The 60,948-nt window shown below is 54.5% G+C and overlaps 1 protein-coding gene across 1 annotated transcript; it reads right to left on the bottom strand.

Annotated features, from left to right (window-relative positions):
* Positions 1 to 3,768: 3,768 nt before the first annotated feature.
* On the bottom strand, positions 3,769 to 51,402 carry AR (androgen receptor). Its single transcript, XM_086619954.1, has 8 exons — positions 50,399 to 51,402; positions 26,987 to 27,138; positions 18,551 to 18,667; positions 11,540 to 11,827; positions 6,012 to 6,156; positions 5,198 to 5,328; positions 4,697 to 4,854; positions 3,769 to 3,924 (listed from the first exon to the last, which is right to left on the bottom strand). Exons 1-8 carry the CDS (start codon positions 51,400 to 51,402, stop codon positions 3,769 to 3,771), a joined length of 2,151 nt encoding a protein of 716 aa, XP_086476080.1.
* Positions 51,403 to 60,948: the final 9,546 nt, after the last annotated feature.

Below are 60,948 nucleotides of genomic sequence, written 5' to 3'. Positions count from 1 at the left end.
AACCAGCACACGGTGGTGAAGGTGGCTAAGCTCTGGCTTAGCTCCATTTTTCCTAAGGCCAAGCACAAAGGGCCTTTCGACTGCCACGGGAGCAGCGCTCGGGTGCTGCCAGGCTCTCCAGAAACGATCTCACAGTCTCGCCGGGCAGAGGGCTGCCACCCTCGCTCCTTCCCGCGCTAAGCAGGAGCCTGTGGGGTGAAGGTGGGCCAAGGCACAGGAAGGTGACTGCCCGGGCATTCAACGGCACCACACCACCTGGGTCACTTCTGCCATCACACAGGACTGAGGAAGAGCTCCTCCTCCTGCGCTAACCAAAGGCAACCTCATCTCGCACCCTTCATCTCACAAACTCGTACCCTGCCGTGCAAAAATGCTGCTCGCAGGCCGATGCCAACGTGTGTGTTCCCCATTTTCCATCTGCTGCCTTCAGCAGGAGCCGACGGTCCGAGCCGTGACTCAGATGAAGGCAGCACAGAAGCCCACGCGCTTCCCAGACATCCCAGAGCAGAGCCAGCGAAACCGAAGGGGGACTCGGCCGTGGTCTGCTCCCCGCCTGCGCGAGGCAGCGACGCCGAGGGGGTCCCCTCTGCCGGGGCTCACCCATCCCAAGGGAAGCCTCAGGGACAGCTCCTACATGATAGCGAAGAAGGTGACATTCTCTTTGCTTTATTAAAGCACAAGTAGACAAGAAAACACAGAAGACAACACAAAGTACAAAGATATATGGCAGGACCTGGACTTTGGTATTTCTTAAGTCTCTTTTTTCCCCAGTTCCTGCAGCAGCCCATGAAAATGAACAAGGAACCAGTGTCAGCTCTCCCCAGCCAATACACACACAGGTGCTCGGGATCCTGGCTCCCGATCCTCCGGTCATCCCTCTAATATCATAAAAAGTCAATTTTTGAGTAAAAAAGTTGCAGAAGTTTACTTTGATGCTGAAAAGACAGAAAATGCAGACCCAGTGCCCACCCCCCCGCGTGCCCGGGGGCTCTGGGGCACCCGCCGACACTGGCAGCCTGATGGCTCCCCCACCCCACAGCCCCGGGTGCTTCACCCGAGCTCCCGCTCCCTCCCCAAAGCACAGGCGGTTGCAGAGGCATCACACACGCGAGGCACACACGCCTGGCACACGGCACACGCCTGGCACACGGCACACGGGCAGCATCCCCTTCTAAACTGTTCTTCACCCGCACTGTGCATCCGCCAGCGCATCGGTGTGTGCAAATCCCTAGCAAGTTTGATTTCTTCCCAGTCTCCCAGCAGGAAAGTACCCAGCAGGATACCTCCGCTCATTAACTACGGAAAACTTTACTGACATGAGCTTGTGCAAAATCCAAAGCTCTCCAAAGGAGCTATTCGGATGGCTCACAAACATCCTCCTGCTGCTGACAGCGATCAGGGCGTCACCCACCCAGCTCTTCATCGTATTCTTCTGCTAGTAGCCACAAAGCCTTCAACAAGAGAAGAATGCACCAGCAGGATTTTTTTACCAGTTCATATGCATACACTGGTAAATCATATCAACATTTAAAACACTCGCAGCCCTCTAAAACAGGAAAAGGTGCAGAGAACAGTCCCGTTGGCTGGCACTCAGGACAGTGATCTATGGATTCTGTTGCTGCCTACATGAAGGGATTTCAGGAGGAAGAGCACGATCAGAGCCATATCTAGCAGGGGAGGAAAAGCCTTTACAAATAACTGTACAGAGAGATCCTCCCCTTCGACAGTTTGGGGTTTTTTCCCTACCCCTTCCCTTAATGAAAATCCCATGGCATGACTGAAAAGCATCAGGAAAATTGTTTGTTCTTGCTGAGAGTTTGAAAGAAGCCCGACGTTCCCGGAGGGCGTTTGCCCGAGGAGCTGATGGTGACACTCGGCTCACGAGCGACCAGAGCAGCGGAGGCATCAGCGCTGCCCTCTGCACGACGCGTGCGCGGCATCGGTCGGCCCGAACCTCATTCCCTTCACTTCAAAGCCTCCCAACGAACACGAGTAGCTGGCATCAGGTGGGGGAACGCAGCGCAGCCTGGCATCGGGGTCACCTCTCCGGACTCCGGCATTTGCTTCGTGCTTGTGGCATCTCTGCACTGGAGGGTGACACCGGCGCTCTGGCTGGGCACAGCTCTGCCACCAGCTCCGCTCCGCACCGCAGCGGCGAAACCACCGCCCGGCAACGCGTGGATCTGCCGTTTGCCTGCGCCGGCACCAGGACCCCTGGTAGGTGTCTCTGTCGGTGAAGCCAGACTGTGTCGCAGCCCCCGGTGAGAAGCACCGCCCTGGCAAGAGCCTGTACGTGCCACACTCGCCGACACCGCCGGCCAGGTCTGACCGGGGTTTTGGTGGTGACCAGACGGCTGTGCGGGAAGGGGGGAACTGAATACCACGGGGAGCACAGGCTCGGCCACTTTGTGAGAAGCAGAGCCCACCAAATAAACAAATCTGAATGTTGGGGGGGGGGTCTGCTGGGCACTGGTGGCGTGCGTGGGACGGCACATGAAGGACAGTGCCCCTCTGGGCTGCCATCAACCACTGCAATTAGTAGGAGCTGCGGGCACCGCTCAGAAGGGCAGAAGGTCTCTTAGGTGTTTTCTTTACAAGCCCCTGAAGGCCACAGCAGCACCAGCCAGTCCCCAGAGCCACCCCCAAAGGACAGGGTTAAGGGCAGGAGTTGCGCTGCCTCGTGGGTGCCACAGATCCCAGCCCGGCTGCTTTGCTCCCAGGATGCTCATCTGCTGGCATCAGAAAGCACAGCTGGGACAAAGGGAGAACAAGTGGTGTAGCCGAAACCCGGGGTCTGGGACACGCAGTGTGAGCAGAGGTGGTGAGGGGCTGGGCAGGGGGCTGCGGGCACCCACGGCAGGGGGCAGAGCACGAGGTCTGAGGGCGTCAGGCACTTGCGGAGGTGGGTACAGCCGCGTCGGAGCAGCAGCAGCTTCGAGGATGGGAATGTGACGGCCGAGCGCCCGGGTGTCCATGGGGCAGACCCAGATCCAGCTCAACCAGTCGTAGGAAAAACATCCCAGGTGGAAAACAGTAGCCATCCGCCATCTCCGGGGATTTCCGAGGGTCACCTTCCCCTCCAGCCCGTTCGCTGACGGCCCCGTGACGCTCCATCAGCTCACCCCGACGCAGGGCTGCGGGGCCGCGGCGCACTGTCCGGAGCAGCCCCGCCACGGCTGCGCGGCGGCGTCCTGACCCAGCAGTGGGTCCTGTAAATTTATCAGGCTGCAAATTCACCTCTAAGTCTTCTCCGTTCCTCTGCTGCAATGTTTGAACTCCTCTGCTTCCCAGCACCATAACACAAATAAAAAGTCCCGAAGGAGGCCAGTAAAGTAACGCACACCTAAACTTTTAAGTTCAGCCTGCTGCTTCTCTTGTTCTGTGTTTAAAAAAAAACCCCAAACCCCGTAACTGCTGGCATTTCTCCCCAACTCCCGTGGCCCTGGGCCACTAAAAGTCACTGTGGAAAACACACGAATGAGATAGCACAGACATGGTGCCACTGCCACCATGCCACAGTGTCCTGCCCTGGCACAGCGAGCCAGCCAAAGCCGGGCAGAAGCCGTGGCAGGTGGTTCAGTTCAGAGGTACCTCAGGAAAAATAGAAATGTCAGGAATCCCGGCTGGCAGTCCTTGTTACTGTCCGTCCTCTTGGCACACCGCCTCTGTCGAGGGATTCCCCAAGGCACTGCAGTGCAGTAGTGCAGAAATCACAGGCAGGAGATGGCTGAAATGGGGGTGGCAGAACTGGGAGGTCCCTCCGGAAGATCACTGTGCATGGAAGTAGATAGGCTTGACTTTTCCAGACAGGATCTTGGGAACCTGCACAGAGATGATCTCGGCCATCATTTCAGGGTAGTCCACGCTCACCATATGTGCCTTAATTAAGAGGTCAAATGTAAACTGATGCAGATCCTTGGCAATCTGGGAAAGGAAGAAAGTTTGTTAAGAGGGAAGTCCTTGGTCAGGGATTTCTCTGGGAAGACACGGAGCAGACGTTAGCAGGGACAGCAGGTCAGGGCTGGCCCTCGCTGCAGCGGGACCCGCTCTGCTCCCTGGCCGTCCCTGCCCCGCTCGCCGTGCGGGCGGCACGAGCATCAGCCTGGGAGTACGTAGCGTATTTTGCCACGGCCCTTCGCACTCAGACGTTACAGTGCCCCACACAAACAAGGATGGATAAAAATGGCACTTTCTTACTCCTGTGGAAACTTGTCATACCCTGTGCAGATGCTGCTGACTTCACTTATTAAGAACTATTTTTCCCTTGTAGACATGGAACTGTACGGGCACGGAGCTGAGCCCCAGGGAAAGAAGAAGGGTCTGGCTCACGTCTCACCAGTACCACTTGAAGCCACAAATGGAGAATTTGTTTTCACTGCTGTAATCAGAGAAGATTCATTTGGGGGCACTGAGGTTTTGAGCTGTTCTGCGAGGCTGACGATGGAAAAGTATCGTCTACAAAGAGCTCCGCACTGGTGAAAAAAGAAGCCCATAAGCCCAGGCACAGAGTGGTCATGGAAAGGGAGCCTGGATGAGACTATCTAGCACCTGTCCCATTGCATCTGCAAAACCTCCAGCGATGGGACTCCCACCACCCTGGGGAGCTTGTTTCAGGGAATGATCGCCCTCACTGCTAAAAGTTTCTCTCGTGTATCGTTTCTTATGTGTAGAGATAAACATCTCACTGTCCTCTTACAGGATGCACGGAGTCCAGGACCTTGGTGAGCTGGTAAAATCGCCGGGAGCAGGAGGTGGGGTTCTTCCTCTTGCAAGCGATGATACGGTCAAGTTCCTTAATGTAGTTCATTCGAAGTTCATCAAAGAGCTTCTGGTTCTTCAGGCCATCCACGGGAACTAGATGGGACATGGGAAGGAAACAGTAAGAGCTGCCCGGAGAGTGGAGAGAATAAAAGAGCAAGAGGAAGGCTGAAGGAGGGTCAGCACAGACCCAACAGGAAAGATCTGCCCACCAGCCCTGCTCCAGCAGGGAAAGATCTGCCCACCAGCCCTCACTCCCATCGGCTTCTTGGACTGCTGCTAACCCGAAGACCCTGGCTCAGCACTCGTTGGAAAAGACAGGCGAGAACCTTCAAAGCCATCCCTTGGGAAGTACGAGCACGTGCACAGGGAAAGCACCAGATACCTCCAGGGCGATACAGTGTGCAGCAACAGCAGATCTGGCAAGGAAAGTACTTACTAATACTGAAGAAGAGTAGAGCCTTCATACAGAGGAACTCCTGGGGCGTGATCTGAAGCCACCCAAACTCCTGGGAGAGGTGCCGCATCCGGACACACTGGCTGTACATTCGGGATTTGTGCATCCGGTACCTGGCAGGACAAGAGGTGCCACGCGCGGCAAGTGAGCGACGCGCTGCCCGTGGGATGCGTGGGGAGGGCACGCTGCCCGGCCCGGCCATCCCAGCCTTGCCCGGCGCGTCCCCACGGCCGAGAACCTGCGCTCCGCCTCGGGGGATGCCGGCAGCGATAGCCTGCACGCGGGAGAGGAACCTTTCCCAAAATGCCCACGGGTCATCCTCTTCGTCTGGAAACAGGTGGCTACCTGGGATCTGCAGGGTTTGTCTGACCCTCTGCCTTCCTGAAAAACGACCGCCGCGGCTCCCCGGCCGGGGCTGTCCGTAAGGGACTCGGAGCTGAGCTCGGGGCTCTCGGCGGGAGGTGTGGGTTTGCTCGCAGGTCTCTCTGGATCAGCCCCTCACACCCAGCACCAGCACTTGCTGGTGCCCTGATGGAACCCAAGGCAAGGCGGAGGGGAAGGGAAGACCGACCAGGAGAGACATGGCAACTCTCCTTACTGCTCCTGGACGTCGCTGCAGAGCAATTAGAGGGGAAAGCAGGGCCCTCCCACGCTTTGTTGGCCAGCTCTGACAGCACGATTACACAAGCTGTACGTTTCACAAGCAGATGGGAAACCAAATTCCTTGTCTTGTTCTCGTTTCTCACCTGGCCTGACCGAGACGAAGCACAGTAGGAGATTGTTATTTCACACTTACTCATTGAAGACCAAATCTGGAGCGAAGTAAAGCATCCTGGAATTGACGTTGGTGAAAGATCTCCAGCCCATAGCAAAAACCATAAGGCCCATCCAAGAGTACTGGATTATTGACATCTGGTCATCCACGTGCAGGTTGCGAAATCCTATTAAAAAATGGGAGAGGGATGTTACGAACTAACACAGGGTTCCTGCAGTTACCAGGACTGTTTTCGTGCAGACTCCAGCTCTCCTGTTACGGTGAGGTGGTCCGGAGCCTCACCGCAGCCTGGTGCTCACACCTTGATGGGCAAACAGACACAGCCAAAGCACAAAAGTGCCACTGGAAGGGGAGAAAGGGGATCCCCAGGCACGGGAGGGGATAAAGAAAAACACATGCAGCAAAGCCTTTCAAAGGAAGGCAGTGATGAGGGATCAGAAGTGACATCTTCCCCCCAAGAGTCTCAAGGATCTTCACAAGCTGTATTTAAAGGCTTTGCAGCACCCAGTGGGGTGAACAAGCACCATCCCGCAACAGGCTGGACAAAAAAGGTCCAGCAGGATGGGATTCAGTGGCTCCCCGCAGTCCCGCAGGATAACACGGTGCTGTGCCGTGTGCTCTGCAGTCACGGTGCAGCCCCCAACGTCTCCGCTCCAAACCATCCCCAGTTACCACGCGAGACAGCGCGTCGGCAGCGGGAGAACCGAGGAGCCGATGAGGTTTGAGGTTTGTTTGCTTCGTTCTGCTACTATAACCCAGCGAGGGGGAGCGGGAGCCCCCGCAGCAGCACCATTAACCCTATCACGTTCCCCAGGCACTGAGGCAGAAACAAGCCCTCATTAACCAATTACCTCCTCCGGTGCAACGCTGGCGCTCAAGAAAATATGACAAAAAACCTCCTCTCTTTTCAACCCGCTAGGACTTCACCGGGTCTAAGTGAATTGATTTTAATGTGCAACGCTCAGAGCCAGCAGTAGCCCCGGGGCATCACTGCGGGTACCGGGCTGCTGCTGCCTCTGTCCAACGCAGACATGTTCACCTAATGCCTGTGGAAATGGGCACGAAAACCTCTGCTGAATCGTGGGGCAAACACCGACATCCCTTAAATTCAAATGGCTGTTCCCAGGCAGCCCCGCACAGACAAATCCCAGCACGTTCACAGCACGCACAAACGTCACCTCCGACACCGCACTTTTTTCTGGATACTTGTAAGCAGCCAAACGTAACCTGGTTTCGCAAAATCATGTTAATTCAAGCAAATATTAGAGCCATTCTGACACCTCCAGTGTATAATTATAACCCATCGAAGCAAACAGCTGTCTCCTGCTTGGGCAGCTGCCGGCTGCAAACGAGCACACGCCGTGTTCTATTGCTGACTGATCTTGCTTTGCATTTGTAGGTTCTCCCTTCAGCTTGTGTGTCAGTGGATTAAAGCACTGAAGCTTATGTGCAAGCAGTGTCCTACCGAGGGTGGACAGGGGCTTCCACCCGCGGGGCGCTCGGCTCAACACGAACCTTCTGCCAGCGAGAGGGAAACTCGTTAACGGCACACGAGGATGGACAAGGCATCTGGGCAACTCAAGGCCTTCACGAAATCAGTCGTACTCATCTCTGAGTTGCACCTAATCTTTGCAGTGAGAAGGATTTTGGTGCACTTGTTCATTGCCTTGTAAATATGTTCACTGAAAAAAAATATTTGTGCAAGCTTTATGACTGTTTAAGGAGAGTATTTGAACACAACAGTTCTGTTGTTACAGGACTTAGAGTTTGCTTTCTGCTTGACCACAAAAACAAGTTCTAGAAACACAGTGGCTGACTTTTCTAAAAGGAATCATTGCTTCCCGTTCCTGAGCTGAAACGCCTTGAAACAAACTGATTTTCAGAAACCAGATATCTGTCATTTCCTGGAAACCTCCCCCTCTCCAGGCATCTTAGATGATATATGGCCAAAATCACTGTAAAAGAAAATAATACAAACCTAATGCCACAATATATTGTTAAATTTTTAGTATTGGCGTAGTTTGAAGAGATCCAAATGGAGATACCTTCTACAGAAAGAAACGATAGCAAAAGTAAAATTACATTTACTGACGACTTGAAAAAGATCAATGCATAACCTTTTTGTTGTGAATAATCGTAAAACACCACAGTTTGGAAATGAACACTCTGTCTTCCCTCTTGCTGCACTGCTGTGCCAGACCCGCATCTTCCGAAGAGATCAGCAGCCGAGCTCCTCACGTGTCACCACCAGTACCATCTCCAATGTAAACAAATACTCTTTTTGCATCTGGAAATTCTATCGTCCGGAGAACGGAGAAAGATGCACAATTAGTTGTATCCTTACAGCTAAGGAGTGAGTCAGAGCTGGTGTAAGGCAGCAGAGCCGCCCGCAACGGCCCGGGACGCCCCTCGAGCCCCAGCGGATGGAGAGGACGGAGACTTTGCAACAGCTCCAACGGACGGGTCCATCCCCCCCAGCAGGCACAGTGCTCCAGCCCCGCACACGTGCACCCAGTTGCTGAGAACGCAGAGGCTGTTCGTCCGCCCGTGCCCTCCACCACCCCTCCCCGCGCACCCGCCGCCCGCTTATCCGCTGCAGACCGACTTCCTGACGGCTTCGGGAACGAACTGAAGACTTTTCATTTGCTGCCAGCTAAAACGATCTTTAAATTGATGTGCTTGAGTGCTGATCTGAATTAACTGTAACATCCTCGCTGAATTTATGTGTATGGAAAAGGGAAAACACATACTCCTTCCACCTACCCTGAAGTGGGCAGATTTTACGGACTGAATCAGATTTTTTAATTCTGTGCTTCAGCAGCTTTCTTGGCAAGCTGTGGTTATTTAATCTTTCCTTTCCAGGGAAACCACAGTTTGATTCTACCTTCTCCTATGCAGAATTTCGATGGCACAGGGTCGAAGGGCCATACATCACATTTTCTCCACTGGACAGAGGCTGACGCCGCTGCCGTGGGCAAGCGGGATTCAGAGATGCTCCAACCTGGTGCAGTCTTGTTTCTAGGATATCACTGAAACCTCGCTGCATATTCATCACTTGGTACACAGGTGATGTTCGGTGCAGGGTTAATAATCACTTAATAACCAATACTAATCAATTGCTGGTGTTACCAGGCTGAGCCTACCTCTGTTTCCCCTCCTCCCACCAGCAGCAGTCACTGGAAAGCAAAACCTTTGCCCTTCCCTCTGCCCAGCAAGAGCGAAAACACCTCTGCCCTATCGACACTGCTTCCAGCACAAATCCAAAGCACGGCCCCGTCTGTCCGAGCTCCTACGAGGGAAATTATCGCAGCCAACACCGGCCCGCTCGCCTGCGCCCCGCGGAGCAGCAGCGGCAGAGGAGGCAGAGCCGACCCCGCGGCGGGGCGGCTGCCCGAGCCGAGGGGCTGTGCAACCACTGCCAGGAGCAGCGACCGGCAGCGCCGCTGTGGTTGTTTATTCCTTCCCTGGAAAATGCCAGCAGAATGACTAACAGGCGAATTTGTGGTTATTACCACTGAACCCCGGTGTGGGCACATGTCAGGGAACCGCTGGAAAAAGCTGGGGAAAACAAACGGGCTTTGACTCTCGCTCCGGGCACAGCGATGCCAATGGTCAGGCTGGCGCCAGCTCCGCGACTGGCAGCGCAGGGAGGGCAGCATGGGGAGCTGCCCACCACAGTGCCCACGCGGGGCAGCCAGGCAGCGTCCCACCGCAGCGCCCGTGCGGGGCAGCCAGGCAGCATCCCACCGCAGTGCCCGTGCGGGGCAGCCAGGCAGCGTCCCACCGCAGTGCCCGTGCGGGGCAGCCAGGCAGCATCCCACCGCAGCGCCCGCGGGGGGCAGCAGGTCCCGGAGGGTGCCCGGCCCGAGGAGGGGGCTGGGTTATGCTGCAGCGTGCAGAGGGGTGACCGCTCAGACGTACGGCGATCAGAACGAGTTTTGCCCAGACGCTGTTGCTGGCAGAGCGGGCGCCGGCGGCAGGAGGCAGCGGTGCAGCAGCTGGCACCGCCACGCTGCCACGCACCAGGGGTCGGAGATCAGGTGCAGTACAGCGGCGTAAAAGCCTTTGATGAGGGGGTGGTTACGATTTATGATGAAAAATGTTTTTCAAAGCACTCTCCCTTTCCATTAGCACTACCGCAGTTTTACAGCCTCAGCCCCCGGATTGCCGGTCAGGTTTGGTGGTGTCTCCGTGTACTTTTCTGAAGGAACCTTGATATCTGATGTAGATAAGCCAGAAGAGAAAGCATGATTTGTCCCTGGCTGCACAAGCTGGGTGAACCTTTTCTGACTCGAGAATTAAGAAACAGAATGGGCTACTCTGCATTTAGGCACATTCAGGCTGTAACAGCCCTCCTGGAGCACCGGCCGAGCTGCTCCCAGGGAGATTGCTGAGTTTTCTGGGAACGTCCAACATCTGACTACAGTTCAGCACCAGGTTTTGGCATATAGTGGGAAACTTATTTTGCCTCAGTTTTCCCCTTTGGTCATATCACCCCGCACACCAAGAGTAGGATCCCTCTCTTCTGCAGCATTTCCCGCAGAACGGGGCCAGGATGAGGGAAGCAGTTCGGGATCGTCCCCACACCCCAGTCTCGGGGATGCTGGAAGGTGAACTGGATCCCACTGCACCCAGAGTGAGCTCAGTCTTCTGCAATGCCACTCACAGTTGGCAGGACTAGGACATGCAGATTAGGATGCTCAGAACCACGGAGTGCATTCCATGGAACGCACACGTCACCAGGATGTTTTAATTTACAGTGTCTGATAACTATTAGCATTTGGAAACTTCCCAACTAACGTACTCCCGTATCACAACTCTGGATGCATCACAAATGTACTCCAGCAGCCTGCCACACAGGAGCAACATGACTGCCCGGGAGAAGCCCTTTGGGATTTTGTATCCCTCTTTGGCTACTTTACAATTAATTGGCTTGTGAAATAAAAGAATGGCGAGGAAGGATCTCTCCCATCTCTCCAGCCTCAGCTCCTTCCTGCCTGGTTTCCCCTGTCTCACTTTGGCATCACGAAGTGGCACGCTTCTGATTCCCTGGGGAATTCACCCTTTTCACCACTTCATGTGGGTTACAGGATGGGGCTAATACTTGTTTAGAGAAGAATTCTGCAGGTCTGGTGGATACGGCTCTGCAAGGGGAGCAAACCCCCGCAGGGAGAGTGGGAAGAGGGCAAGACCCTGAACCCCTGACCAGCGGCAGCCCCTCCCGCGCGGGAAGCAGACCCTACACAACACCGCGTGCCGGGGGCTGTCAGTGGGGCCAGACCCAAAAGCACAGGTTTGACACACTCTGTCACCCCTCAGTCACCTCTCATCAACCAGGCTCCCAAAGGAGACAAAGCTGACGGTGCTGCAGCTGCTTTACGGGGATATTGCACAGCCCGCTGCCCCACGCAGATGCTCCCCCAAGGAACTGTCTGATGGTGGGACACAGGCTGCAGACCACCTCCCTCCAACCCGCCCCAGGCGATGCGAGCAGGGGGCTTTAGGAACGTGCCAGGGAAGGGATGGGATTTGCTAGTTTTCCTCCTCACCTGGCAAGGCCTTTGCCCATTTGACCACGTAGACCAGCTGCCTCTCCCCGAGCTCATTCAGGCTGCTCAGCAGGTTGGAGAAGGAATCTGGCTGGCTGTTGTCGTGGCCGGCACACACCACGCCGGGCTCGATGGCCTCCAGGACGTTGAGGAAGATGGGCTGGCAGTCATACCCATCAATGCGCGTCATCACCATCTTGGGAGCTTGCTCCTCGGTGGGGCTGGATAAGCTGGCTGCATCAGCATCGTCTGGTGTCTTCAGGTTACCCAGCTTCTTCAGCTTGCGGGCTGTGGAAATGACACATTTCACCGCGAGTCTTAAAAATAAAAACAAAGCTTGAGGCTTCTTGGCCTCCTGCTCCATCACTGGAGGAAAGGGAAACTGATGGCCAGCAGTGGCCAGTCCTTCAGTGCACGCTGCCCAGAGAGTGCCCTGGCATCACACACCCTGTCTGAGGGCAAAGGCGAGCACACGTTGCACAAGGAAATCCCTTTGCTCACTACTCTTACATGGAAAAGGAGGAGCATCCTTTACATCCTCAGCTGTGACGGGTCTCACATTAACTCCCACTTAGAAATGGAGAGGAAAAACTGAGGAGAAGAGGGAAGAGCTGACTCGATTCAAAAACCCCTCACAAGCAATTAAAAAGGGAAGCAACACAAGCAAGTAAACTCAGTACACGGCCACATTCCAGGGGAAAAAAGCCATTGCACTCGGATGCTCAAGTCAATCGTTCCATCCCAGGCCAGAGTGGAAGCAGGATGGAACCAAGAGAAAAGCCACCTCCCCACCCGGGGCTCCGGCAACGCCTGCTGGCCGCTAACCAAGCTCTCCCAGCCAGGCCACCACTCTACAAACACACTATGGAAAATACATTTCAAAAGCTGGCAGGTGGTCCCATGGCTCTTTCCTTGGAGTCTCTCCAGCCAGCCCACTGGCAAGGAGAAGACTCGAGCAGGGGTGGCCTTGGTCTGCCGGCCAGCTTCGAGAGCAACGCCGGCAGAGCGGGCTTGTGGGGCTGGGGCTCAGGCAGCGACTGTGCCCGTGCCACCGTGACGAGGTGCCCCTCCTGTGGCAGTCTGCCAGCGAGACACACCAGCAGCTCCAGATGGGTGACTTCAGAACTCCTTGAGAGCCCGTGTTCGCCTAAGTCGGTATCTACGCGACAGCGCTCGGCACAGCGCAGGTTGGCAGGTTACTGCAGACAGGAACAGCTTTCACCCCTTACTGACTCCAAAAACCCTAATTAATTAGAGAAGAAAAGCTGATGGTAATTCAAGCAGAGAATACAACATCAAACCAATTGTCCTTGGGGTTTTGGCTCCTTCATTACATGATACTTATCTCAAGTTTCCTTTCAGCTGTAATTAGAAAAATAAGCAGCGAAACATAAAAATGTCAAGTCAAAGTGCAGCTTTATAAATCAATTCAAAACGTTGATCTTTAAGTAATGTACTTTGGATGATCTACTGTAAGAGCAATTAAGACAGGCTGCTCGGTGAAGAAGGAGGAGAAAAGAGTGATAAAAACGAGAGAGAGCAGCAGGAAAACAGGGCCGCAGAGCAGCACGACACCCCTGAGCCCCGAGCATCGCGCCTCCCCTCGCCCACCCCTGCAGGAGCCGCAGGCAGCACCGGGACCCGGCAGGCTCCGGACACTCTGCTCCCCAGCCCCCGGAGCACCGGCCCCTGGCGCGGACACGGCTCCGCGCTCCCCGGGAGCTGCGCGGAAGGAGAGGGGCGCAGGGCGCTGATCCCTCGCTGCCAAACAACCGAGCGTTAATTCGGGAAGGAGGCACCGGGGCAGACTCCACCTGAGGCAGAAACCACGGCTGATGGTCGTGTCGGGCACCGGCGCTTTAGAGACAGGAATGCTGCTGGGAAAGAAGAGCTCCAGCCGTAAAAGAAGAAATAGAACCCGAACTGTATCTTCCAAAGATGAACAACCAGTGCCCACCGCGTCCTGTGCGTAACTGGAGCCCAACCCACGCTGTATAAAACACACACACCGTTTGGTTTAAATGTCTGGGTTTTTTTTTCCTTAAAATTAAATTATCTAGTACTAAAAGATATGAGTGAGGTAAGAAGAGAGTGAGCAACCAACCGCGCCAGCTCCGAGCCTGCAGCCATAAACCAGCCCCCGTGTCGGAGAGGTGGCTGATAACTGCTCTTATCAGAGGAGCCCCCGTCTGCGCTGCCCACGAGCAGCAGCTCACGGATCACTGAAATACTGACGTTACTACACGGAGAAAAGCTTCAGAGGTGAACAGCAGCTTATACTCAGCCACCTGCACAAAAACCCTTTTCGGTGGCGGCTCCTACTCAGCCACTACTGGGAACGAAAAGAAAAAATATAGAAATTAAAGACATCTGTTACACTCTTACTCCGGGACACGCTAAGCGCGGCAGAAGCCCACACCATACGTCTCCAAAGGAAGCGGGATGAGCCCCAGCACGTGGGGCTGGAACCGCTCGGCTCACCGGCTCGGCTGTCAGCGGGATGAGCGCTCAGGAAGCCCCCGGGAAGGCAGCCGCTGGCACAGCACTGCCCGCAGCACCCCTCGGCCTCAGCTGGGCAAACATCGTGCGTGCCTGGGAAAACGCTCGGAGGACGTACCGTGGCACCACGACGAAACACTGACCAGTGCCCGAATCCGCAGGGAGCAGCTGCGGAACCACGGTCAAAGCAACACACTTTTTTTGAGGTGACTTATCCACCGGGCACTTCTGCAGCTGGCAGAGGAGGGCTCGGGGCTCCAGCACGGATTTCCACAAGTGCTGGGACTCAGGGAAGTTCTGGGGACCTGGAGGAAAACGGCTTCTGCACCAGCAAGAGGAGAGAACCCTGTCAGCCCCCGGCACCGCGTGCCGACTGCAGCCGCGGGCGAAATGTCAGAGAAGCCGAAACAGGGCTTGACTTATATCCTGTTCTTTAAATCTTTTATTAACATGTGGCTTGTCAAAACCAGACCCTGTCAAGCTACCAATCTTTTTGGTACAATAATTTCAGTCGATAATTATAATAATACTGGTGTAGCAGACATGTTTAAGAGATCTGCGTCAGTCTGGCCCACATGAGTTACAAAAACTCAAAAGATATAAAATCAGACGGTGCAGCAGCATGATTTTAAATCACCCAGGTGACACATTTCAAGAGTAATTATAAATGTTGAAACAACATCAGACAGGCTTGTTTCTTACGATGGTTGCTCACAGCCCTTTACTAGTAAACCTCTACATTCATTCCAAAAGAAAATTAACCATTTCTACTACAGTCTACTACAGTCTGTATGGCAATGCAAAGGTGAGAAAACAGTAACGAACATTGAGGACTGATAATTGAACAGATTGATTAAGGTCTGCTGATAAGCTCAGTATATTAAAGCAAAGCACTTTTCATTGCAAGTGGATATATCAAGCAACTGAACAAGTGAGCCGCATTCAACAAAGGTCGACCTCCATCCTCGGCAGCCCGAACCTCGCACCAAAAGCTGATGGAGAAACGCAGAGGCCTGAGCCGGCAGCACGGTTCAGTGGAGACAAGACTAACTGGAGCCCGAGTCGTGGGAAGGAGGAAAACACCGGCCCGGAGAGCATCCTGCCACCGCCTTTAAGCACCGATGCTGCTGACACCGGGAAAGCCGTGATTAGCCGTCCCCGTCCGAGGGAGGCGTGCGGCTGCAGAGGCCATGAGAACGGCAAAGAGCAGGCAACACACTCGGGAGCACGGAAGGGAAGAGTTTCACCTAAGGCACTGTGCAGAAGGCTAAAGGCTTATTAAGGCACAGCCAACAAATACCCACGGTGCGGACAGAAATTCCATAGAAGCAGGTTTTCCAGCCCAGCAAGCAAAGCCGTAACAAAGATGCAGTTGCTGGAAATCAAGGAGAGACAAGATGAAAAAGAAGGTACATGTATCACAACATGGAACGTAAGTAACTGCTGCAACGGTGCGGCAAAAATGTGTTAGATTGCACTGCTGGAAATGCATCGATATCAAATGTTTTTGTAAGAGATGAGCTCTACTCTAACCACCTTGCAGCCACAGCCACGGCACCTCGTAGCCACAGCCGATGGCACCCCCGCAGCCACGGCACATGGCACCCCGCAGCCACGGCACACAGCACCCTGCAGCCACGGCACATGGCACCCTGCAGCCATGGCACACCGCACCCCGCAGCCACGGCACATGGCACCCTGCAGCCACGGCACACGGCACCCTGCAGCCACGGCACATGGCACCCTGCAGCCATGGCACACCGCACCCTGCAGCCATGGCACACCGCACCCTGCAGCCACGGCACATGGCACCCTGCAGCCACGGCACACGGCACCCCGCAGCCATGGCACACCGCACCCCGCAGCCACGGCACATGGCACCCTGCAGCCACGGCACACGGCACCCTGCAGCCACGGCACATGGCACCCTGCAGCCATGGCACACCGCACCCCGCAGCCACGGCACATGGCACCCTGCAGCCACGGCACACGGCACCCTGCAGCCATGGCACACCGCACCCCGCAGCCATGGCACACCGCACCCTGCAGCCACGGCACACAGCACCCCGCAGCCACGGCACACCGCACCCTGCAGCCACGGCACACAGCACCCCGCAGCCACGGCACACGGCACCCTGCAGCCACGGCACATGGCACCCCCGCAGCCATGGCACACCGCACCCTGCAGCCACGGCACACGGCACCCTGCAGCCACGGCACATGGCACCCCGCAGCCATGGCACACCGCACCCTGCAGCCACGGCACATGGCACCCCGCAGCCATGGCACACGGCACCCCGCAGCCATGGCACATGGCACCCCGCAGCCACGGCCAAAACGCGCCGGCAGCGAACGGGCAGGAGGTGCCTCGAACCCAGAGCGCTGCGGGGTCCACGCAGGCACCTGCGCTCAGCAGGCATCGGTGCCATGGGAGAGGCAGGACAGGGCACCCCGGAACCGAGCACGCCAAACCAGCATTCTCACTTTCTTTTTTCTTTTCTTTTCTTTCCCCCTCTCTGGCTTTACAGTGTTGATCAGGAGAGAAGATTCTGTTTAATGGATTTCAGCTTGCAGGTCAGAGTGATCTCAATCAATAATGAAGTGCTTCGACATGTTGCCGTTCTGTGCCAAAGCAGAGAGCCCTAAATAGGGTATTCAGCGTGTCACCTCCTCCTCCCATCAAACCTCCCCGGAGCTGCAGGGCTGCTGCTCACAGGCGCCTCTATAATACCCTACAAGTGACTGGTAATTAACAGGCAGTTAAAAACAACTGTTTGGAGCTTGGAAGCGTTTGCAAACACTCTGCCTCTCTACTGTGGGAGAAATAACTGTGGACAAACTCACAGCATGCATGTTTTTAACAATTGCCTTTAAACCCACATTCAAAACAAATGTAAAACAGACCAGGCAGAACAGGTCAGGGTGACCCAAAGAGCTTCAGAAAAAAAAAAAGGAGGGGGGGCTATCAGTATTAGCATTAATTTTGTCAGTGTGTCCTGCAGAAGAAGGTTACACTGATGTATGTCTTCTCTTACTAAAGGAAGTCTCACCAGAAAAAAGCACTTAAAAAGAAGAGCATGCTTGTTTTGGATGGCACGTCGAAGCCCTCCTGCTGGCTGTGGACCAGGGAGCTGGGATGGGCTCCTCACCCCGAGCCTGGGAGCCCCGCAATCCCACGCGCAGGGCGGCAGCGGCGCCCCGGTCCCGACCCTCCCAGGCAGACAAGGGAAGGGTCCCCGAGGAGGGTCCCTGCTTCCCCAGGAAGCTGTGGCTACGAACGGCCACGAAACGGCCGGTGCGCAGGAGCCCTGCGAGGAGGCGCGCGGGCAGGCACGGCTCCGGGACGGCTCGGCTGGACGGAGCGGGAGTGGGAGCGAGGAGCGGGCAGAGCCCACGCATGGGGTCGGTGCCGTGAGGTTTCGGACTGTGGCACCTCTTGGGCCGTTGGTTCGTCCTGCCTGGTAGCAGGAGCAAGGAGCGAGCGGCACGTCTCTGCGTCCCGCCGCGAGCCGTGCCCCCACCGCTCGCATTTACCACCCGCGGCTGCCAGCGCAGAGGGGAGCCGGTGGGCTCCGGCCCCGCCGACGGGCCGAGTCTGTCGGAACCTGAGCTGTACGAACCGTTCTGGGCAGCAGCACAATGAAAAGCGCTGCTTCTCCGTGAGCAACACACCAGAACCGCTTTGGTAGCAAGCTCTTCAACACAACGTTGCAGCAGGGCAGCAGCTCTGGGAGGCACTGCCCATCCCAGTACTCAAACTGAAATGTTGGCACCTCCATCGAGCCAGGACTCGCCCACCTCCCTCTGTGGTGTGCCGCCACTGCCAGGGCTTTGCTTTTGGCACCACCCGTGACCCCCCTCGCTGCGCTGCCAGGGCCTTCTCGTTGCGGGTCAGGTCCATCAGCCCGGTTTTTCAGGGTATTTTCTTCTTCACTCTCACATCAAATGAACTCAAAGATGAGCCACCCAGTGATCTACGCTGTAGCTTCTTGATTTTGAGCAGAAACCCTCAGATTTTGGATACAGGCACCCTGTCAGGTTTTGGTAGAGCTACAGATTTCGGAGCAGAGACAAACTGTAACGAGGATCTTCAGCAGTGAGACAGGAGCAACTTCCATTCGGCAAAGAAAATACTGCGGCTGTAATTTCATGAACAAAAATGCCCCTTTCTGCCTGAGAAAAACAATCTTTAAATGGGAGCGCTCTGTTCAAAGAGGCTTTGGTACGAGTGAGAACCCAGCTCACCCAGCCGTTTACATTTTTTCAGATTAACAAGGAATTCCTTAAATTAAGGAAAAGAATGTTTCCAGAAACTCAAACAAAAGTTTAATCAAATTCAGAGGTTTGGTATAAGAAACCTGCAAATACTTCCCGAAGCTCATTATGCTCCACCAGCCCCGTTTTTTGAGGCATTTCCTGACCATTGACATGCCAAGTACACACGTTATCTGCAGCACTAGCCCGGCTCGCCCGGCCCGTGGCCCGGACCCAGGGCCGTTACGCAGACAGTACCTCCAAGAGTCATCCCGGCTTCGTAGCACTTCCGCAGGCGGCAGGACGGGCAGTTTTTCCTTCTGAACTTGTCGATGGTGCAGTCGTTCCGGCTGGCACAGAGGTATTTCTGTTTACCTACAAACATCAGAGGAAACGGCGGATGGGTGGTGGGTACCAACCAGACCAGGTTTACATGGAGAAACGGGCTCACGCTCTCTCGGCATCACCGGCACCACGAAAGGAGAGGGGAGAGGGGAGAGGGGAGAGGGGAGAGGGGAGAGGGGAGAGGGGAGAGGGGAGAGGGGAGAGGGGAGAGGGGAGAGGGGAGAGGGGAGAGGGGAGAGGAGCAGGCCATGCCAGTGCTGGTTTCCCAGTTCACCACCCAGCAGAAAATTTAAATTGGAAGCTGGCATCTCTTGGGATGACAGCACAGTTCTTCCTCTGCTGTTCCAGGAGTGGTTGACTGCCAGATATGAGTACAATGAGTACAACTGAGTACAGTGCCCAGACAGTGGCATTCCCTCTGCACCCACGGCTCTCTCCACACTGCTTTTTGGGGCTGAATTGCTTTTTGTGCCACCCATTGGTACTAACTAGGTTTGTTGTCCACAGGTTACAGACACTGGGGTCGGGGAGCCGCTGCCTCCCAGGCTCTGCTAACGTGGGTCTTGTGCTGGGCTGGCACCCGTCACCCTGTCCACTCACAGCTGGCAGGAGGAAACCCCCCCAGTAAGGGAGACCCTGCACAGCAGCAGCTTTGGGGGAGCTTGCAGAAAATTCAGAACTTACTTCTTGTCAGACTAGCCGGTATCTTAGACTCCTCTCTCCACTTGTTTGAAGAGCAGCCCTTAGAGCTCCGGATTTCAGCTCTTTTTTTTTTTTAACTGCTTCATTTGCGAGATGTGCCAAGAATGAACTTTCCTTCCTGACTCATCATTTGTTTTCTTGTCAAGTTGAAACACGTTTACTGGATCAGGATTTATCTGATGTTCTCCATACTGTTCCAAACTAAACCAGTCTCAGTAAATAATAGAGCTGTGCACCTCCAACTCTGCGCAGGCAGCCATTAGGGTGGGAAATCATCATCCTGCAAGCATTTGTTTTCTATATTCTTGTAGGAATAGCCCCTTGGAGTCATCAGAGACCCATTAAAAAGAGGAGGTTGAATCTAACCACTTAACGTACCAGTTTTGACAAGAGACCATCCATTTTGAGGCACTGAGTCAACAACTCCCCACCTCCCACGCACACTCCCACGACTTCTGAAGGTATCAGAATCAAAAGAAGGGGCAAATTTTTAGCAACTCACTACCACAGACCCCACTGGCACCGTCTGTTGCTTCCCATCGCCCTCAAGCTCCAGCGCATCCGTGTTTCCCGTGCCCGCGGGAGCGCAGAGCCCACAGCGGGTCCCCCCGCTCCTCCCTGGCACTGGCTGCAGCTTCATTGGCACCACTGGCCACATCCCACCTGCAGCCTCTCATCCCAGGGCTGCAGAAACGTCGTTACAAGGCTCAGCATGTAACGACCTCCTCCTCACATCGCCCGTGCATGGGGCTACGCCAAAGGGCTGAAAAAAAATCCGTACGTTCGAATTTCTTAGAATCGTCCCCGTCAAAACCTGATCGCTGCCCCATCACCGGTGCCTCCGCTGGTGAGACCGGAGCTGTAACACGGCGAGAGCGCGTTACCGCAGCACGTGGTGCCTCGTTAAATCCTTTTAACACCATTCTCACCAGCTCCTCTTCTCACCCTCCTCCCCTCGCTCATTACCAGCGTTGAGGACACTTAGACAAAGCCTCCGAAGCAGCGGTTACACCAAACCCCGGAGAAGACAAGCACCATCCTCCCTTTCAACAGTTCATTGAGGAGGATGAGTAATAAACAACTTCAGCTGAAACTGGGTTACCTGGAGTTATTTTTGTGCCGAGGCCATACTCTCTCCACTCGACCTCGTTCCGTGCACCATCCGTGCACGGATGCCCTACTCCCCAGGCGTGGGCGCGGAGAGCTGCAAGGGGATTTTGCTCTCCCTCCCCTCCAGCTGCGCTGCAGGATTCCTGCCTCGTGACAGCGTCCGGCGCTGGGATGCTCCAGAGCCCGTCAAAACTACCACGAGTACCAAACGGCCGGGGTTGGGACTACCGGGAATGCTCAAGCTCAGCCCACGGGGCCAACTCGGTCTCTGGCCGAGGCCGTGGGGCTGCCGTGAGCGGTGCTGCCCCGGGAGCATCCGCACAGCCCTCCCGCTCTCCCCTTGCCTCTCGGCTCCTGCTCCTCTCCTATCTCACCTCCCTAGTCTAAACTATGGCGTTTTTGCAACAATAATAGCTCAGAATCTTTAAAAAGGTCAAACCTCTCCCGGGAACAGCTTTAGCGAGGGAAGGCGGCACAGGGACTGCCTGAGCCCCGCAAGGACGCGCCAGGGTCAGGCACAGCTCTGTCTAAATGCCCCTGCCAGGAGGAGGAACACCCACCATGCCCCAGCCCCCTCCTCCGCCCAGGCTCTGGGCAGGGTCCCGACACGCGGGCTCGTCCCCCAACCCCGCTCTGTCCCCCAGGCACCCACGGGAGCGGAGCAGGGGGACGGACAGGATGTGGGAAGCAGGTTCAAGCCTTGCTGGAAGAGGCAGCCGTGCTGTTTCTCACCCGTTCCGGCCACCCTTCCTTGTTCCCTGGGCTTTTGCAGCCAGTGCCACCGTCCCCTCCGTGCGCCCGCGCTGTGCGGGTTCATCTGTCCTAAGTAACGTCTCACATGCAGAGACTTGGTTTTAATTTCAGAGTAAGTTACTCTCTTCATTTAAGAGCGAGCTGAGACATCAGCTCTTCTTTGTTTAAAGATAAATGCACTGTTCTTTCTTTTACTGTTTAACATTGGAATGATTTTTTCTGTCTTTTTCTTTCCTGCAAACAACAGAGATGCTTTCTCACACTACTGCCAAGCAGAGGCTCCTGCTTTGCAAACCTGTACGTACAGGTCTCAGCTTCAAGCGCACTCTCCCGTTTCACCCAGCGGTCCTGCTCTTCGCCAAGCGAATCACCCGGGCTCGACACGGGGGATGCCGGGGAGGCGTCAGCCTCGGATGCGATTACCCAGTCGATGGCACCGCAGGTGAACACCCGGAGAAGAGCCCTCTCCTTCCCTGCCGCCCCAGAGGCTGTTTGACATGCACGCAGGTGAGAAGCGAAGTGGCAAACGGACTTGGCACCCTGCGCTGTGCCAGCCCCGCACAGGAGCCGCGGGAGATCAGTCTGCGCAGCCCAGGCTCTCGCAGGATGCTGCGCCTCCCCCCTTCACCACGCACCACGAACACGCCGCTGGGCCACTGCCCCCTTCGCCGGGGCCACCGACGGCGCGGGCTCCCTCCTGTGCCACCTCACACCGGGCACGAAGGTGCTTCTGCCATCACCGAGTCCTCCTGCTCATCACCTGCAAGGAACAGCGGGAGCAGAGGCAGCAGGGGAACAGCAGTTCTCCAGTCTTGGCTAAAAATAAAGATTTATGGAGAAAGATTAGGTGCTCAGTCCGGAGAAGTTATTTAACTAAAAGTCTGTTGCCACATGAGTTATTGTGCCTAGAGTAGCTTTCTCTTCCAGAAAGCAAAGTACTCTCTGCAAACATCTGGAGTAAGATTTACGATTGTTAATGTGAAAACCCATTAAATGCCTTTTGGATGGGAGACATATCCTCGTATTTCAGGGCATGAACCAAATTCTAACAGTCGGGACATAAGGCCAAGCTTTCTGAGAAAGCGAATCCCCCCAGGGCTCATCTAACCATGGGGTCTCTAGTGCTTTTCTGTGAAAAATCTGGTACCCATCACTGTCACCAGCCGGGCTGCCGCAGGAGCCGAGCCTGCGGGTTTGATGCTGGGACCACTCCGAAGGTCCCACTTCAGAAATAATCCCACCAGAAATAACCAAAGAGGGCACGGCGATGCTCAGGGACTAACACTAAGCCACTATTAACAACCTGTCTTTGAAAGTCATTTTCTTAGTAGTCACCTGTATTTACAGAAGACTACAGAAGCCAAAAGGACAGCACCCAGCCCCAGCACCCCGGGCCGGCTCCAGCTTCAGCTCTTCTCTCCCGGGGCAGCGGCTCCAGCAGCTGCGGAGGCTGGGAAGGCAGGCTGGCTGTGGGAAGAGCCAGGGAAGCTCTCCAGGGAACCAGAAACGACAGTCTGCATGTGAAAACAATGGCCAGCCAGAGAAACGCAGGCACGGATGTTACACGGTTCCCTAAGAGGGGACAACCTAGCCGGAGGCCTGGAGCAAGCCCAGGCGAAACCACGAGCTTTAGAAGTAAACAACTCAAAAAGCAAAAAAAGGCTTTATTTTAAAGACACGTAAATCCAGCAAGCAAGGATGCTTTAAATGGCCCAGTTCTCTGGCAACAAGGCAAAACCGTGATGTTTTAACTCCTGAGCCTCTTCGAAGTCAAACCGTCTGCTTCAGGCTCCAACCAGCGTCACGTCTGACACGTCACTGACCGATGGCTGCTCCAGCCCCAGCTGGAGCCATGAGCGGCCACCGGTGAGTGGCACAGTGTGGAGAGCGGCCACCAGTGAGTGGCACAGCGTGGAGAGTGGCCACCAGTTAGCAGCTCTCCGGCCGCCCCTCGGGGCACCCAGCACAGCGGGCGCAGACGTGCCAGCTCACCCACGGCGAAGTGCGGCCGGTGGGCTGGAGGCAGCTGGTCTGAGGATGCCGAGGGGAGAGAAAAGCAACCCACCTAGCAGGGAGCAGCAGGGCCTGAGCTTACAAAGGTCTGGTTATTCCACCTTCTGCTCTTCCCACAGATTTTTAAGGCCAATAACAGCCAAAGGGTAGTGAGAAACCCACCGCTGGAGCAGGAGCATCACAGTGCTGTGGCACCACGGAAGCCTTTTGCAGACCCGACGCTTTTGCGTACTGCCAGAGCAGCCGCCAGAAGGAGAAGCAAGCGTTGTAAAACACGGTGATGGGCTTTGAAAACGGTTCACTTTAACTTGTCATCCTGAAAACTGGCAAGAAACTGTTGAGCTGGCCCAGAGAGATTTCTCTGGTGCAAGGCTAATCCTCAGCAGGTCAGGATGTAACCCAGATGGAGAGTGACTGAAACGGAATCAGAACAGACTGCACAGCAGCCTGGCTGTTGGCCCTCTAGGAAATTTGCCAGATACTGTGTCATTTTTTTCATTTAGCTCTCTGCTGTGTAAAGGCAGTCCCAGCAGGAACACCAGTCCTGTGCTGCCTGGAACGCTGCACAGAGGCAGCTCTGAACTGGCCAAGGTGGCCATTGGATCCCTTGCGATCTTGGAGGGACGAGGAAGGTCTACCACTGCTCAGGGATGGATGCAGGGGGCACAAAAACGACTCCCTTCGTGGATGGGGCAACAGGAACCCCTGGACTGCCAGTGGATTTGGGAGCATGTCGTGTTTGAAGTGTTCTTCTGTTTCGGGGACAAGCGTGGTACCATGAGGACCAAACCCTGATGCCTAGCTCATCCGAGCCATCCCAAACGTGCGAAACGATGCCCTGCCTGCTTCTGTTGAGAAAAAACAAAGTCTGTGCTGAGGTGGATGCACTTTTTGTTCACCAAATCTTTGTTACTGTAGGAGAAAGAGGAATTAGGAGGAGGAGGAGGAGTCCTTCGATGGCTGCGAGCATGTCTGGCAGTGGAGGAGCAGCAGCGCTTCTCGCCGGGGCAGCGAGCCCCGACCCGTTGGGTCCCTCGGCGCTTGCAGACCAGAGTGGGTGACAGAGAGGGAGCGACAAACGCTCGGCTGCAAAAACGAGGCTGACCATGTTGCCAGGGAGGGAGCCCACATCAGAGCCGAAGAATCCGCAGGGTGCGTTTTAGAGCTGGCCTATATATAACCCAAATATCTTGAGAGAGTCAATAAATCAAGCGAGCTGATCCCAGAAAGGAATCAGGAAAATATTCATGTCTCTTCTGTTAACTCTTCCAGCGTCTGCTTGCAAAAAACCTCAAATCTGTCAAACATTTTATCAAAGCAGGAGTGATCTGCTCTGCTGGATACCACACGAATCCCTCAGCATGTTTCAAAAGGGAAGAAGAATTCATGTCATAACTTGTTTTTTTTTTCAAATCTTTTCTCTTTCTCTTCTCTTAGAAGGCAGTGAATGTCTACAAAAACCTTTTTAAATACCCCTGAACTACTGGCAAATAAGTTCACTATTATATTAGGCGAACAATATGATAAAAGAAAAACTACGTGTCTGGCCATTGTCCGTTCCCTCCGAGGTGATCTGCTTGTGCTGCTCTTCAGCTCCCAGCCCATCGCTTCTCCTGCCCTGCAGAAGCTGCTGCCTTACACCGCGAACAGGACGGTAACAGAGGCAGAAGAAAAGGTTTCTCTTCTCTTTCTGACCCACTGTTGTAAACAGCCTCCAAAGGTGACTTAAGGTTTTCAGAGATGCACTTTATGGACTTTAAAGCCTGAGAACACACTGAAATAGAGGCTTTCAGTATTGCTCCTCACCTTTAAGAAGGAAAGGTCCGGCTGGAAAAACCGCCAAGAGTTAGGATAGAAATTATCACCTACCACTACCCTGCACTCAATATTTATAAAGGAGTCTGATTTTTTTTTTGTCTCTTCCCCAAAATACAGACTCAGAGTAACATGAGATGAAACCTCCCACCCAGGCAGGTCTGCCCCCCCTCCGCTGCCGCTCCTCACCACGGGCACCGTCTTGTGCAGGGACATGGCAAAGGGCTGCTGCTGCCCGACCCTAACGCAACCAAACACTCGCATCCCTCTGCGACACCTCGAGGCTTAAAAACTACGGAGAGACATAAATACCACTTAAAGTAATGTCACAACGCAATCAGGAGAGGGAACGACACCGCGGTGTACGATCAGGAGCTGCGTGAGCAGCTGCCCGGAGCCCGCCCTGGTGCCCACGGAGGATCACCACCACCACCCTGGCACTCGCCAGCGGACACGGGGCACTTCACCAGCACTTCATCCAGAGAGAGAGCCAAGACTGCACTCACTATAAACCAACCACAACTCGCTGACTTAAACAAGCATTTGTGTAACTCTTGGCCTTACACAGAACTGGTGTATAGCAGACAGACACATCTGTAAATTATTTACTTGGGAAAAACATGCCAAACTTCTCATCTATCAATAGCATTTGACTGTCCTACTATGGCAACAGGATGCTGTTGTCCCCAATTCCCCCCGAACTAGTTGCTGGCAAGTTCACTCCTGGCAGACGAGCGAAGGAAAATGCGACTCTGAAAACACGCAGGAAAACGCTAGAATTAACCCAGAAGCAGTGCTCTGTCGATGGCAGGTGAGCGCCCACCCGTTTGGGACCTCTGCTCAACTGAGGGGTGACATAAGGCGCAGGAGGGGAAGGTCACGGTGAGACGATCCAGAGACAGAAGCCTCCATCGCCAGCTGGGCACCGTGGTGCCTCCTTCTCCCAGGGATGCCATGGCCTGTAACACCGATTGCCAACGGGGTGCCGGTGCACCGAATTAATTAGGTTAGCATCGAGGAAGAATGATGATTTGCATTGGTTCATCACTCCAGAAAACCAGTCAGATGTGTGATTCACAGGCACGTTACGTCCCCGGACAGTCAGGCTTCCCCAATAGAGACTCTCAATCTGCTGCCGAGGAATCACAACTCTTAACTGCAGTTAGAAACCAGACGTTGCTGACCCACTGCCCAAGGAAACTGCTGGGCTAGGTCCTTCTGCATGCTAATTACCAAGCCAAGACAGTGCAAAGACCTTGCTGTTGAGAGAGAACACGTGGGCTCACACTTATCTCTGGAGAGCCTGGCACTACACAGCTGGATGTGAAGAAGTTGCTTTCTTAAGGGTTGGGGAGAAGGACTGTGGACACCAAGGTCAGAGCATGGCTCTTGATGGACAGATAGTTCTGCCATTTCGCAGGTATTGGGAGAAGGGACCCTCTGGACAAGATGCAAGAGAGGAAAAGCATCCCTTAAATTTGAGATGGCAGGCAGGCTGATGGGAACTTAAAGCATCATTGAGAGTCAAGAGGAGAAGCAGGAACTGCTCTGCGGTCTCATTAGTTCATTAAGATAATCAGGCATTGAAAAGGATTGTGCTTTGGCAAACTGGTTTGGCTACTTTCTGAGGACAATCTAATGCTGAATGACAAACATAGGACAAAAATCAATTTATCCTTGAATTTTCTCCTTTACTAGTTTAAGAGACCTCAGAAACCCACCACAGTCCCCACCACTCTTGCCTCAGCCCCCATGGCTTGGCAGGCTGCTTAACCTCTTTCAACAGGAGGAAAACATATCATGATGCTGCAAACGCATCCAACACTTCTACGTTAATGACTTGACTGCTGGTGAGAGAACTTGTGCCAGCAGTGCTTGATGCTCAGGCTACTTTGGTAGAGAAAGCCAGTGCTTGGAGGTGGGAGCAATCTTCCCTCCTCTCTCTGCATGCGTTACCTTCGGCCGCCCGTTTGAAGAAGACTTTGCAGCTGCCACAAGTGAGGGCTCCATAGTGGCACCCCGATGCTTCATCCCCACAGATCAGGCAAGTCTTCTGAGGTGGAAAGTAATAGTCAATCGGCAAGATATGTTCACGGCCGGTGTCCAACCTGCAGCGTAAAACAGAAAGAGAACGAGGGAAAGGGTCAGCAAAGGAGGTCAGGACGAGCCATCGGTGAGCACAAAGGACGGCGCGTGGGAGAACGCTCATGGCAAAACCCAGAACCTTGGTGACAGGACAAGCCAAGCACTGATCAGAATGAAGGGAAGCAATGACTAAGCCAAATCTCACTCTGATGACACAGAAGATTCTTAATTTAAATAAATTATTTTTTCCTAAGCTATCAAACTCCCTTCAGTTAGTCTTTTCTTGCCTTTTTTCCACCTATTCCTCCTTTCAATACCCAGCGACGGCTGGACTGATCTTTCTTCCAGGTTGCCTTGCTCAGCCCCAGGACTATGAAATCCCACCAGAAGCCTCTGGTGAAAACATCAAGCATTTGCTGCGAATGTGTCCCAGCAGATTCCTGTTTATCCCACCACCTCTACATCGCGCAGTCACAGGCGGTGCGCTGGGAACAGTGCCACGAGGTCCCTGCCCTGGGACAGCCCCGTGGGCAGAGCACAGCGCTGCCAACCACCGGATGGCGAAAACAGACCTCAGAGCCAAAAATAAAAGTTACCGGTTCTGCCATATAATAATCACGATTAAATGCTGGAAGCGGGTCAGTGTGGATTATGGAGCTTCACATTTTCCACTCGCCAGCTCGGTGGCCTGAACGACCCACTCTGGGTTTTCAGTCTGGGTAGCTGGAAACAGGGATGTGGCACCGACTTGCACAAAGACCTGGGGCCATCTTTGCCTCTTGCTGCTTTCCCCAGCCCCCGGTTTTGCCATCACCTCTTCCAAGTTCTGCTGGGGAGGCATGAAGAGCCTCCTGCAGTCCCGGCACAACCCAAGCAGGGGCCCGTGCCAGGGCCTCTCCGCGGCCCCCAGGCAGCTCTGCCCCTCCGGGCACGACGCGGGCAAGGGGCCAGCTCACACATCGCAAGAGCAGCTGGCAACACCGGGGTTTTAATTAGGGAAAGATGTGAGCGCTGTCTGTCCCAGTCACCAGCCTCTCCTCCGGGGTTTCCATCTCCGCAGCAAGCCACGGCACCGCCGCACCGCGCGCTTCGGGCTGCGGCTGCAGCAGGCACCGGGGCAGGCGGTCCCACGCGGTCCCCACCTCGTCTCCCCCGCCTTATTCCACTATTCCCCAAACACAGGGAGATCCTGCAGCCTGCACTCGCGCAAGCAGCAGCTCCAGGGACATCGGGACTCAAAGCTGCTCACAGCAGCCGCTCGCCGGGAGAGCCGTGGCCGGGACGATGCACCCGCGCAGGGACGGCTGCCTGGGTGCCAGGTTTTGCTCAGATATTTTAATTCTGGTAAGAAGAGCAGCTTGTTTAGTCCAGACTATCAATCCCCTCTTGTTCTGCTTCCCAACAGACATAAATTAAACTGAGGAGAGAGAGGTTTTAGAGGACAAAAAGAGTTTCCTCAAGAACAGACGAGGAACCAACATTTAACTGGTTTAAATCAGACCATAGGCTGGAAAACACTTCCTGGTGCAGACAGGACTTAAGGGACCGTTTGCTGTTACGTGTACAACTCGCTGGGATGCTCAGTTTCAACCAAAGACCAACTCTGCCACTGAAGCACTGGTGCCGTTTGCCTTTCGCAGAGGCCACGGCTCTGCTGAAGCTTCAACTTCTCGAAGCCCATCACACCTTGAGAGTAAAGCACTAAATGGGACAGTTCTTGGTGGGACCAAAGCCCAGGCTCACTGGGACAGTTCTCAGTGGGACCAAAGCCCAGGCTCACCAGGACAGTGCTGGGTGGGACCCAAGCCCAGGCTCAGCTCTCCTCTCTGATCATGCCACCAGTTGCGTCCTTTGAGAATGCCGCTCTCTTCTGTTCCTCACACAAGAGCTATGCAGATCCTACCTAAATTGTAAGTTAATAACTGGAGCAGCAATTTTATCCTCTGTTCTTAAGGCAAGAAACATTTTGAGTGATTCCTCGTCTTTTTAGCAGCAGCAATCAGAATCAGTGACTCATCTGTAGATGCTGCTCAACTCTCCCTCCCTGACAGTCAATTTCCAAGGCTTTTCTTGAGTTACTGATGGAACGGAGCAGAACGTTGCAGCAGACTGTGTCTGCCATAGGTAAGTCCTGATGCAACACACACCTCCGTGCCTCGTCCTCCCCAGCATCCCGCCCGTCCTCCCACTGCAATCCCACCGCCCGGTCCCCAGCGAGGCCCCAGGCCCCCCCTGCCCCACCCAGCCCTGGCCCCGGCCGACGTGCTGCGGCCGAGCACACACCACTAAGGAACAAGAAGCGGCAGATGTAAAAGCTTCGCTAAAAACGTCTTATTTATGCAGCCAGTTTTCAGATCCCAGCAGCAGCAGACCTTTCCTCTCATCACCCATTGCCTTTTTTTTCTTCTCCCTATGCAATCGGAAATCTGACAAGGGCTAATTTATCCTTTTCCATAGGGCCCTCCATACTGCGCTTTCCCTATTCTTCGCACGATGTATTTCAGATCGGAAACGAGCAACAGTGACTCCCACAGTAGCAGCTGTTGTGATGGCAGAAGCAGGACCTCCAGAAGACCCTGGAGTATTTTTCAGGCTTAATTAGTCAAAGCTGCAAAGCACGTTAACAATTAAGGCTGGAGTGGCTTTTTAAACAGTTGTTACTCCAGAGAGGAGTGTGCAAGTACTCATGTACGCCTTCACGCACGCGTGTATCTCACGTACCCATATAGGCATCTGCCTACGACGGGTGCTGAGCGGAGCGTCCCAGGGGCACTCGGGCTCTCTGCAAACCCGCGTGCTCGGCCAGCCCACCCCCCGCCGCCCGCGTGCGGATGGCAACCGGGGAGCTGGCAGACGCTCAAGGCTAATCCTGGCTGCGAGTCGGGCTCGTCCCGGGTGCAACGCTCCTGCTTTTGGGCTGTGCGCAGGGCAGGACTCAGCCCCCCGCGCCGGGAGACGGACGTTTCGGCAGCTGGGAGCCGGCCTGGCAGCACCAACGCGATTTCAGCTCCCTCCGGCACCTTTCCCGCCAGCAGCTGCCGTCCAGAGAGCAGGATTTGCCCAGGAACACCCTTGATGTTACAAAGACGCCAATTCGCCTTTTCATTTTATATTTAGATGGAAAATTGTGAGAAAAATACAACTTAAAACGTGGGCAACCCAGAGCGAGCTGTGATAATGGCACCTTTAACAATCGATTTTGCAGTTTCCAAGGGACCCGTTCAGGGCGTTCTCAAAACCCGCAGGTGATAAGGCTGCCGTGACCCACAAAGACGGCTGGCGGAGGCTGCAGGGGGTGCGGAGCGGGCGCCCGCTGCACGGGGGTCCCCGCTCGTGCGAGGGCTGGGAGGGGGACGCTGTGCTGCTCACAGCTCTCCTCCGCGCGCCAGCCTTCCCTGTCGGTACCCGCCGATGGCACCCGCCCCACGGAGCCACAGAAACACCGGGGTCTGGCAAAAACGGGCACCGGGCGCGTTGGAGGCTCCAGAATACGCAACTGTAGTTTGCACAATATGTGGCAAGTGTCACAACTGCCTCCGAAACCCAAAGCAGGGAGATAGCGTGGCGCGGGCAGACACAACTGCCGCAGCCGTGACGTCGGGCAGAGATTCCAGCCCCGGCGCTCGGCTCGAAGGCCAAGGTCAGGGCTGCTCACGAAGGAGCACGGCAGTTTTCAGGGGGGAGAAAAAACAACCTCAGTATCTCTCTGACGGCTACAGGAAGGATTCCAGTGTCGTTTCAGGAGGGTTCTTTAAGGAAACGAATGGCGTCTGTTGAGCTCCTGCCACGCACAAATATTTCTGTAGAGCAGGAACTCGAATTTTGCAATGCAAACGCTTGTTTGTCAATAGTTAATTTCGGCAAACAGCCCGAATTTCACAACACGCCCAGAAAACCAAGGGCAACTGTGTAAGAGAAAAGTCAATCACTTCTCATAACCCACGAAGTTTCCATCTCGGCGACAGACGGCACACGCTACCAAACGGAGCCAAGGCACAACCGCCCCCTCCCACCGCCCAGAACTTCTGACTCCTAAGACACCACCAAAAAGCACGTTTGCTGCTTTATTGCACGGCTTCTGCAGTCCGTGCCTACCTGCTTCAATAAGATTAATTCATTACACAATTTGCTACGCTAATACAACACGATGCCTATTCCTTACCCCCCCTCTGTTTTCCATCAGTCTGACATAACTGAAGAAACACAACTTCCACCTCCTTGCCTTTTAAATTTGGCTACGTTTTCCAAGCTAAAATCACTCTAACAGCTGCAGTAGAACAACCCACCAGAGCGAAGCGAAACGCCACAGCGTTGCCCTCAGCGGGGCTGTGCCAAGGGCTGCACAGCTCCCCGTGGCACCAGCTCGCTGCGTGAACCGCTCAGCACCAGGGCTTGCACCAGCGGGCTGGAACCCACGCCGGGATTCAGCTGCCTTGTCCAGACACAGGTCTGCTAAAGCCCGACGCGGTGGAAGAAGAAGAAGCACTTGCACACCAACTTGGATGGCACAGAATCCTGCCCAGTCACTTGAGTACTGTCATTTCTGAGACACGGCGATGTCATCAGTAGTAAACGCTGCCTTTAAAACAGATGACATTTCCAAACACAATATTAAAAATAACTGGCTTCCCTTCAACAGAGCTGTGTGGCTCATGCCTGGACAAAGGTCTATGACTCACGTCGAGGTGCCAGTCCCACGTTTAGCTAAGAGCACGACTGCTCATTTCAGGCACTGGTCTCGTGTCCTCTCGCACATTCCCGTTTCCCTGCCCCTGCAGCCAAGAGCTGAACTGAATCGTCAATCCGCAGCCATTAAGCTGCACTGGTTCAGATAACGAGGCCCGCACAGAAACTGTAAAGCATCCCATCTGTTAAAATGCTTTGGGCAGTTTAATCTGTAAACAGGCAGCCTTGTACACTGAATTTATTTCCTTTTTTCTAAACAGCCTTGATATGTTTCTAAACTGACCATGCCTTGTTTTCATGTATAACTGCTGGAGGCGGAGAGGCAAGATAGCATCTCTACGAGAGCGGAGCGCGGTGCACAGCGTGAGCAACAGGGACAGCCCGTGGTAAACACACATGGGAACTTGATCTTCATCGGATTTAAATAAACATTAGCTGATGACAACGGGTTTTCCAAACACCCCTGGCAGTGAGGGCAGGCAGAACTCGCTGGCGCTCAGGAGAAGGTCGTCCCTCCAGCAGCACCCAGAGCTGTGGCCAGGGCTCTCCAGCAGGGATGGCGGCAGGACACAGGCTGCCTCCCAGCCCCAGGAGCACAAGGGACTTCAGCAGGCACAGCTGCACAAATCCAGTCTCAAACCTCCTAAAATAAACTTTCTTTTTGCTTTTCAAATGCTCTATGTACGTGACAGTTCATTTTTCACACCCTGAGTCCCTGCCACATCTGAAGCCTGCCCTCCACCAAACCAGACTCAGCCAAGCCCATGGCTCTTTTTCCTTTTGCTTTCCAGCTGCTCCAGCCTGTAGCTGCACCGAAACCAGCTGCCGTTTGCCCCATGGGGTGGCATTTGCCCTGGCACCCAGGGGACGGTCCCAAACAGCCACCCCGACCAACCAAGCCACTGCGCACCCACCGACGGGACGGACAGCAGAGACCGTGTCATCACTCAAACCTCTCCTGATTCTAATGGCCATCGCTGGCTCTCACCTTCCAGTCATCCCTAAGAAAGAAGCAGAAAATGAGGTTAAAAAGGTGAAAGGAGGCAGTTATGCTATACCTGAAATGCAAAGCCTGGGCAAAGCCACCCTGCAGCCCCTGTGTCACACGGGTGGCCCCCGTGGTGGGCAGCTGCCTGCACTTCGGATACAGTGCTGGGACCAAAACCTCTGCCTCAAACCTGATCTCCAGCCAGTGAGTTCAGGGAGCAGCTTAAATGGATCAGCTCAGAGAAGATGAAACACTTGACCTCCCCAGGCAGAGGAGGTACCCACGGAGAGAGGCGGTATAAACGTATCGCAAGGTTACTGAAGGTGGGAACACACCTGATTGTGAAGCATGAAGGGGACAAAAGCCAAACAGGAGTAACGCGAGTGGCTTCAGCCCTGACGAGCACCCCCGAGGCCACCAGTGCTGCACACCGCAGCGTCCTGGTGACTGCAGAGTCACCTGGAGCCTCCAAGGACAAGACCTTGGTGTCCTGGGTGCACAGAGAGCCCTACTTATTTCCCAAGGAAACAGCCTGTCCTGACTAATGTTTGTTAAGTTAGCTTAACCCACTAAGCTCCGGGGGCAGGAGGGCTTCTGCCAGCAGGAACCCCCGTCCCCTGCCAGGGCTGGTCGGGATCACACCACCACGGAGATCAACACGGGCAGAAGACCAAAGCTACTCCTTCCACACGCCCTTCACGTGCAGGTTAATGTTCCTTCTGTTGCTGTGGCACACAGATCTCAATGCCAGCACGGCGTTCACAAACCAGACGAGCAGCCCTGCTCCTGCTCACAAAGCCTTTGCAGAACAACACCCGCTCCGAGACTTTCACCGGCAGGACACGGGGCCAAGGGGGGGTGCAGGGGCCGGGCGGTCGGCCAGCACAGACCAGCCCGTGCCCAGCGACAGGGTGCAGCCAGAGCACCTCGTGGGAACCGGCCGCGTGGTCAGCGAGGCATCTCCACGAGTCACTTGGCCCATGGACAAAGTGCTGTCGTGTCTCAAACCGAAAACAACAGCTGCTAGGAGAGGCGACGGGACCGATGCCACATTCAGACGCCCCACTCGCCTCTGCGCCCGGGCAAGGCGACAGCCCCTCTCCAACCACGGGCATCTCCTCGGCAGCGGGACCCGCACCGGGAGCCGTATTCACCAGCCTCGGCTTGCAAATACGGAACGGGAAACCTCAGGGCCTGCGTCCCGCTGGGCACTGCTGGCAGAGCCTCCCCGCCTCCGGGCAGCAGAACTGGGCAGCCGACCCTCGAGCCCCCACCGCGGGTCACCCCAGTCATGCTGTCCCTTTCCGAGAGCAGGGCTGACCCCTCCGCCCGTGCCCTGGAGGAGGACATCCCCTGGCCAGGGCTCCCTCGGGGTCCCCGGCACCTCCAGCTGACTCCGCAAACCCTGGTAAGGTACCGCAGGAAGAAAACCAAGGGACTGATTTAAATCAACATCATCCAGAACTTCAAATGGGACCGGAATTTAATCTGGCAACAAGGATTCCTCTACTTACATCATCAATTTTCATTTTTGTACATCTGTCTTTTGCAACGATCCCCCCTGAAGAACACATCCGGTGATTCTCCCTGGAGAAGGCGGTCGGTAACGTTCCCTAAGTGCCCGTTTTCTCTCTGCGCTGTGCAGAATGTGCCCCTTGCAAACAGAGCCGTGCCGATGCCCCTGCAGAGGACGTGACGGCTCCTTCCGCTGGCGAGAGCCTTCTCTGGCTTAGAAAATAAGTCTTTTCTTTTTCTTTTTTAAGCAATTATACAGTTTGTCATGACTTTTGATTTTCCATTCTATAACTTACGAAATGCTGTGTGACACGTTTCTTATTTATTAGATGCTGGGTTAACATTTTATTTGTGACTGGCCCTTTTCTAAGAGATTTCCAAGCCGTTGGGTACCACTGTCCCATGCCTCATTCTCTATGCGGCTTGGAAGAAAACCTCCCACATCTTCTGGCTTTTTCAACTCCTAGTAGGTCTCTGTTTTGAATGACTAACCTTTGAACTGAACTGGCTGAATAAATTTGATTTTCCCTACTTTCCGGAGCTGGTTTAGCAACACAGTGAATTCCTCGTGCTGAGGTGCTACTTCTGCTGGGAGCCTGACCTTCTCCGAGACTGCAGCAAAACCCATGAACCACCCACCACTACGTTCTACTGACCTCCCGTGAGTTTCACAGGCTCCAGTAAACACAGGCTTCCACGTTCTTCCATGATGAGAAAGTGGGAATGCGGCTCCACACCTCGTCCCACTTGGAACGTGTGCTGAACAGCGTTCCTTTTACTTACGGACGATGAAATGTCCCATCAGCTCTGCAGCTGGAGATGGCACCTGCCTCTGTTCCTGCAGGAACTCATGGAAACCTCTCTGATAATCCCACTCCCTGGCTGTTCCACCAAACAACAAGTCGGTGCAAAGAGGGGCTGCAGCCCGGAGCCCTCCCTGCTGCGCTCAGACCTCAGACCACCAGTACAGCCTCGGTAACGGGGCGGCTCCCAGCTGGATTGCTGAGGGATGTCAGGATTCACTTCCAGACTCGTATATTTAAAACACATAATATTTTCCCCACTTCATTTGGCAGTGGCATTATTGCTAAGGAAACCAGTGCCGCAAATTCTGCAATTTTATTTCTCTATTGGATGAAGCATGAGTTGAAAATGGGTGGATGGCAGGCAAAGGAGGAATCCAGCACGGAAAAATGCGACCACAAATACCAGTTACATCGGAGGCACCCGACCGGGGAGGCACATCACGCGAGCGGGACCTGCTGGTGCGGGCAGCAAAGCAAAAGGTGGCATCGCTGCCCCTCGGAGTGCCTTAGCTCCTGCCTCCCTACTGCACCCTCCTCCTCCTCCTGGCAAAGCACAGTGGCCCTGGGGAGGGAGGGAGGGATGGGGAAGAGAGGAAGAAACAGCAACACCCAGCTCAGAGAGTGGTCCCCCCCTCCCACCCTCGGCCCCGCAGCATCCCCCCTCGCAGAAGCGGGATGCGGAGACCCCCCGCAGTGGCCGTTCATCACCAGCCATGCCAGCTCCTGCGCCGCGCTCCCAGCACAGCTGTGGGCAGCTGCCGACAGCCTGTGGTGGGGTTCTCAGGCTGGCCTAGGTAGGAACTTCAGCTGGTCCCATTACTTACTGGCAGAATTGGTTTATTTTTAGGCATGTTTATACCAAGACCAAGCCTTTGGAGAGACACAGCTGCAAGGGCAGAAAAATGTTTTTCCTTATTATGTCTGGAAACGGGTATAAGCTATATCTGCAAAATTTCTCTTCAGCTCTGCTGGCAAGCCACTTGTTTTCTAGAGGAAACTTCACAACTTACGCAACAATATCTTCTCCTCATGCCCTCAAAGCAGATCATGCTTTGAGTCATCTCAGAAAGAGTAAACACGCAAATTACAGCGAAGGTTTCACGTATCTATGGTCTTCTTGGCACCCTTAGCCCTGATCTCAGCGACAGAGGCAACGCGGAGGCAAATTCCTCAGCATCCCGCAGCAACTGGCTAACATCCAGCCAGGTCCCGCTGCTCCGTGGCCCTGCCTTCCCCGGCGCCTGCCGTTAAGGCCACGCGTGCCCGCGGCTCACAGCTGCCCACACCTGCCGGCTGCGGCAGCGCGGCGGCACCTCCACGAGCCGGGCTGGCGGGATGCGCAGCGAGCGGTGCCGGCACGCAGCCCGGCAGCAGGCTCAGCGAGCCCAGCGCATCCCAGCCCGGCACGGCCCCGGGAAACCTTGCCTCGATGCCGGGACGCTCTTCTAGTGACAGAGGGCACCGACAGCCGGACCTGTCGTTTTAGGGGCTGAAGGCATTTCTTGGGAAATACAGCGGGCAGAACTCCGCAGCTGCGTGGGGGGTACCCCCATAACCACAGCCAGACACTGGGATCTGCAGACACGCTGGGCAGCGATGCCCTGAGACAGCCGAGGTGCTTTTGCAATCGCTGGTGAGCCCAGCACCCCGTCTGCTTCACCTCTGCTTCACTCTGCCAAGCCGGCGAAGAACGAAAGCAGCCAGGAGTCGCTTTCTTTTAAGCCCGTCTGCAAACCAAAACACAGATGCCACGTCTAATTTTAGCCCTCCTAGCCTTGAGAGTGTTCTCTTCATTCTTTTAAGCGAGCAGCAAGATAGTCATCTCGGGACAAAGCTGCCACAGCAGCTGAGCGCCCGCCTTGACCCCAACCCTTGGAAGGCCGGAGGGTGCGCGGGGGCAGAGCCCCATTCCTCCATCAGCCACGAGGGCACCGCTCTGCCAGCCAGTGGGAGCCAAACAGATGCCCGGGGATCCCCAGGGATCCCCCTCCCTGAACTGGGAATGGGCAAGCAGAGGGACAGCCCACCACCCTGCTAACCTCAGCCTGCCACCCTGTCCCCGGGGCACCCGGGCGACTGCTCCGACTCAGGCCATAACTCAAGTGTTTAAGCACCAACGTGGCAAAAGGGAGGGTGAGCCGAGCGAAGGGAGAGCCGCTGCCCCCAGGTCTCTCTTAGCTGCCACTCTGTGCCCGGCCTCATCCCACCCTGCACCCAGCTACGGCGGGAGGATGCTCCACCTGGGCACTGCCCCGCTCTGCTCCTCCTCCAAAGTCACCCTCTGACACGGCCAAGAACCAAGGACCTGGCACTGGCACAGCCTGTGCTGTAAACAAGAAGGGAAAAAAAATCCCTGTGCTGCTATTTTTTTTCTAACCATTTAAAGATGTTCCTGGGGACTCGGGAGCAGATCGGGAAGTAACGGATTTCTTTGCAAGTGGAAGATCGTATTATCAGGGAAAGACTTTCCTCTCTGACCACAGGGGACATGTGAAAACAAAGCAAATAACTGAAAACCGGAAAGCTAAATCCATGTGAACGGGCTGCGCTAACTGGGATGACCTCACGCGTTCTGAAGGGTATGAGCACGCACAGGGACAAAGCCTGGAGCCAGCCAAGCCGGGGACACGGGCCCTGCAGGACCCACGGCTCCAGGCTTTGGACCCGAGCTGGACACGCTGGGCGCCCCCCAGCCTGTGCTGCCCAACAGAGCCGGCACTCGCAGACAGCAGGAGAAGGGACGGGGCAACCTGGAGGGTTAGTTCTCAACTTTGTGCGGTTTCATGCCAACCCCTGCGACGCGCCCACGCAGGGGCCCCCAGAGCCCCATCCAGCCAGGGGACACCAGTGACCAGCACTCCTTCCCATGGACAGGATGGTGCCAAGCGCCCGTTTCTCCACGCCTCCTCCACAGACAGTGTCTGCAGACGGATGGATGCAGGACCGGGGTAAGGGATGGAGATGCAGCCTATGCAAGAAGAGAACACGCAAACAAAACCACACGTTGTGTCCACGGGTAGAAGGCAGCACATGCCACACCTGCACACGATTCAAGAAAAATGTGGATCATCTGAACAATATTTGTATGCGGTGTTTCATTTCCAGTTAATGCACCTAATTGCCACCCAGATGAGAGCAAGTAACCCGATCTGCACACAAATTACTTTTCTCCTTTTCTCTCTTACAAGAGGAGAAAGGAGCTGCCGAGGTTGCCCGTCCAAATCCTCCCCAATGCACGTCAGAAAACGTGTAGATGCTGCCGGCTCCAGATAGGCGGGGAGGGGGAGGAGGCAGGAGCCTTCGCTAGGAAATTACTGATACAAAAAACTTGTGCCTGGACTCTGTTCTCAGCACATGGGCCAAGGTCAAAGCATTTTTTCTGCTGCTTCTAACCGGCAAAGAAGCAAATGCAGCTAAAATATGTAACACCAGTCCAACTGCTGAAGGGTTGGTGAGAAAACACCAGAAAAAGAAGTAAAGTATCATCCTGGGAAAGACAATGCGAAGCAGCCCTCTAAGATCAGTGAGAACACGGGGGAGAAGAAGCAAAGCCCAGGGTTTCCCTACTTTGTCCAGGGAACTGAACGTGTCCCAGTGCCTCTATAAAATGCATTTTAGGGAATCTGCAGCCTCCCCTCAGGCATTTCTGGGGATTGCTCCCAATGGCAGCAATCCCAGGAACACCCGTCCCCAGACGAGTCACCAGTGCGTCAGACCCCCCAGACCCCAGCGAGAGCTTAACGTGGAGCTCCGCAGGCGGTGCTGGCACCCCGGCACCCAGGGACATCCCGCCCAGTGCCGCCTGTCAAAGACACCTGGCTACAGACTTTAAACGAGTTAAAGATAAATCATCACAACTCTGCCCGTGCCCAGCGCGTGAGCAGCAGCTGGCACAGTGCACGGCGCTGGAGCGGCTCTCCGCGCTCTGTGCAGCGCGACCAGGACTCTGCCGGCCCGAGCACACGGTGAGCGTGTCCCGGGGGCAGCCCGGCTCTCCGTGGGGCAGCCCAGCTCTCCATGGGGCAGCCCCGCTGAAGTCCATGACGGTTACGTGCAGTGGAACGTGCCCGGCTGCTCTCCCAGCCAGCTCGAGGATGGCTCCTGCAGCACATCCTTGCTCTCGCAGCGGAGGATGCCCCACACAAACACTGTGGTGCCCCAGTATCGGTTCTGCACTGACTGTCTAAGCCTTATTTGAGAGATGTCTTTCACTCCCAGAGCCGTTCTGGAAGCGGTACCCACCTTGCCTGCAATCTCGAGGAGCTCAGAGGGGTGTGGGCAGCACGATAGAGGCACCCACCAGCCCCTTCAGCAAAAACACGGGCTCATCCACCGCTCTTCACCAGACATTGTTATTTGTTTATTACATTCAGCTTTTTAGTTGCACAGAAAAGGCACCAGGAGACCTGCAGAGAGCTGGGGGTGTAATTCACCTTGTGCAGATACCCGAGACACTCGGAGCCGGGTGGCATCCAATCCCTGTCCCAGAGGGAAGGGTGCCGGCTGCCTGGGGAAAGGGCATCAGCTATAAATACCTGCAGAGCTGGGCTATATTTTTTAAGATTTTATTTACTGCAAACTCAATTTGTGGTCTGTGTCCTGACAAATCATTCCTATCGCTTCTGAGGATGTGTCAGCACTCGACTTGGTTTGTTCTCATTGGTTAAAAAGGCCCCCCCAGATCGGGAGCTGGGGAGTTTTGTTTGGAACAGTGACCTTGCTCTTTCTGCTTTCTGCTCGGATTGCATTAAATAAGAAAAAAGCAGAGGCTGCTCGAGCCGAGCCTGCCCTCCCTGCCCATCCTGTCCCCCTCGCCCACTGCCCACGCAGGTGCCCGGGGTGTGCGGAGGCTCTCCTGCCCGGGTCTCCCGAGGTGAGATGCTGCACTCTCGTAACCCTTCTCCTGCGAAAGCCGTCCCAGCACCTGGGAGCTGGATGGGGTCAGACATCCCCAAGGACAGCACTCGGGTCTGCTAAAGTAAATGAGACTACTGCCAGGGCATAAAGTCCAGTGCAGAAGAACACTTCTGCAGGACTCTCTTCCAAAACCGAGCACGAAACCGAACCCGGCCCCCTGGCAGCCCAGATCCAGCGGCTGCCAGAGCCCACGGCCGTTCATGCGCTCTGAGGGGCCACTGCCAAAGCCACTGGATCGCAACAAACCTCCTCTCCCCCTCGCCTACAGAGCAGGAATAATACCTATTTTGCATGGTTGCCTGGAGGCCAGATGAATTGCTGCTCGTAAGTGCTTCAGAAGAAAAGTGCCATAAAAGCACAAAGTACTATTACTGGTAGTATTTTTATTACTATTAGAGGATACACTGAACTTCACTTAAAAACGCTCACAAGAAGGACCAGGGTTGTAATCATTACTCGTAAAGCAAAATAAAACACAAACACGTTGCAGCAGCTGCCAAGGCTGCCGCAGGCACCTTGTCTGGGTGGGCAACGCATCTCGCCCCCGCGCAACACAGGGCTCCGGGGCTCCCCCAGGGCAGCTCCTCCTTCACTCTGCCCCACAGCTGGAGCTGGCAGAAGGATTGAGCTGCAGTTGGATGTGGGTGGGTAACATGGGCACATCAGTGGAGAAGACAGAGGCAGCAGCAGATGCAGTGATTGGGAATATTGATGAAGAACCTCCGTCACGAGCCTTTGCCATGACAACTGGGTCAGTTCCTCTTTATTTTAATGAGTTTACTCAGATCACTGTTATTCTTAAAAAATAAAGCCAGCTCTGGTCCACACAGTGTGCAGCGACTATCAATGGGCCACCAGCCTGTCTGAGTTAAAATCCCAAAGTGACCAAACTCCTTCCTTCCACCGCAGGAAAACAAACAGCCCGGCTTCTCCACGGCATTCAGCCCCAAACACCATGGGGTCAGGGCTGGACGAGGTCACTCCACCTCAAAAGCCAGGAATCCTCATCCACACGGATGCGGCCATCGAAACATCTATCCCCACGTGGGTCTACTCCCGTGGTCCCCTGCCAGGGAGACACTCCTCACCCTTCACTTGCTAAGGAGGGATTGCTTCCGCACCCACCCGCAGGCACCAGCATGGCATGGCCAGCTCGGGCACGGCTGTGCCCACTCGCCCGCGGCTGCGTGGGGCCGGCCGGGCTGCACGCAGCCCACGGGCTTCTTCAAACTCCATCAGCCTCCCGAACGCTGCGACAGACTCAATGGCCTCAACGCAGCCCGTTCTCCCCGCTGAAGAGCAACTGACTCCGTGTCTTGACAGGAGAACAGAGTGCCCGCAGAGGCAGCCAGGAACGCCTCTGGCGACGCTGGCACACGGTGCAGGTTGGTGACACCCACTGACAGAGCACCACACCCCCACCCCGGCCAAAGGGGAATAAAATGGTAAAACAGCCATTGACCATCTTCTGTTTCCCGTTGGGTCCCCCTGTAGAGCGTACCCAAACCTACGGATAATTGGCCATGACCCTCTACAGACCCCTGCCGCAGTCCGTTGGTCCCCACCTGAAGGGTGCTGCCCCAAAGCTTCGGCATGAGGCTTGTGGCACCGCGGCAGCCGGGGCTGGCCGAGCACGGCCCCCCTGCCCGGCAGCCCCCCCGCCGCCCACCACCGCCGAGCTGAGGTTCCACTTCTCACCGTAACTGCCGGTGCTGCCTTCCCACAGCCCTGTTGTCACCACCACCACCTCAAAATGACGAGAACCGTGGAATGATGGAAAACGACCATCATCTCTACACTTCTTCCCTTCCCCTGCATCAGTACTGCCCTGTATTCTGTAAATCTCAAGCCCTGAAACACCCCCCTCCCAAAAACCAGATGTTTTCAGCCGATCAAGAGTGCAGCTCACCTGCCCAGCCAGACTCCAGCTTCCTGGCTGGCAGCTTCCTCAAGGTCCAGATTCGGCTCCCTCCGCACGAGCCGCAAGCGGAGGCTGAACATCTCCCACAGCCTCACTCTTGGGATTTCCCCCAGCACCGCAGGAAACCCCGGGGACCCTTCGCGGTCAGCACGGCGGCGCAGTGACGGATGAGGCTCCCTGCCCCACTCGCCAGCGCAGCCCCGGCTCAGCCGGACACCGCTGCCGCCAGCGGCACCGCCAGCCTCGCCGAGACGCGTCGGCTTCTTCCCCAGGCTCTTCTCTCCCTGAGCAAAACTTGTGCTTTCTGCTGCACAGCACAAACCTGAAGTTCGCAGGACTTTCTATATGCTTTCGCTTTTTTGAGCAAACGCCGTTAACAATCAGACCTGATTTCCTACCCTGGATCCCCAAACTCTTCCCAAAGGCAGGTTTGCCACCCCGCAACTGCCGCCTGGGAAAGCCAGGCCTGCGGGCATCCAAGCTGAGGCTCCTGCCACCCTGCTCGCTTCGGTGCTAACTCAAAACTAGAGCGATGGGGCCGCTGAAAGCATCTTGTTCTCACTCCTAAGGGTAGAGGGAGATCCAGTGCAGCAGCCAGAGAGAATCTTCTAGGTTTTCCCTGCCGGTATCTGCACCAGCCTGTGCAGGAAAAGATCCAGCTGAAGCAGAGGCTCACAAAAGACACTGGTGGATGTTTGCCACTGCCACAGCCGTGCCCTGCTGCGGTGCTGGTCTGGGCTAGAGCCAGCGAGGTCCATCCTGGAGCTGCCTCCTGACCCCTGGTAGCAAGGAGGAGTTGCCGTACCACAGTTTGGTTTGCAATCCAACAGCTGCGAAAGCAAAAGGAAAACAGTTGGCAGAGACAGGATGGCATGCCTGCACTGGCCAGGTATTAAGGGATGACAAGCCTGTATCTGTCTCTTAACTGTTTACTGGGAATAAATGCTCCCCTAAAAAGGGAGACAGGACTTGTGCACATTGTCTCCTGGCTTTTTTGAGGAAAAGAAAGAGCTGGAAAGGATCAGTTGGTCTGTCCAAGCTGACTTTGCAGTGTTTGCTCTGTGTCGGTTTCTGGTGCAGATATCCATTTTGGCAGAAAACATTCTTCAAGGCAGCAGCAACGCTGCAGGAAACCTTAAGAAAAGCTGAGGAGCAAACGGAAATTCCCGTTCCCTCTCTCGTTGTCTCAGAGAGGTGGTGCCCCCCAAACGGTGCTGACATCAAAGTGGTGAAGATGCTGCATCTGCTACACGTGTGCTGTGGCAGAGACCTGGAACTCTACAGCTGCCTGTGTGGTATTCTCAAAAAGAGAAAATTCACTTTGAATTGCAAAGAACTTTGACATAAACTGGCCAAGAGGAGGAGAAGACCATGTCTCGTAAGGCCTTCAGGCAGTGAGGTTCATCTGCTGCTTCTTGCTTAGCATTGCCTTCTGCCAAATGATGCCATGCTGGGGTTTTTTCACTTGCAAACGTGTTCAAGACTGCTAACGCCCTGAACATGCAACAGCGGAAGGCAGAGGAACAGAGCAAACGGGCATAGCCGATACCCCAAGGCACGCAGATCATCTTGCAATACACCAAACACTAAAATCCTCCTTTAAAAACTGCCGTGCGCGCAGAGCTGGAAGGCTCAGTGGGCTCCTGTGGCACGTTTCTGCGAGCTGTGACAGCAACGGAGGGTTGGAAGAACGGCGTGATGCGGGGCACAGGCTGCTCGGGACCTCCCTAAACAGCTGCGAGGCCACGTGTGCACAGGTCACGCTCACGTGTGCACAGGTCACGCTCACGTGTGCACAGGTCACGCTCACGAGTCACCACGCAGCAGCTGAGCTGCCCCCGGCTCACCCGGGGCGGCCGCAGGACCATCCACCCGCCCTGCCGCAGCAGAGGGGCCAGGGCTGCACCTGGGCACCGGGTCCCAGCCAACGCTGCAGCCCCACCTCATGCTGACCATCTACACGAGGGCCAACTTCCTTTTTTCTACATATTTCCAATGTTTAACCATCAGAGTCGCAGATTCGCTGCACCGATTTTTGGGATCTACCAGAGCAGCTCAGAGAAAAGAATGGTTTTTACTAGAAGTCGTAGAAAGTCTCCCACAGAATGTCTTGCTTTCAGTAAATGCTCATTTGATAAATATAAAATGTTCCACGGGATGATAAAATAGTAGGATTTTTTTTTAATATATTTAACTTTGTAATTTTAGCCTACAATCACAAGCAGAAAGTATCCATTTCCAGCTATCAGCCTACCGTGGACAGCCACGAGTGACTGTGCCAAGTACAGACTGAAAGCCAATTAGAGTAACAACTGCCAATATGGAAATGGCAAATTAGGACAGCCACTTTAAAATCAGCAATTTATAAAATATGAATGAAGCCGAGTGCCAAGACAAACATGTAATTAATATGAATGACAGAAAAATACAAAGAACTGAACTACTGCTCTCTATTACAAATGAACTCTGTGAAATGAAACTGCTTTCATTATACCAAAGCAAAATGTTCCCATATGACTAAAAAGATTTGCAATATTTTAGGAAATTTTGGGATTTCTTCCTGCAGGAAACAGCAACCTCTACAGTTTTCCCCCCAGTTCAGGAGCACGCTCGCTCGCGGCGTCCCTTCCCACCACGCAGACTCGGGCTGCTGATCACCTCCGGTTCTCACCGTGCTTTTTCCTTGAACCCACCATCTGACATCTGCTCTCGAACGCCTTTATCGTTCAATTGCCTCAGGGCAATTCAAAGGTGCCACCTCGGCACAGACACAGAGCCAACCGTTGTCTCCTGCCCGGAGCCAAGCGTGGCCTTGGAGGGCGCTCGGAGCGCGGGCGAGGGGAGTTGCGCGCGGTCCGGAGGGGCTGCCCGGGCAAGGATGGCATTCAGCGTTCACCGCCTCGACACAGTGTTTCTGCTTCAATTCTTGCCGGGACCGTCCCACACCTTCCTCAATCTGCAGCACGGGCCGGAGGCAGAGACTTCCAGGAATCGCCGGCTCCGTGACGCAGGGACAGGCTGGCAGCAGCGGCGCGCTGGGCACAAGCACCCACAACCCGCCGGAGGCTCCCGGGCACGGCGCGACACCCGCGGTGCTTTCGGCAGCGCGGTGACGGGCACCCGCCGGCGGCAGAACCGTCCTCCCGATACGCAAAGCCGCAGGTTCCGGCGCGGGCTGCAAAACGCACGTTCTCTCTCACTCACAATCAGTATTTTGAAATAAATTGTCCTTTGGACCTCAGAAAAAGCACCAAATCACTACTGATTTTTAACCAGCTCTTTGGTTGGAATTAAGCTCTCCTAACAGGAAAACCAAGGGGTTGACTGGCTGCAAGAAGTACCACAGAGCAGAGCATCTGCGTAACAAATAACCACCAGTGAATACTGTAAACAGCAGGGAAAAAAGTGAAAGTTGTACCGGTAGGAGAGTAGCTGCCCTGGGCAAATCCTTCGCTGCTTCCTGCCCAGAAGCCCTGGCTAACGCAGGACAGGGTACACAAAACATCTGTAGAACTCAAACCCACCAACACTCCTACAGCTTTTTAGGCATTATTTCTTCGGTGAAATTTTCCGAATTCTCAGCCACTGTTTTCTCTGCCAAGTGTCGTGTAGAGCTTATCCCGTCATTGCAACCAGCACCGGTGGGGGAAATAATCACTGATACCAAGCACGAGACTTTGGAACCAGTTTCCAGAGGGTTTAAGAGCTCAGAAATTCAAGCCATGGGGAGAAGAGGGTGGGAACGCAAAGTCTGCCCTTGAACGGTTTTATAGTGAACGGGTGAAAAGGCAAATAGATGTTTTGTGCTGCAAGAGCAGGCGGGCAGGTCCCGCACAAACACGCCGTGCGCCCTCCGTACCCCGTCCCTTAACCAGGCGACACATCTCCCCTTCCCAGTGGGGAAGGAGAGCTGGAGAGTGGGAGAGTCAGTGAGAGAGGGGAAGGACAGATCGAGGAGGGAAGGGGAAGAGGGAGACCATTTTATGATCCTTGGTATGTGCTTAGGAGACACTGGGAAGACCAGAACTAAAATCAATCGAGTGGAAGGAGCAAGTTAGAAAACAAAGAACAGTAGAAACAGTGTTTTTTCCTTCATTCATTGCCACAGCCATAAATCCCAATTTAATGGCAAGGAGAGGGCCGTGCCAGCCCCTCGGGCAGAGCCTTCACCACTTCCAGCGCGGCACCTGGGCCCCTGCACCGACAGGTGCAAACCTGGGTGAGGATCGAGAGTACCGACGCTTCTTTTAATTCCCACGGGCTCAGCAGTGTGTTAGCACAAGGACCATAATCCTGCCAGTCTGGAGTGTTTGCTGGGTGGTTCTGGGCAACTTCAGCAGAAAGCAGCCAGTCTCTCCGCGCGTCGGACCCCGGCTCCCGACGCGGGTGCAGTGTGTGCCCAGCGTCAGGGCAAGCAGCCCGGCGTTAGAAAGGGCCACTCGCTGCTCTCGCAGCGCCGCGGGCTGAGCCCAGGTAACTCGCTGCGAAAAGGATCATCTCATTTATCAATTTAAATGAGAGTTGACTCACGGGAAAGACTAAATAAATCAGCACCTTCAAAACCAAATGAAAACAAGTCAACTAGCTAAGCATGGAAGAAAATAAATGAGCTTTGGCTGGCATGTCACAATCCTTCAAACAGCAGCTCTCAGAAGCAAGGAAAAGGAACCACGGCTGCGGTGCTCGGCACTGGGTGACCCAGCAGCCACGGCAGCGTCGGGGGAAGCCGGCAGTGCCCGTCTGTGCCGCTCTGCCTGGTCGCGAGGGGTTCGCTGCACCCGCTGCTGTTCTCCAAGAACGAGGCTTGGGCTGATCTGTAACATCTCGGCTGCTCCAGTTACTCAGCCTCAGTGTATCACTTGTTTCACAACCTTAACTCAAGCCGTGACAGATGAGCGTCTTCTCACAGCCTGGGAGTGTGCCAAGTCAGTTAAAGGAGTCCCGAGCTCTCTGAAGCAGGCACAGCCCTGGTGCAGGACTGGCATCTTATTCTGTGTTTAAAACAGCCTTCTCGTGCCTGCCAGCCGGGACAAGAATTCAAAGGTGATGAGTAAGAATGTTTTTTAATGCTTTCTCTTCTCCTTTTATAAGGAAAAAAATCAAAAAGCTTTAGCACATCAATGACTTTCCCAGCTACCCGAGGTTCACTGTCCATGGATCCACACCAGCAGCTGCCGACCAGGAGTACATATTGCAGAGCTGTCCGGAGGGACCGGCTCCAGAAAGAGCATCTTCCACGTGCCACTTGTCTTCAAAAGAAATATTTACTTAGTATTGCTGTTCACCTGAGCAGAAAGGTCATACTGACAACAGCAGACAGGAGGGTCAGCCCCTTCCCAAGGGCTTCTGAGTCAAAGAGCTGAGGGTCAGGACCCCCAGACCTCTCCGGGGCAAGGGGATGCCAAGGGCATCTGCCTCCTCTCATCTGTCAGCGTAACAACCCGCCCTGATCTTCCCATCATCTCCTCCTTCAGTAGGTAGAAATTATTACAGGTATTACCTGTAAGTGGTATCACAATTACATAGCTGGCTACAAAAAGATTACAGAGCCATTGTGCCAGGTGGTGCAGAACCACATGGCGCTCGCCCAAGCTGATTACAACCGAACCGAAGAAAGGAACCGGCAGGTAGGTGCGGCAGCGAGCGCAGGGAGACCGAACGGGGAACAGTAGTACTGGCAAATGCCACTTAGAAAACACTTGGAACTACATGAACAGCTAGATTTTTCTGAGCCAATTACCCCTTAAATTTGTTTATCACCTTTGGTTCCACTGCATCAGTAATAGCTCCTTCTGTGATTCCATTTTAGCTTCCACCAAACAGGCCCACACCGCGTACCCGCCACTGGGGTTTGACGCCGTAACTTTGGATTTATTCTACCAACGCTGTGTCTCACTCTTAAAACAGGTTATTTAGTCACCTCAAAGGCTGCTGCTCATAATTATGCGATAACCAGAGCACAAAGACAAACAGCTACGAGTCCACAGTGTAACAAAAGCTCGGACTAATTTGCTAATTACACATAAGCATTACTGGCACAATCGAGTACGCCATATCAAAAGCTGTAAATTAAATCAAATTGTGTTAATACCAACTTTGTTTCCTGTGCAATGTTTCAGTGCCCCCAAAGCCAGACAAATCCCCCCTCTGCAGAAGCAAGTGAAAGGAACTAGGAGCAACACACCTTGAAATGCTCCGTGTTCTTTTTCACAGAAGAGTGGGCTGCAGCTGCAGCTGGCACTGCCAGCGCTGCAGCGGCGCGGGGGCCCGAAGTGCAGGTCTCCCCAGGCTGGTAAAGCTGCGGTGAGCCCACAGAAGTGCCCTTCACCCCTCTCAAATGCTGAGACTACATTTTCCAAGGCCAGGAGGGTGAAGCTTTCTATGCAATGCCACGTAGGGTAGGAACTTCATCCAACCCAGCTCTGGAAGCTAGCAGGGGAGTACGAGCCCAAGGCAGACCATCCTTCCGTGAGGGAACTTTACCACAAAACGTTTTTGCTCCCATGACCCCTTTTCCTGGCAGGCGCTGCTGCCCGGGAAGCTGGTACACGATCCGCTGGCACCAGGGGCTGCTCATTGCACTGGCACTGCTGCGTACCTGGGAGAAAACTAAAAGCCACAGCAATCGATAACTTGATGATGCCCTGCCTAGCGGAGACTTTGCTGGGAGGAAACACAAATCCGGCAGCGATTAACCCACACGGCTGTAGCCAAACCACAACGGAGCATTCCACCTTCCTTACAGCATTTTAAAACTGCATCCAAACCCTGAGAGGAGCATAAACACCCTCAGCCCGGCGCTCACTCGCAGCAGCCGTGTAACGCTGTATGAGCAGCGGAGCTCAAAGGACAGATAACGGTATTTTAAAAGCTCTCTGTGCTAGCTCCGACTCCACTCATCCCTGCAGAATTCTGCCAGAGGGAGCCCAGGCCCCTGGGAGCCGTTGTGCTGGGGGAAGTGGGGACATGGACACAGCACGCCGAACAGATCTGCATGGAAGAGGCGGATACAGCATTTCCCACAGGAGTAAGGGAGACATCATAGATCTCTAAGGCAAGACTTGGACAAAATTTACCGGCTGCTCAGGCTGAGCCCACACACCTGCCTGCTGCCCACCACGTAAACCCAAACCTCTCCTTACCGCGATACTCCCTGTCTGCGAGCGGTTCTGTTGGACCGGCTTCCCAGGCAAACAAACCATCGCAGCGCTGAGCCTTCTGCTGTCGAAAACCTGCACTGTCCCTTGACAGCATTTGGACAGTTGAGCTTTTCCAACTTTATTCCCCCCCACCTGCTCACTCTGCACGGATTTCAGCAGAGATTGATCCAGACTCCAGAGCAACACAGACTGTGCACAGCTCCCGCCACTGGTACGACACCACTGGACTTATTTTGACCTCTCCTTACTTTTATCCCAGTTTTTTTGCCAAGCCCTCAACTCCTCCATAAAATCCCCAAGTTAACCCTTGTGTGGACTATAATTACCACACTGCCCCAATAAAGCTGTGAGCATTTTAAAGTCACAAAACAAGCGCAGAAGCAGCAGTGTGATGCTTTCGCCCTGTGCTGATTTAATGCGAAAATCCAACTGTTCATTTCAGTCTTTGCTCCCACCACACAGAGTCCCACAGGCTGCGCATGTGGATGCGAAATTCCACCGAAGTAAACCCAAGCTGAGGCCATACCAACCACTTGTGGCTGGGGCTACCTCCGAGCCAGCAGAAAAATCCCTCTGCAGTCACGTTCTCACGCCCGTTTCTATCAGCTGCAGCGATGCTCTCGCGCAGTAACGCGTTTTGCCATGATGAAAGGCGATGGTGCAGAATGCCCACAGGTTCAGACAGCGTGTACCTATCTTACAGAGACCATCAGTCTCCTTATTCGAGGTTAACCCACCAGGAAAACTTACTTCTGATTGAATCTTCCTTCTCAAACAGAAACCTTTCCTCCCGGGCTGCATTCCTGAACACTATTCTATCTGTACTCAAAACAGAGCTCCGAAGCACACGCCGCACTACTTCTCTGCCCATATATTCGCAGTTCCAGGTTGTTCCGCACAGCTCATTCCCCACCCGTCCGGCTCGTGGCAGAGCAAGGTGCAGGGAGAATTCTAACTAGGTCGCAAGAGAGTCCCGACCCCAGCACGCTGACAGCAGCCGAGGGAAGGGGGATAACAGAGGCGTAGCGAAACGAGAAAAACGCAGTCGAGCTTTACGGGACGGCGGCGAACACCGGGAGTTTAGCGCAGTACGTCTGGCACAAGCCTGCCTGCTAAGTCACCAGGGACAGCACGTCGGTAAAAGGGAAGGCTCCGACAGCGGAGAGGTGAACCAAGCCGGGGGCAGCCGGGGCAGCGGCGGGCGGGACCCGCGGCGTTTGCCGGGGCAGCCGCCGGAGGCGGCGAAGCGGCTGCGGGGGCGCGGGGAGCCGGCGGGACGCGGGTACTCACCGGACGTCGCCGTAGCCGCCGGCGTAGCCCTCTGCCCAGGGCCCCAGCTCGCTCTTGATGCAGGCGGCGGGGGCGGCGAAGGGCGCCCGGCCCGCCGGGTACCAGGCGTCGGCGGCGAAGTCGGCGCTGTCGCCGCCCGGCCCGCGCCCGCCGCCGAGGGGCCCGGCGGGCGGCTCGGCGCAGGGCCCGTGGAGCGGCCCCTCCTCGGCGAAGAAGGCGGGCCAGGGGGGCGCGGGGCCCGGCGGGGCCATCTCGGCGCCGTAGCGGCACGGCACTGCCCAGCCGCCGCCCGCCGCCGGCACCGGCACCGGCGGGCTCTCCAGCTTGACGCGGGCGGGCGGCGGGGCCAGGCTGAAGCCGGGGGGCGGCCGCGCCGCGGGCCCCGGCGAGCCGCGGTAGAGCCCGGGCGCGTCGACGGCCAGGGCGGCCTCGGCGCCCGCGAAGGCGGCCGAGGCGGGCGGCGGCTCCGGCGGGTCCCCGCCGGCCGGGCGCGGGGCGCGGGGCAGCGCGGCGGGCAGCGCGAACATGCAGTCCTCGCGGGGCAGCGGCTCGCCCGGCGCCTCCAGCGCCTCCAGGGCCAGGCCCATGGAGGCGGACACGGCCCTGCAGAGCTGCTTGGCGCTGTCGCCCAGCGGGTCCTCCTTGGGCGCCGGCTCGGCCTCGGGCGGCGGCAGCAGCGGCAGCGCGCCCGGCTCGCACAGCAGCTCCCTCAGCTCCGCGGTGCAGGGGAAGGGCGAGCCCATGGCGGGGCCGCCCGCCGGCAGCGGCAGCGCCTTCCCGGCGCCGCGGGGCTCCTGGGGCGGCAGGCAGGCGGGCGAGCCCGGCGGCGGTCGGGGGCTCGGCGGGCACGGCGCGCACGCCGGCGGCTGCTGGCTGCTGCCCGGCTCCTCCCGCGGCGCCTGGAAAGCCTCGCAGACGCTCTGGAAGAAGGTCTGAAAAGCCCCGCGGAAGGTCCTGCCCCCCGCCCGGGGGTAGACGCGGCCGACCCCCAGCTGCACCTCCATGCCTGGCGGGCGCGGAGCAGGGAGAACGGCAACGGCGGGCGAGGCGGGGGCGGAAAGCCCCGGCGGGCGCGTCCCGGCCGCCCGGCCGCCGTCCCGGCTCGCAGCGGCGCTGCCCCGCGGCGGCGGGGGGCGGCGGGCGCGATGCTCGGTGCGTGCAACAGGTGGGAAAAGTTGGCGCCGGGCGAGCGGGCAGGTGCGGCTGGTAGCCGCCCGCGGTCCGTGTGAGCGGCGGCGCGGGCAGCGCGGGAGGCAGGCTGCGGTGCGGGGGAAGGAGGTGCGGCGGGGAGACCGCCCCGCGCCGCCGGCGCGGTCCGGGGGCTCTGCAATGATTAATCCGGTGAGCGGCCGCGGAGAGAAGCGGCGGCGCCCGCCCTGCCCCCGGCTCGGCTCCCCCTCCGGCGACGGCGGCGAGCGGAGCCCCGCGGGGCGGCCCCGGAGCCGCAGCGCCGCCGCCGGCGTTCGCCGCAATTTCTGGGCTCCGCGCCTCGGCAGCGCCGGCCCCCGCGGGCGGAGCGGGACGGGACGGGACGGCACGGGGCTGCCCGGCCCGCCGGCGGACAGCGCCCACCACCGCGGCCTCTGGGCGAGCGCCCGGCCCGCCCCCTCCGCGACCCGCCGGGCGGAGCGGGGGCGCGGCTGCGGCCGCCCCGGTTCCCCTCCTGCGGCTGGAGGCGGTGGAGAGGCCGGCGGCTGCCGGGGAAGCGGTCGTGCGGCCCCGCCGGGCCCCAGGCCCGGGATGGCTCCGCTCCCTCCCTCCTGCCGGCGCGCAGCTCGCGGAGCGCGCGCAGTCCCGCGGAATTCAGCAGGAAAAACGCTCCTTGTGCGCTGACGTGGTCGGTGCTCAGCAGCTTCCCCCCGCTGGGCCCGGCGGAGGGGGGTCTGCCTGACCTCAGCACCCCCGCACCCTTCACTTCATACCCGAGGGCACCAGACGCCCTCTCCTTACCCAGTGGGAGAGTTGGTCCCACCTTCCTCGGCTCCACATCTTGCCATAATCCCCACTCTCCGCCAGCGAGAAACAGCAGGTCGGCACATCTTCTGCGTACGTCCCACCCACCGCTCTGGTCACACGCAAGGTTGAAAATGACCCAGCTAGCAGACATAATTAGTGTAGGACCCACCATAAACAAGGCTTGAACTCTACTTACTGGTCCTGTAATAACTGCCCTAAAGCAACTTCTGGTAGGCGCACCATTCCCAGGCAACCTGGTAATGGAATCATACTCATTAGAGTTAAAATAACCCCATTAATTTCAACCCCTTTGGAGACAAAGGGAAAAAAGTAATAGTTTGTTGCAAATGAAGAAGTGGAGCCAGTCAGGAAAACAAAGAATCACATCCAGTCTTTTAAAAGCATTTTTACAAGCTATAGAAGATAAAAAAAATAAGTACAGCCAAGCAAAATTTGGCAGTGTCCTCCATACTGCCTGAGCAGGCAGAGAACCCTACCTCCCGTCAGCAAAGTAGCTGGAGAAGGGAGAGGGTTGGTGCCCAAGGTGAGGATGGCGTTGCTGCCTGCCCCACGGACCTGGGGGGGTTGTGAGCAACCAAAGTGCTTTACCACCTTTTCCAAATTGACCCTCAGCGCAGATCTGGGAAGAGGGAGGCGGTGGTACCACTCGCTGTGCCAGTTCCCCAGCCGGCGAGAGGCGAGGTGGCTGTGCAGCAGCGGGACCTGGTGGCAATCAGACGGTGAGTCAGTGGCCGGGCTGGGAACGGCTCTCACAGCCTTTTTGTCTTTCTCGTGCTCGGACTCCAGGCTTTTCCCACGTATGGCTTATTGCAAATCAGTCGTGGTTAGAAAAGCCATCATCTATCTGGGTATTTCATACTTCTTCCCCCTCAATCAGTCCCAGAGACAGCTTGCTCGATAAGCAGAGCAGGATTCTTCCAACTGACAGGACTGCCAGGGCAAATAAGGTTAAAAAAATTCCAGCTCTCGTTTCTCCCGTGTTCCCCAGCCCTCCCTGAGAGGGAAGGAAGGCCGAGTTCAGGAGCCTGCCTTTCTCCGGCCGCCTTGGCCTCTCTGCTTTCCGGAAGGCAGCGCGGGAGCCTGGGCTGCACAGCAGAGGAGGCAAAGGACCTATCCTGAGAGGAAAGCATGAACTTGTTCCCCAGCCCTGCCTCTGCTTTAGGCATCATGCAATAGTTTGGAGATGACCTGTTCTCAACTTGAATCTGATATGGTTTTGAATTTTATTTTCCTGTTCTTTCCACAGCAGATATGGAGGTGATTTGTATCTGTTTGTACATGTTTTTCTAAAGGTGAATTTTAAAGTCCCCTACAGATACTTGTAAGGGACCTTCACCGTAGGCTTAGGCTTCATCTGTAGATGCCACTGAGAGTTTTGTCTTTCAGTTCAGAGAAAGTCGATTTAAATGCATGAGGAAGGAAACAAAATAGAAGATGATGGACTTGATTCTGCGTTACCGAACAGGCACTTTGTCTGGTTTCATCGCGAGCAGAATGAGATCTGGTTAGGGCAGAGGGAGATGCTGGAGAGACCTGATCCAACAAAACACTTCAACACATTTTCATCTTTAAGAATATAAATAGTCCCCCTCTGAAATCTGGGAAATACTCATGGGCTTAACATTGGGTATTCACTTAAGTGCTTAGCTGGATCAGTACCAAAATGATTATTTACAAAGTGCTGTCAAATACATCAGATACCAAGAAAATACTTTTTCTGATAAAATCCTTTGGCTTTGAATATCCTATGTGACTGCTCAAAATGGCAGCACATAACATTTTTCAGATAGACAGAGGACATTCCATTAAAAACTTTCTCTCTAGACTCAAAATTTACATCTGTTCCTTTGGTTTATTTCCTGAAAAAAATTCACCACCAGGTGACCTTTAAGAGCACAAATCTGCAGCCATTGAGAGCTCAAATGTTATCGTACTCCCATGAGCTTGCCAGGAGCAGAATCAATCATTTTTTGCCATTAATTTCTAGTAAAATACGGCTGATAGCACACAGTTCAACAGTTTTGCTTCCACTCATTTGAGGCGAGTTGCAGGCATAATCCATTAACCAGTTGCTTACAGCAGTATCTTGAGTGAACTGCTTCTTTTGTGCCATCCCAGCGTTGAGGTTATTGACCCATTTACGACACAGCTGCAGAAGACCTGCCTTACCAATGTCCTGGGAATACTGAAATAACAAAGTCCTTTCCAATCTTCCCAGCTCGGTCAGCCAAAGGTACTTCCAGCTTGTTCCTGTTGTCATCCAGTTAGGACAGGGAAGGAACGATTCGGCGGCGATGAAGACCGGGTAATTTTGGGGAAAGAAACATTCAAGTAGGAGAGAGGGATCTTACTTGTACCTTCTGGATGCTGTCGCTGAGAACCGCGATGTGACTGGGTGGTTACTGGGCTCCAGGCAGCCCCAGACTCCCGCGGCCAGCGCCTGCAGGCGGCAACACGGCACAAGGCTGCAGCAAACCCGGCCTCGTTACTGCCACCACCCACAGCTTTTCCTCGTGACTTGATTGAGTCTGGTACTCTTACATTGCCTAGTGCTACACAGAAGTAGCACATTTCTTAAAATTTTAAATATTTTGGCCATTTGTGTCAATCCCGGACTTCTAACTTTGCCTTGTCTTGTCAGACAGACACGTGAGTTCACGAGGCCGGGCTAAGAGGCTTTAAAAACCGTCTTTGCAGGTGGGTGCAGAAAACTTTTTCGCTTTCATCTATTTTAATTCTGAAAGGTCGGAACGCCTTACATCTCTTGTCGCTCAATATGTTGCATCCTTCTGATTCAGGGCCACAGTTTGCTTAACTCTCCCCTGAACCTCTCCTTGATGTCCAACGCTCACGCTGCTTTGACCCAAGAAAGCCCAAACCTCACGTGCTTCTGGGAGAGGAATTGCCTGGCTCCTCGCCACTGCCTTCAGTGAGTTTTGATCGCATTTATGGCAGAGATTAGTGAGAAGATCCTGCTCTGTCCATCAGTCACCCTGCATGCCTTGTCCCAGCAACGGGGGGAAATTCATTGAGCATCATTACCTCTCCAGAAGAAAGCACTTAGGAGGAGATGAGTTTGATCAATTCCAGGCATGCAGCAGGATCCACCAGCTGGTCCCTGCCCAGAGCAGCGTCAGGCCAGTGCTGAGTTGCTCAGCAACCGGCAGTATCTCGCACAGAAGGCAGCAGACCTGCATGGTGGCTTTCAGATGCCTTTGTTCACACGTTTTTGAAACAAATCTTGCTTTATTTACAAAACTAAGCAGATTTCTTAGGTAATATTTTTGGAGCAGTTACAATCACCCGAAATGTTATTCTTCTCTTTGCCCAAATCCATCCCTGTCACCTCCAACGAATCAGTAACGTATTTTCCTTCTCTTACAAATTGGAGACAGATTTTCAGAACAGCCTGTTCATGCACCTTAGTGAAATGGCTGAAGTGCTCGGTCCATGCGATCAAAGGCAATCATTGCGGTGCCGAGAACGTTTAGAAACTTCATTCCTAATGAAATACACATTTTTACCATTTATCATGTCTTACACAGTTGCATTTTGGGCAGAGTTTGAAGTTCATCAGGAGCTGGGGAGGTAAAACATAGGGTTGTGACTTCTAAGTTCCTGTATGAAATCTAGTCCAAGGCAGCAATGCTGACAGATCCATTTTCCCAGTATACAGGTGGGAGAAGCCTGGGATAAGGCCTCTTCCATTGCCAGACAGGAATGACCACCTAAGGTGAGATACCAGAGGCTGATGGAGATCCATTGGCTCCACTGAAGTCCATGGGTGCTTTGCTGCTGCCTTCAGCAGGCCAGCGTTTCATCCAGGCTTAAATACATAGCTGATGTTGGGTTGTTGCTGCTTGTTTGAATACTCTGAGGATCTCAAGGAAGCATCAGAATGTTTTCCTTTATCTGAAGTTTCTAACGTTACTGGTCGTTGTCCCTTCTTAGCAAACGTCTTGGAGGTCATTCTAAGTTCTTACTTCCAACATTGCTCTTTTAAGACCTGTAACATGTCTAAAGAATATCATAGAGGAAAGATGTGTCATGGCTCAGCTGAGAGTGTGATTGAAGGGATTAGGTGATGTTGATCGTAGTACAAGCCGCTGTGGGAAGGAAATTGCCCACTGGAAACTTCAGTAAAACTACACATCTGTATCATGTTGTTACAGTGCAGGTCACAAAAACTCTGATGTGATGTCCTGGGGTTGTAAGACACTGCACAATTTACTTCCTAACCGTATTTTCACTGCTAGTTGGGCACTGAGAGCCCATTCTTTCATCAGGTAAACATATGATGTGACTGAAGAAGTAGTTTAATGTGTCCTAGATCTTTATTAAAACTTAGGGCAGAGGGGTGCACCTTCTCCTGCACTAAGATATTTTGCCTTTCCTGAAACCGAATGGCAGCGCACGCAGACTGGACCACTGGAAGCAAAACCCTGCTCAGGACGGAGCTGGTCACTGCTCCAGGTGCCTGGGATGTTTCTAAGGAGGAGCAGCGACTGAAGACAGCTACACAATCTGCTATCAACGACAGAGCTTGCTGATTACACAACTGTTCGCTGGCAAGAGACTGCAAACCTTCCAAACGCTCTTGACAGTGTATTTAAGCTGCATGTGAGGAGAACTGATTTTTCTTATTTTTCCCTTCAGTCCCCTTCTCCATTCTTCTTTCTGAAAAATCTTTGCTCAGGCAATTTGTGATCCAGACATCAGAAACCCAGTGACCAAAATTGCAAATGCAAACTGCCTGGTTGTTTAATCTATCCATGCACACTGCATGGAGACGACCTGCATCACTGCCAGGCTGGTTTTAAGTCATTCCTCTTGAAACTTGAGTTCTCTCTACAGTCTCCCCACCTACTGCCTTTTCTGAGCTCCTTGCCCCTCTCAACTGGGCATGGAGCTCTCCCTGCAGAGCACTGCAGATGTGACAAGAATCCTTTGCCCCTCACAGAGCAAGGCAAGCTTCTGAAGTGGATCGTTTCTGTCTCTTCTCCTCCATAAGCGGCTCCTTCACTAACACACACGCTGGGCACTGGCCTGGAGGCTGTTGCGAGGTGGCAGGAGGAGCTGAGCAGCTGCAGCTGTCTTCCACGCTGCAGACCGGGCAGCATCCTGGAATAGCAGCAAGGTGGATCAGATGTGTCCTTGGGCTTGCACTTTCTGAGGAACTGCCCTGACTCTCTGGAATAAGGAAGAAACATGCTTGTGTAATACATAAGAAGGAGAACTAGAACAGGGCATCCCAAAGGGAGACAGTAGAGATGAAAAGTATTTGGTAAGGGAAACCTCACTCAGATGACCTGGAAAAGAAAGCCGTAAATAGCAAAATGATTGTAACACACAGGTGTGTCTCCCCCTCCCTGCCTTTTGGTTTTTTACAGCTACTAAGCACAATGATGGGAAAAATGCCAGCTAGTCTGCAAGAGAGCTATTTACACACAGCACTGACACATCTGGGCAACAGCTCTGTCAACTCTTTCTCACCCCACCCCACCTATTCTGAAGGGACATCCCGATGAGGGTGATGTGGCAGTGAAGCCCACCACGGCTGGTCCAAACCCAGCTTCTTTGTGGGGACAGTTACTATGATGGTGGTTGTTGATTAGACCCACTTGTGGGTATTATATTATGGACTTAAAATCACTATATGGGTAGTATAATGTCTCCAAAGTGTCTCCAGAGAATCAAAATAAAGCAATCTGTCAGTGCAGGAATGTGAAGTGACTAGGACAGATGTACCACAATATCTTACCCTTCAAAGAGGTGAGACTAATTTAAAGAAAACTCTGAGAGGCTGGATGGGTTTATGTTCACCAAGTGTTCTTCTGCAGTACAAAAGTAACCTGCTGGTGAAACAGGTTGTCAGTGATTCACCTCCTCTGCCCTTCAATTAGTATTGAAAAGTTTTGGCTTATCGTATAAAAAATTGTTATTGACATCATTACAGGGCAGTAAATCTTGGTATAAGGAGGCAACAGAGACTTCTAGCCTTTCTGCATCCTGAGCAGTGTTTCTAGAATACTGCTCCCATGGAGAGCAATATGTTGTGTTTATTTCTTAGGCTTTATCTTTGCTGCTCTGATTCCAGCCTTGGCAGCACACACAGGAGCACACACAACACACACACAACACACACACAACACACACACAACACACACACAACACACACAACACACACACAACACACACACACTGGAGTTCTTTCAGCCCCTGTGAATGACAAGAATCCAGAAAACGAAGGAGATGTGTGCATGCATATGCATTACAGGAGAAGGCTGGATCAGACAAAGCACTTGTTTCCAGGTTTCTGTTTATCGGTAAATCTCATACTGTCTGCACAGAACTTGTCTAAATCTGGGGACTCAGTAGCTCTCTCCACCTCTTGGGTCTTGCTGCCTGATTTAGCAATGTCTTAACCCCGCAGCAGCACAAGGCTGGTGCATGCAGTGCCCTCTGCCAGAATCCTTTCGCCCTGCAAAGGCAGGTTGGGTGCAGGAGCCAGGAGGGAGCCCTGTCACCTTTCAGACAGGTTCCTGCTCTGAACAATAAGAAAACTGCAATGCCAGGCACTGTAGGGCACACCTGCCCTGTGGTGCACCGAACAACGGACAGAGCGGGAACGGTACGATTAGCAGGACTGCGCAGTCAATACTTGCTCTGATATATGGTTGAGAAATATCTTGCTAGGCTTTAAAACATTGTGAAAACTCAGGAAAGGCTTTAACAGTCAAAAGCAACCTCCTCAAACTCGAATCTTCAGTGCCAGGTTTGCATTTGAACGGTCGCAGTCCTGTCCCACGCTGGAAATGGAGCTAAGGGAAGCTGTTGATGGTTGCACCCTTCTCTTACCCTTTGGGGGACGGAACAGAGAACACAACTGCTACGAAGCTGAGGGTTGGTCTGAGCCTTGCTCGACGAATAACTGAAGTTTATAGACTTGAAAATTTTACATAACTGTAACTGGAACCGTATCGTCCCCCAGCCTTCTTTTTACAGCTGATTATTGTTCATCATGTGATGTTCTGGGTACTTTCATAAACTGTTGTTGCAGCTTCACTTGGGGAGTCTTTTTGTGCTTGCAAATTATTGGCAGATGTCTCGTTTCTCTGAAACATCAAGAAACTGGCAGCTTTACTAATAAAAAAAAAGAAAGAACATTGTTGTTGTTGTTACTGTAGCTCCCCATTAAACAAGGAAAGTCTTCGCTCCTTGCATGCGTTTGGATTCGGTTGTTTTTCAGTTCTGCCCCTGAGGAATCCGACCTTTTGACTTCAGGCTCTATTTTGAAAGCAGACTGGGGATGCCATCTCTGTCCAGCCAGGTTGTGAAATCCTGACCCATGCTGACCGCAGACTTCTCCAGCCTAGTGCCCAGCCGGCCCCAGAAAGCCCTCTCGTTACCGGGCTCACTCTCTAATTGCCGCCCCCGTGAGCTGCCAGCCCCGGTCGGGTCGCAGCCCCGCTCCCCATGGCAGCTGCTGCCTCGTCACCGGCCCAGGGCGGCCCCATGGGTTGTGTCTTGCTCCTTCCCGTGCAGAAGCCAAGCACCAGGTTCCACTCCTGGTGTCTGGTTTCCTCCCCTGCCCTGAACCTGGGGCCATTCCAGCAGCAGTGGGGGCAGAGGGGCGGGTAAGCCACGCTCTTGCAGCCCCGTTAGCTCCTGCAGAGCTGCACTTCGCTTATTTTGGTGAATTTTGTGTCATGTTTTTTATTCCATCTAGATGCAGTTGTAACCTTTCAAAAATAAATTGTGTCACGTTCTAATCTACCCAGAGTCAGCCTGAAATACAAACTTTCTGGTCTTGTTTGTGCCAAACAGGCAACTGTCACCGGGCCACAGAGAATATAAAACTTGTTACATGATTCTCCTTGCAGCAGTTCAGCCCAGCGTGTAACAAAGCCAGTTCAGCCTATCAACACACACTGACATTTCTTTCAAGCTGGTACATTCCGTGATCCCTTCAAGCACACACTTCACAGTGTCCATCAGTTTTGCGGAAAGCAGAGGCTTTTGGAAGTGTTACAAACGTGAAGCCAGCTCCGTGGATTTCGAAGAGCTGTCTTGCTGGAGGATGAATATCGTGTTTGTAGATCTGCAGCAGAAAGCCAGGCACAACATCCATGTTACAGCAAACATAGCTTAAAAGGAAAACGGAATTCCCTTGCCTCAGATCTGTTTGTTGTCTGACAACCTTGTTTACACTATTTTCTGGGAAGCCAAGAGATTCAACCAATTATTTAGTGCTTCCTTCCCCTTTCCTAGAGCCACTCGCATCAGCTCATCAGGGGTGTCTGTTTTCTTCGCCGCTAGACAAAATCCTACTGGGTGTTAACAAAATACAGTAAAGGAGGAACAAACAAAATGTCTATTTCAAATTGATTGCCACCGTTCAGGTCCTGCCTCACAACTGGTCTTTGGCTACCTTAAATCTGTGCTGTCTGCTGAACATGACCTGAACTGAGCTGGTCTTCACATGGTAGAAAAAAAACCCACCCAAAATGTTTTCAGCCTTATCAGCCCAGGAGCAACGAGTCCGGAAGAAATGCAAAAAGTGGATATCCCAA

Source organism: Tauraco erythrolophus, chromosome 13, assembly GCF_009769465.1.
Source record: "Tauraco erythrolophus isolate bTauEry1 chromosome 13, bTauEry1.pri, whole genome shotgun sequence".
Taxonomy (NCBI): Eukaryota; Metazoa; Chordata; class Aves; order Musophagiformes; family Musophagidae; genus Tauraco; species Tauraco erythrolophus.
The sequence above is the reverse complement of the archived record's forward strand: the minus strand, read 5'-3'. Positions and strand labels throughout refer to the sequence as shown.

Excerpts from the sequence above, each read along its gene's own strand:
- AR (XM_086619954.1), bottom strand. The coding sequence starts at position 51,402 with ATGGAGGTGCAGCTGGGGGTCGGCCGCGTCTACCCCCGGGCGGGGGGC. Across the intron at positions 5,329-6,011 it reads CCAGATTTGGTCTTCAATGA|GTACCGGATGCACAAATCCC; the intron begins GTAAGTGTGAAA and ends TTGTCCTGCCAG. Across the intron at positions 4,855-5,197 it reads TCTACTCTTCTTCAGTATTA|TTCCCGTGGATGGCCTGAAG; the intron begins GTAAGTACTTTC and ends TGTCCCATCTAG.